Source organism: Bos indicus x Bos taurus, chromosome 3 (genome assembly GCF_003369695.1).
Source record: "Bos indicus x Bos taurus breed Angus x Brahman F1 hybrid chromosome 3, Bos_hybrid_MaternalHap_v2.0, whole genome shotgun sequence".
Lineage (NCBI taxonomy): Eukaryota > Metazoa > Chordata > Mammalia > Artiodactyla > Bovidae > Bos > Bos indicus x Bos taurus.
In genome coordinates, this window is record NC_040078.1 from 22,116,109 (window position 1) to 22,188,197 (window position 72,089).

The following is a 72,089-nucleotide window of genomic DNA, read 5'->3' on the forward strand; positions in this document are numbered from 1 at the left end:
CTCATCTTTCTACTTTTCCTTCTACCACAGTTACAGTTCAGAAACTTATCACCTTTTATCTGAAGCATTGTAACTGCCTTCAGATTGTTTCCCTGTCTACAGTCTTGCCTCTTCAGGCATACACAAGAATAACGATTCATGATTCACAGTGATTAATTTGGAGTGAACCTGGTTGTTAGTCCCATGGATTTTGGACCATTGATGAAAAATAATGCTCACAATGTGTGTGTGTGTGTCTGTGTGTGTGAGAGATTGAGGGAGGTGCTGTGTGCAAGAACGATGTCCCATACACAGGTTTGCATCCCAGGCAGTATTGATGGCAGAAATCTCAAGTAAAACAGACAGCATGGGTCTGTTCAGCTAAGGGCAAACAAACTTATGGGACCTCTGTTGTCTTCCTGTTTATAGGAGTAAGGGTCCAGAGGTCTCTGGGACCCTAGTGAACTTCCCTGAGAGCATCCCAGAAGAAGGAAAACTGCAGGATTCTGAGCTTTGCTGGCAGCCACCTCGCCTACAGCCACCTCCCCAACCCCTGGAGGTTCCTGTTAGTTACAGATACCTGGTAACTCAGCCCTGACTGGTTACTACCAAACTCCATCATTAGTTCTAAGAAATCTAGTGATTTTGCACTTAAAGGACAACCTCATTAGTTACCTCAGAGGAGGTGTTGGGGAAGCAGCTGCTCTGGGGACTAGGACTGGCTTGTGGAGGCTGTATCAGACCTGCCTCTGAGACAGCTTCTTGGGAAAAAAACAAAAACTGAACATTCCTTCAACGAGGGTCTCAGAAAATATCCTGTCTTTCCTCAAGGAGTCCAGACATCAAGGCTGCCAGGCTTTGGTGTGAGAATAAATAGGATTGGTTGCAGAGTATCAGCAATGGCCCACAGAGCATGTTTTAGGTGAGGGCAGACTGGAAGCAGGAGACATCTGGAAGGTAACAGCCTGGGTTTTAGAAACTGATGAAAGTCTCTAGATCCAGAAAATGCATGTATGCCCATGCACAGAATCTTCCGTGTAATTCCAATGGGGTCATATAATTGTAAGACCCATCCCCAGAGTCCTTCATCGTTCATGTGCCCTCAGTTAGAACACCTTTGGTTGTCCAAGAGAGAAGTCTGAAAACTAAAACCGTATCAGAATGAAACCGTAACTGAAGATGTAGAGTTTTGGAGGTTGGAGAAAATCCATGAGGCAGTTAATCACAGGGAAGGAGACATACTTGGAGCACTTTGAAGTTGATGGATGGTAAGGATTCAAATCAGTTTGGGTATGCTGAGATCATTCATTAAAATAGGAAATAAATGAGGTGTACTAGGCATGGGGAGATGAGACAGTAGATTAGATCATTAGTAATGTTGAGTGTTAGGTACTTGTGGGATATCCATGTGGAAGTGCCCAATAGGCAGTTGAAAATAAAGGATTTAACCTCAGGAGACAGGCTAAATCTGTTTAGAAGTGAATTTGAGAGTCATTGTCTTGAAGGTAGCTTTTGAGTCCATAGGTATACATGAAATCAACCAAGGAGAATAGACAAAGAGAAGAAGGCTAGGGTGGGACTCCTGTGATCCCCCCAAATTCACAGTATGATGGAAGATGTATCCAAGAAGGTTTACTGATACTCAACACGCTCTCCAGGTTGGCTGTAGGCATCCTTTCACAGTAAAGCAATGTTAGAGTTAGGCTGACAATCTGCATGTTCTTTAAGAAAATCCTTGTGTGATATGTACGTTCTATTATTTACTTTCTCTATCAACTGCATGCTGTTGCTGTTGCTGTTAAGTTGCTTCAGTCGTGTCCGACTCTGTGTGACCCCATAGACTGCAGCCCACCGGGCTCCCCCATCCCCGGGATTCTCCAGGCAAGAACGCTGGAGTGGGCTGCCATTTCCTGCTCCAATGCATGAAAGTGAAAAGTCAAAGTGAAGTCGCTCAGTCGTGTCTGACTCTTTGCGAAGTTGATTTAATTTCATTAAAAATCAGTAATGAGCATTTTCTCTTAAGTCATGCTATCAAAAAGGTAGATAAACCACCTCTTTTGTAGGTAGATATCTAGGTTTATTCATAAAAAGAAATGAAATCTTTCATGGAAGGAGGTCCCACAAAGAGAAAGTAATGCATCATTTGTATATAGCTAAATAAAAGGTGAATTTTAAATGTTTAGTGATTTTTAGAAATTTGGTTTCTGAAGTTGCACACACTGCTTGTTTTAAATATTTTACAATTATTTGAAGTCCATCCCTGAGGAGTATATTAATGGGGCAAGATATATAAATGTAGTGGAATCAGAACCATGGTGAGATTTTTTTGTTTGTTTGTTTTGGTCTGACAGGCTAGTCTAATTTTTTTGTGAGCTAGGAGTATGGGTCAAAGCGTGATATTTATTTCATTTTCCATACTCCTGATGCTCACATTGTATAAAGTAACAATGGTGAATCTTCATCAACATCAAAATCCACCATAAATAGGCACCACTTCCACACTAGAGTTTATGTGAAACTCAGAATCCTTGCCTCTTGGAGTTTCCATACTATTGCACACAAATAGACAGTGTCAAACTCTCTGCTTTATGGGAATAACTTTCTACTCTTCAGTAAGGACAGGTTTTATAGTATAAATAGGTTGAGGAGGAGGTTTTTAATGTTGGTTCTATATACAAAAATGTGTATCTTTAAAGAAATTTTACTGAATTTAGTTTAAAACAGGTATGTTTTTCTTTAAAGATTAAAATAAGTTCAGTATAAAATAAGTTCAGTATAACAGACCCAATGAAAAAATAAAACTCAATGAAGTACTTTGAAAAGAAGTAATACTTTTACATAGCTGAATTTAATCAAACGAGTAGAGACACACATCAGATGATAATAGCTAACACTCATGAAGTGTTTTGTTGACTAACCTCAGGGGTTTATTTAGGAACCAAAATGGACATAATATAAACAAGAGTAATTGGTGTAATTGTGAAAACCCTTAGAGCACATAAGGAAAACATCTCTTCATATTTCTAGTAATACAAAGCAATGATTAAAAATTTAAATACCATTTTCATGTGGCCTAGTAAATTGTCCACCTACTTAAAATACACACACACAGTCACACAATGATTAGTAAATTTACTCAGGATAATTTTTCTAAAAGAAAGTCCAGAAGATCTGCGGTGTCTATGTCAAAGTTAATTTATTGCTATGGAATAGAAACTATTTTTTTTTTGCCCCAGGTTTCTTTTTGTACCCTTCCCTATTGTATAGGCATTTAGGAAACCAGATGAAATATTCAGAAGTCATCAAATAGGCAAGTGCTTCTCAAATTTTATGTGCATATAAATCATGTGTATTTCCATCAGGTAAGATGAATGAAGTTCCCTTTCATCTCAGCCTATGGTAATGATGGAAACATGACCTTGTTCCTACCTGTTCAGCTTTAGAATCCTTCCTACTAAATTGTGATTGTCAGTCAAGGCTGCCTCAAAGTGAACACTGTGTTTTCTTCTCCTTTTGTCCACACTGTAAATACCATCACTATGCCTCTCATTTAATTTTAATCATGTCCTATGTGCCAGGCACTCTTCATGAATTACTCCATGAAATTGAAAGTACTGTTAATAACTCCAGAAGCTCAGACCTTCAAAATGTTATCCTGGTGGTCTGAATTCAGAGTCTCAGTGTTACCACTGAGCAATATTCCTTCCCCTACTTATGGATCAAGGATGAGGTCCTGGTTCACACTCTGTTTGCCTGCTTCATTTCAAGTATTTCTTGATAGTCCACTTGGCCACTTTGACAAACACATGTTGAAGTGAAATCTCCTCACTCTTGTATTTAATTGGCCTGTTTGATATCTGCTCTTCCTCTGTCTTCTTTAGCCTTGCAACTTCTAGTTTCTCTAACTTAACTTTGCCTAGATAAGCAAGCATTTTATCATATATAAAGAGCAATGAGATCCCATCATGGGAGCTGTTCAAGGAAAGGCTAGATTGCTACATCTCCTGCAAAGATGATTGATTCAAGTCTTAAGTAAAGATCATTTACAACGTTCCTTTCAGCCCTCCAGCTCCATTTTTCTACCAATGTCATTACATATGTGAAAATATGGCATTATTTGAACCTTGAAAATTTCATATTCCTATGAGAAAATTTCATATTCCTAATACTTAAGATATTAAGTACTCTTTCCTTTTTGCCTACCTTTTACCTGGAAAATCCATATTTCACATTTATGAACATCCTTTGGGATGGTAACATTCCACATGATTGAGAGCCTTCCTAGCCTAATGTTATGTCAGAGATAGATAAATAGATCCCATATTTTAGTTAATGTTTACCTTTTACATTTTAGAAAACTCTATTTTGAAATACATATAGAGCCACAGGAAGTTACAAAGACTTATACAGGCAGGTCTCCTCATTATCTATTTAAATTTAAAATTTTATTGGATTCTAAATTTTAAAAACATATGCTACAAATTTCCCTGAGTCAAAGGCATATCAAATGAAAATGGAATATCTTCACCTTTACACTACTATCTGCCCAGCACCACTGTTAACAGTTTTGTGTGGGTCTTTCTAGTCCTTTGTTTATATGCATATATGATTGACCATATAAAAGAAGCCAGAGTACAGATAATCCCAACTTCCTTTCCATCCTTGCATAGTTTCATCCCAAGTCTTATAATTGTCAATAACAAAAGCCTAGCTACTGTTTGTGGTGTACTTATGAGGTACCAGGTACTGGGTAGGATGCTTAGTATACATAATCTCATGTATTTATCACAACAAACTTATTTATTTTATTAGGATTCATAAAGGAGGAAACCAATGCTTAAGGTTACACAGCTACTATTATCATAGTTTGGAATTTAATCCCATCCATCTGACCGTGAAAGCCATAATCAGAAGTTCATCATACTGCTAGAGCATTCTATGGAAAGGAAAAAAAAGAGAGAACCAAATAGGAAAAATATCCACACCTTTTAAATTTCCTGACAATTCAGCACACAGATAAAAACCCCCACAAAAACAAAAAAGTTACTGATAACATTGGCCAAACCAATTTCTTGGATTTACCCTTACAGAAAGAGTTGAGTGACTGGCTTTTTTACTTTTCTACCATTATCCCTATCCCTAAACAGCCCCAGAATGAGAATAGGAGGTGTTTATCTGGCAAGGATTTCTCCACATATATCTCTGCCTCAAAAGTGATCTAGATAGTCATTTCTTAACCAGTGCATTTAGTCTTAGGTTTGAGAAGAGTGTGGCTCTATAGAAATTTGACAGGAAATTGTACCTGTCCACCAGGCTGTCCCATGGATAGTACAGAGCCATTGTTAAAAACCTGAGCTCCTTCTCATGAATGTGATTATCAGAGAGGAGAAGGGCTGGCCTCCACTGATGACCTCCCCAAGAGAGGGAGCCTCAGGTCACCGACCCAGGCTTAATACTCCCAGTGGCATCTGATCCCTCTGCCTATGGAAGCTGAATGGGGGAACCAAGCTTGGGGTACAAAGACCACTCACAAACAACTTAGGTTGAAGTCAGTGGAAAACGAAAAACACAAAATCCAGCACTACCGTCAGGCCCAGAGAGAAAGAAGAGGTTGTGATGGAATATCTCAGCTGAATCAGGAGGACATTTCTGTCCTAGTGGTTCTGGTGCAAACAGCTTTCTGACCTGAGACAACTAACATTATTTGGGGACATAAATGTGGTACCATGGCCTCTTGGACTGTGGTGGTCTTAATGTCCTCCTTTCCCATAAGAGCAGTGGTTCCAGTGGAGACCAATGGCTCAGTTCCCAACCAGAGACCAGCAACTCTGCTTCATTCTTTCCCAACCTATAAATCATCTCAATGGCAAATGAGTGAGAAAGAAATTATCTAGGAATCACCCCGAATCTATGAGATTTCTAAAAAGAAAGGGACTATAGGAGAAGCAAATGATTCACAAAGTACAAGACTTTCTAAAGTTAATAAAGATATGTTGTTTGCAACACATCTCCCAAATGTCAATGTGCGCAACGTAAAGATGAAAATCCCCAAGGTAGTGAACAAAAGGAGTTCCAAATATATTTTATGCAAATTTAATTACATTTTATTTAAACAAATATTTTCTGTGCCCTTAATGTCATAGTATGGCATAGCCTAGGAGATATGCTTTCCCCCTGAAAATTATTTCTATCTTCTCAAAATTAGAATAAGAGTAATACTATGCATTATATATTATTTACCATGAACAAATTTCTCCTTCATATTCTCTTACTTAAGGAATTCAAGAACCCCTCAGGCTTTCAAATAAATGATCACTATGGTCATTTCAACTCTGGTTTTATTATTACCATTATAGACATAGACACACAAAAATGATACTAAATTTACGTCATCACGCAGATGTCGTGAAACTGGTATTGAAAATAATGTGTTTAATATTTTATGTGTTTAATGCTTTTAAGAAGTATATATATCCTGACACTTGGCAGTATTTTTCTCAATTGTGATGGTAAATGAACAACTTACCACTGACTCTTGCCGAAAGTTTTAGAAAGGGCTTACTGCTCTCTTTCTAGTTCCTGGGCTGGAAAGACACTCTCTGTAAAACAGGCTGTTGACTGCCATGCATCATGAGGAGGCCTTCCATTCTAGGAGCTACCTTGAACATGTTCACTGTCTACTGCAAGAGTTGAAAATCCTTCTATGTTCTCTCTAGGAACTCATTTTTCTAGCATGGACATTTATAAGTACCTGTGGACTGACCTTTGGGGAGTACCATGTAATCTTTCTTTAAGCAGCTGTTCTGGGACTCCTCAGAGTGCAGATGCAAGGCAAAAGCCTGAGTAGAAACTAGAATGAAGAGCAATTAATTCTCTTGTGTATTCATTAAAGTCATATCAATCATCTTTTCTCAGCATGCAATGAGACTAGCTTCTTATCTCTTTTGGGACATTTGTGGGTGAATTTTAGTGACAGATTTTTTTTGTTAGGATGTGAATGAAAATTAAAGCCTGAAAGACTGCCTTCTCCTCCTTTTCATTAGGGAAAGAAAAGAGATGAACGGGTGTAGGTTTATTCAAGTTGCGATTCTACAAAGCACAAGAGAATTTTGTCCACTTGTTCTGGTAGCCATGGCCTTGGATCTTAGAACTAGATTCTTCATGTTGCATGCTCAATTGAACATGTTTTTGGAACTATAGTACTAACAGTGTATCTGCTCTCTTGGCATGAAATCATACTAGTTAGTCTGCTCACTTAGACATGGTGCGTCCCTTCTTTTTCACCAGCATCCTTATGTCTTCGTGTCCCCTGGTTTCTAGTTCTGCCATTGCCATGACCTGGTGATGACACTGTTGATGTGGCTTCTAAGGAGAAAAATGCAGAGCCATCAAACATCTCTGTAGGGCACAGAAGGGGAGAAAGCTATATGTTTAAAAATCTTGCAGTATTTTACCTCATCAAAATTAGAATATAAACATTAGACAGAGTGAAGAGTTAAGTCTCTAAAGTTAAAAAGATCTTCTTAGATTAAGAAAGAATCAGTACCAATTCTCAGTTCTTCTAAAAAATTGAAGAGGAGGGAGCACTTCCAAACTCATTTTTACAAGGCAAACATTACCCTTATATCAGAGCTAGACAAAGATATTACAAGAAAATTACAGGTCAATATCCTTCTGAGCATAGACACAAAATCCCTCAAAAAACTACTAGCAAGCAAAATTTAATAGCACAGTGGAAAGGATCATACCCCATGAGCAAATTGGATTCATTCTTGGATGCAGTGATGGTTTAATATATGCAAATCATTAAATGTGATATACCACATTATAGAATGAAGAACAAAAATTATATGATCATCTCAATGGATGTAGGAAAAGCATTTGACAAAATTCAGCACATTTTTGTGATAAAAAGTCTTAACAAATTAGATATGGAAGGAATGTACCTCAACATAATAAAAGCTATATTGATAAGCCCACAGCTAACATATTCAGCAGTGAAAAGCTGAAAGCTTTTCTTCTTAAGATCAGTAACAAGACAAGGATGCCAACTCTTATCACTTCTATTCACTATAATACTAGAAGTCATAACCAGATCAGTTAGGCAAGAAAAAGGAAGAAAAGACATCCAAATTGGAAAGGAGGGAGTAAAATTGTCACTGTTTGCAGATTACATAATATGATACATATAAAACACTAAAGATTTCACCAAAAAACAGAAATAATAAATAATTTAATAAAGATTCAGTGTACAGAATCAGCCTATAAAAGTTAGTTTCATATCTATATACTAATAAGAAATAAAATGAAAAAGACTTTAAGAAACAATTCTATTTACAATAGCATCAAACATACCTAGGATAAATTTTACCGAAGTGGTGAAAGATCAGTACATTAAAACTATAAAACATTGATGAAAAAATTGAAGGCACAAATGAATGGAAATATATTTATGTTTATGGATTAGAAAAACTAATATTGCTAAAATATCCATATTATGCAAGATTATCTACAGATTAATTACAATCACTATCAAAATACTACTAGCATTTTTCACAGAAATAGAACAAATAATTATAAAATTTGTATGAAACCACTAAAGGCACCAAATAGCCAGAGCAATCCTGAGCAAAAAGAAGAAGCTGAAGGCATCACATTCAGTTCACTTTGTTCGGTCACTCAGTTGTGTCCGACTCTCTACAACTCCATGTACATGCAGCATGCCAGGCTTCCCTGTCCACCACCAACTCCCGGAGCCTGCTCAAACTCACGTCCATTGAGTCAGTGATGCCATCCAACCATCTCATCCTCTGTCATCCCCTTCTCCTTCTGCCTTCAGTCTTTCCCAGCATCAAGGTCTTTTCCAGTGAGTCAGTTCTTTGCATCAGATGGCTGAAGTATTGGAGCTTCAGCATCAGTCCTTCCAGTGAATATTCAGGACTGATTTCCTTTACAATTGACTGGTTGATCTCCTTGCAGTCCATGGGACTCTCAAGAGTCTTCTCTGACACCACAGTTAAAAAGCATCAATTCTTCAGTGCTCAGCCTTCTTCATGGTCCAACTCTCACATCCATACGACTACTAGAAAAACCATAGCTTTGACTAGATTGATCTTTGTTGGCAAAGTGATGTCTCTGCTTTTTAATATGCTGTCTAAGTTTGTCATAGCTTTTCTTCCAAGGAGTAAGCGTCTTTTAATTTCATGGCTGCAGTCAACATCTACAGTGATTTTGGAGCCCAAGAAAATAAAGTCTGTCACTATTTCCATTGTTTCCCCAACTATTTGCCATTAAGTGATGAGACCGGATGCCATGCTCTTCGTTTTTTGAATGTTGAATTTTAAGCCACCTTTTTCACTCTCCTCTTTCACTTTCATTAAGAAGCTCTTTAGTTTTTCTTTGCTTTCTGCCATAAAGGTAGTGTTATCTGTACCTGAGGTTATTTATATTTCTCCCAGCAATCTTGATTCCAACCTGTGCTTCATTCAGCCCCACATATCACATAATGTACTCTGCATATAAGTTAAATAAGCAGGGTGACAGTATACACCCTTGGTGTACTCTTTCCCAATTTGGAACCAGTCCATTGGTCCATGTCTGGTTCTAATTGTTGCTTCTTGATCTGCATTCAGATTTCTCAGGAGGCAGGTAAGGTGGTGTGGTATTCCCATCTCTAAGAATTTTCCAGTTTGCGTGATCCCCACAGTAAAAGGCTTTGGCATAGTCAATAAAGCAGAAGTAAATGCTTTTCTGGAACTCTCCTGCTTTTTCTATGATCCAGCAGATGTTGGCATTTTGATCTCTGGTTCATCTGCCTTTTCTAAATCCAGCTTGAAGTTCATGGTTCACATACTGTTGAAGCCTGGCTTGGAGAATTTTGAGCATTACTTTTCTAGCATGTGAGATGAGTGCAATTGTGAAGTAGTTTGAACATTCTTTGCCATTGCCTCAGTTGTGTCTGACTCTTTGTGACCCCATGGACTGTAGCCCACCAGGATCCTGTGTCCATGAGATTCTCCAGGCAAGAATACTGGAGTGGGTTGCCATTTCCTTCTCCAGGGGTTCTTCCCAACCCAGGGATCGATCCCAGGTCTCCTGCATTGCAGGCAGATGCTTTACCCTCTGAGCCACCAGGGAAGCCCTGACTTCACTTTCTTTGGGATTGGAATGAAAACTGACCTTTTCCAGTCCTGTGGCCACTGCTGAGTTTTCCAAATTTGCTGGCGTATTGAATGCAGCACTTTAACAGCATCATATTTTAGGACTTAAAATGCTCAACTGGAATTCTATCACCTCCACTAGGTTTGTTTATAGTGATTCTTCCTAAGGCCCACTTGACTTTGGACTCCAGGATGTCTGGCTCTAAGTGAGTGATCAGACTATCGTGGTTATTGGGTCATGAAGATCTTTTTTGTATAGTTCTTCCATGTATTCTTGCCACCTTTCCTTAATTTCTTCTGCTTCTGTTAGGTCCATACTGTTTCTGTTCTTTATTGTGCCCATCTTTGCATGAAATGTTCCCTTGGTATCTCTAATTTTCTTGAAGAGATTTCTAGCCTTTCCTATTCTATTGGTTTCCTCTATTTCTTTGCATTAATCACTTAGGAAGGTTTTCTTATCTCTCCTTGCTGTTCTTTGGAACTCTGCATTCAGATAGGTATAGCTTTCCTTTTCTCCTTTGCTGTTAGCTTCATGAACCCCATGAACAGTAGGAAAAGACATCACATTACCTGACCTCAAAATAGGCTACAAATTTGTAGTAACCAAAATAGCATGATCATAAATAAAAAAAATATATATAGACCAATGGAATAGGATAAAAAGTCCATAAATAAATCCATATGTTTATGGTCACTTGATCTTTTGAGATGAACTTCCAGATGTTCAAGCTGGTTTTAGAAAGACAGAGGAGCCAGAGATCAAATTGCCAAAATCTGCTGGATCATTGAGAAAACAAGAGAGTTTCAAAAAAAAAATCTATTTCTGCTTTATTGACTATGCCAAAGCCTTTGACTGTGTGGATCACAATAAACTGTGGAAAATTCTGAAGGAGATGGGAATACAAGACCACCTGACCTACCTCTTGAGAAAACTGTATGCAGGTCAGGAAGCAATAATTAGAACTGGACATGGAACAAAAGACTGGTTCCAAATAGGAAAAGGTTTACGTCAAGGCTGTATATTGTCACCCTGCTTATTTAACTTCTATGCCGAGTACATCATGAGAAATGCTGGGCTGGATGAAGCACAAGCTGGAATCAAGATTGCCAGAAGAAATATCAATAACCTCAGATATGCATATGACACCACCCTTATAGCAGAAAATGAAGAAGAACTAAAGAGCCTCTTGATGAAAGTGAAAGAGGACAGTGAAAAAGCTGGCTTAAAGCTCAACATTCAGAAAACTAAGATCATGGCATCTGGTCCCACCACTTCATGGCAAATAGATGGGGAAACAGTGGCTGACTTTTTTTTGGGGGGGGGGGGCTCTAAAATCACTGCAGATGGTGATTGCAGCCATGAAATTAAAAGACGCTTACTCCTTGGAAGAAAAGTTATGACCAACCTAGACAGCGTATTAAAAAAGCAGAGACATTACTTTGCCTACAAAGGTCTGTCCAGTCAAGGCTATTGTTTTTCCAGTAGTCATGAATGGATGTGAGAGTTGGACTGTAAAGAAAGCTGAGAGCCGAAGAATTGATGCTTTTGAACTGTGGTGTTGGAGAAGACTCTTGAGAGTCCCCTGGACTGCAAGGAGATCCAATCAGTCCATCCTAAAGGAGATCAGTGCTGGGTGTTCATTGGAAGGACTGATGTTGAAGCTGAAACTCCAATACTTTGGCCGCCTGATGCGAAGAGCTCACTCATTTGAAAAGATCCTGATGCTGGGAAAGATTGAGGGCAGGAGGAGAAGGGGACGACAGAGGATGAGATGGTTGGATGGCATCACCGACTCCATGGACATGAGCTTGGGTAGGCTCCGGGAGTTGGTGATAGACAGGGAGGCTTGGCGTGCTATGGCTCATGGGGTCGCAAGGAGTCAGACACGACTGAGCGACTGAACTGAACTGAACTGGTCTTTGAGAGAGGTACCAAAACACAAAACAGAGATGTCAGGAGCTGCATTAGGCTTTACTGACAAAATGGAGGCACGGCCCCAAACCCCTCTCCTCGTCCCGCAGGCACGGTCCCGGGATTAAGGAGTTAGGTCTTGTGATTCTGACTTTTTTTTTCCTTTCTTCCATTGAGTTGGCTGGAAAGAATGTTAAGGTGCTTATTGTTCTTGAGAGAAGCATGAGAAAGCACAAAGCCTTCTGCTGTTGTGCCCAGAAAATAATCTATAAAGTAACCATTGACATTTATTCAAGGATCTTTACAAAGAATGTTCCAGGATGAGCACGTAGGCCACAGCTTGAGGCCATGGGAAGGATTGTTATCTGAGACCTGTTTGTGAGGGGAATGTTTATGGCAAAGGAAGCTTGCTGAGCTCTGGGTTTAGGAATAATTAAGAATAGCTAGAAGCCTTTTTAGGAGATAGCTTAAGATACTAGGGGCAAGCAGGATTTAGAAAGATAAGAAATAAACTGAGGAATGTGATATGCAGCCCAGACATAAGCATGAGTTACAATGTAATCACAAGTAAACACGATTCTGAGAGAATCGCTGAAGCAGGAACTGTTTGAAGGGCAACAGGAGACAATAAATCTGGGTGTCGGGGAGCTGAAAATGTGAAACCTCTGTCCTAATGCTTTTGTCAAAGTATAAAAGAAGACCTGATGCTTGAAATAAACATGCAGTCCAGCACCTTGAGTCAGAGGCTGCATCATTCTCCGCCGACACCGCTCATCTCTTCAGGCTGATTCCCTGGTTGCTGGAGCTGGACTCCGGCACAGAGAAGAACAATATCTTCCATAAACGGTATTCAGTTCAGTTCAGTTGCTCAGTCATGTCCTACTCTTTGCGATCCCGTGAATTGCAGCACGCCAGGCCTCCCTGTCCATCACCAACTCCCGGAGTTTACTCAAACTCACGTCCATCGAGTCGGTGATACCATCCAACCATCTCATCCTCTGTCATCCCCTTTTCCTCCTGCCCCCAATCCCTCCCAGCATCAGAGTCTTTTCCAATGAGTCAACTCTTTGCATGAGGTGGCCAAAGTACTGGAGTTTCAGCTTCAGCATCATTCCTTCCAAAGAACACCCAGGACTGATCTCCTTTAGAATGGACTGGTTGGATCTCCTTGCAGTCCAGGGGACTCTCAAGAGTCTTATCCAACACCACAGTTCAAAAGCATCAATTCTTCAGTGCTCAGCTTTCTTCACAGTCCAACTCTCACATCCATACATGACTACTGGAAAAACCATAGCCTTGATTAGACAGACCTTTGTTGGCAAAGTAACGTCTTTGCTTTTGAATATGCTGTCTAGGTTGGTCATAACTTTTCTTCCAAGGAGTAAGCGTCTTTTAATTTCATGGCTGCAATCACCATCTGCTGTGATTTTGGAAAACTAATTATCCACATGCAGAACAATGAAATTGGACGCTTACCTCATTCCATATATAAAAGTCAATTAAAAAGGATTAAAAGCTTAAATGTCAAACTTGAAATTGTGAAACTACAAGAAGAAAAGTGGGCAAAAGTTTTTGACATTGGTCTGGACAATGATTTTCCAATATGACCCCAAAAGCACAAGCAACAAAAGTAAAAGAGGCAAATGGAATTGCATTAAGCTAAATACACTTCTGCACAACAAAGAAAACAAACAGAAGAGAGAAATCTACAGAATAAAAAAAAGCATTTTTCAAATCATACACATGACTAGGAAGCTCATATCCAAAATATATAAGGAACTCATCCAACTCAGTAGTGAGAAAAAAACCCAATTAAGAAATAGGCAAAGAGGGTTTCCCTGGTGGTCTAGTGGTTGAGAGTCTGCCTGCTGGTTTGGGGGACATGAGTTTGATCCCTGCTCTGGGAGGATCCCACATGCCATGGAGCTATTGAGCCTATGTATCACAACTACTGAGACTGTGCTCTAGAGCCCATTAGTCTCAGCACCACAACTACTAGAGCCTACGCACATAAAGCCCTCACTCCACAGTGAAAGAAGCCATTGCATATGAGAAGCCTGCTCACTGCAACAAAGAGTAGCCCCCACTTAACCCTCGTTTTTGACATTGTACCCAAGTACTGCATTTCAGCCTCTTTTGTTGACTATGAGGACTATTCCATTTCTTTTAGGGATTCTTGCCCACAGTAGTAGATATAATGGTCATCTGAATTAAATTCATCTGTTCCCATCCATTTTAGTTCACTGATTCCTAAAATGTCAATGCTCACTCTGCTATCTCCTATTTGAACACTTCCAATTTATGGACCTAACATTCCAGGTTCCTATGCAATAGATATATTCAGCCTTAAAAAGCAAAGAAGAAAATTGTGTCATTTTTGACACTACAGATGAACCAAGAGGACATTATGCTAAATAATCCAGGTGCAGAAAGGCAAATACTGGCATTATCTCACTTACATGTAGAATCTAAAAAAGTTGAACTTGTGGAGAGTAAAATGATGGTTACCAGAAGTTGGGGTTGAAGTGTGGTAGGGAAAATGGGGAGATATTGGTCAAAGAGTGCAAAGTTGTAGTTGTGTAGTTTGGATGAGTAAGTTTAGAGATCTAATGTGTTTCATTATGATTATACTTAATAATGATGTATTGAACACTGAAAATATGCTAAGAGAGTAGATTTCAGGGGCTCTTATTGCAAAAGAAATAGTAACTATATGAGGAGATGATATGTTCTTTAATTTGTTTTACTGAAGTATAGTTGATTGTATTAATTTCTGCTGGACAGCAAAGTGGTTCAGTTATTCATACATGTACATTCTTTTTCATATTATTGTCCATTATGATTAATCACAGGATATTGAATATAGTTCCCTGTGCTCTACAGTAGGACTTTGTTGTGTATCCATCCTACATATATTAGTTTGCATCTGCTGCTGCTGCTGAGTTGCTTCAGTCGTGTCCGACTCTGTGCGACACCATAGACAGCAGCCCACCAGGCTCCCCCGTCCCTGGGATTCTCCAGGCAAGAACACTGGAGTGGGTTGCTATTTCCTTCTCCAATGCATGAAAGTGAAAAGTGAAAGTGAAGTTGCTCAGTCGTGTCTGACTCTTAGTGACCCCATGGACTGCAGCCCACCAGGCTCCTCCTTCCATGGGATTTTCCAGGCAAGAGTACTGGAGTGAGGTGCCATTGCCTTCTTCAAGTTTGCATCTACTAATCCCAAACTCCCAATCCACCCCTTTTCCACCTCTCTGCCTTGGCAACTACAAGTTAGTTCTCTATGTCTGTGAGTCTGTCTGTTTCATAGATAAGTTCATTTGTGTCTTATTTTTTTTAAGATTTCACATGTGATATCACATGGTATTTATCTTTTCTCTTTCTGACTTACTTCACTTAGTATAATAATCAGTAGATTCATCCATGTTGTTGCAAATGGCATTATTCCACTCTTTTTTATGGCTGAGTAGTATTCCATTGTATATATTACCACATTTTTATGCATTCATCTGTTGATGAACATTTAGATTGTTTTCATATCTTTGTTGTTGTGAATCGTGCTGCTATGAACAGAAGGGCGCATGTGTCTCTTTTTTTTTTTCTTAAATATTTATTTGGCTGTGCTTGGTCTTAGTTACAGCATGCTAACTCTTAGTTGTGGCATGTGGGATCTAGTTCCCTGACCAGGGATCAAACCCAGGCCCCCTGCATTGGGAGGATGGAGTCTTAGCTACTGGACCACCAGGGAAGTCTCATGCATGTATCTTTTTAAATTACAGTTTTATCCAGATGTATGCCCAGGAGTGGGATGGCTGGATCATGTAGCAACTCTATTTTTAGTCTCTTGAGGAACTTCTATAGTGTTTCCATAGTGGCTGCACCAATTTACATTCCCAACAACAATGTTCCCTTTTTGAGAAGATGATATGTTAATTGAAGTAATCACTTTGGGCCTCCCTGCTGGCTCAGTGGTAAAGAACACAGGTTAGATCCCTGGGGTGGGAAGATACCCTGGAGAAGGAAATGACAACTCATTTCAGTATTCTTGCCTGGGAAATCTTACGGACAGAGGAGCCTGGCAGGTTACAGTCCATGGGGTTGCAAAAGAGATCAACTTAGTGACTGAACAGCAACAATAACAGTAACCACCTCACTATGTATATCTGAATCAAATCAACATGTTGTATGCCTTAAATACAATTTTAAAATTATTTAAAAAGAATTATTTAAAATGATATTTTAATAAAGAATTATCATAAAATAAATGTGAAAAACTATAAAAAAGAGAAAAAAGATTTTCCAGAATGAAAAATATTGATCTATTCACTGATACAACTAGAGAATCCACCTTCTCCATCCACTTCCTCAGGGCACCCTTGATTTCTTTGTTTCTCAGGCTGTAGGTGACAGGGTTAATCATGGGGATCAGAACAGAGAAGAGCACAGAGACCAGGATGTCCAGGATATAGCCTATATTGGGTCTATCATAGTTAAAGATGGCTATTCCATAAAAGACCACCACAGGGAGGTAGGATGCACAGATAGTGAAGGTCTGGTTCCTGCCCTGAGCAGCGGGAATCTTAAGGAGGGCAGAGATGATAAGCAGTAGGACACTGCAATGAATAGGCAGGGGCTCAGGCCAGTGGTGGCACTGGCCACGTGGAGCACAGACTCACTGAGAGAGGTGTCAGAGCAGGAGAGCTTCAGGAGCAAAGGTACGTCACAGAGAAAGTGGATGATCTTGTTGAGTCCACACTGAGGGTCAGCACTGTGTCTTTCACAGAATCCTCTAGCCCACACAGTCAAGTTCCAATCAACAAAATACACACAGACCTTCAGAGTCATGAGGAGCAGATATTGAAGAAGGTGGAAAATGGTTACATAGTGGTTGTAAGTCACAGTAGCCAACAAGACACCCTAAGCACCAGCACAGGTCACAAGGAATAGGGTCTGGGAAAGACAGCCCTCATACAAGGTGGTCTTCCTCTAGAAGTTCCCCAGCATGACCAAAATGGTGGCAGATGAGTAGCAGATGTCCAAGAAACACAAGGTGCTGAGAAAATAATACATTGGAATGCAGAGGGCAGGACTGGCTCTGACCATTGTTAATGTGAATGTATTTCCCAGAAGAGTTAAGAGATAAATGATCAAGAAGGCTGGGAGGAACAACACTTACAATTCAGGATGGTTGGAACATCCTAGGAAGATAAATCCAGTGACCACACAATGATTTTTCATTTCTTTGAGTTCTTTCTCAACTGAAATGAAAATTAAGAAATAAAAAGACAACAAGATACTAGGAAAAACACTGGGAGAACTAACACTTACTCATCCTTTATTACATGGGGTAGATGATATCTCTTCTAGGTAGTGTAGTTTGACACTTTAAGACTAGGATATATGCATTCCCCCTCACTCCCCATCCTCTTTTGCTTCTGTGTTTACTTGCCATGCCTTCACTATTACCTATTAGTTTGATCCCCCTACCAGTCTGTAATTTCTATTAGGCAAGGGATTTATCTCTCTTTAATCCATATGTACTCTATAACACTTTTGTTAGAATTAAGGAAGGAAAGAAAGAAATTCAGTTTTAAGCACTGGCATTGAGAAACAGTAGTTGATGAATTAAACTAGAACCGAAATACTTTTCTTCTCAACCTCCTTATTCCCTGGGAAGAAGTCACAGAACCAAATTTTAAGTTTACTGGGTATGAAATAGCTTTCATGATCTTTTGCAACCTGTTATTTGAGAGAATATGCTAGTCTATGCCAGAAGGGGATTTGCAGATGTCGTTAAGGTTATTAATCACCTGACTTTAAGATATAAAGATTATTCTGTATATTCAAGTGTGCCTAATCTAACCACATGCATACGTGCTAAGTTGCTTCAGTCATGTCCAACTCTTTGTGACCCTATGGGCTGTAGCCCGCCAGGCTCCTATGTCCATGGGATTCTCCAGGCAAGAATACTGTAGTGGGTTGCCATGCCCTCCTCCAGGGGACCTTCCCGACCAAGGGATCAAACCCATGTCTCCTGAATTGCAGGTGGATTACCCTGAACCACCAGGGAAGCCTGAATCTAATCACATGTGTGCTTGAAAAACCAGAGTAGAAGGTGAATTCAGAGATTCAGATGACAAGTAGGATTCCATGTCATCGTTAGCTTGAATATAAATGGGGCCATGTGTTAAGGAAAGGTAACAATTGGTCCTAAGATCATAAGAAACTAACTTTTGCTAACAACTTGAATATATGTGAAGGTGGAATCTTCCCCAGAGTCTCTAGATAGGAACCCAGCCCAGATGACACACAGTGATTTTAAGTTGAGCCAGCCTCACACTGTGCCTGTACTTCATTGTAGCAGAGGACCCAGCTGAACTGTACTGTATCAACCTTCTGTCCCACAAAACTATGAGACAATAAGCAACTGTTTAAACCATTAAATGTATATTAAATTTATTATTAAAATAGTACCATGGAGTATAAGAGTCAAGGATAGGATGAGCATTTTTCACCTGTACACTTATGTGGTAAACCAAATAATGGCACCCCAAAGATGCTCATGCCCTCATCCCTGGAGCCTGTGAATGTCTTATGTGGCAAAATACACTTTACAAATATATTGATCTTTTTTTTCCATAGCTGTTTTTTATTCTTTTAGTTTCATTGAGATACAATTGACATGCAGTAGTATGTGCACAAGAGTTCCTTTATATCCTTGACAACACTAGTTATCTCTTGTCTTTTTATAATAATCATTGCAACAGTTGTGAGGTAGCATCTCATTGTGGTTTTGATTTGCATTTTCCTGATTATCAGTAGTCTTGAGCACCTTTTCATGTACCTGTTGGCCATTTGATGTCTTTGAAAAAATGTTTATTTAGAGCCTCTGCCCATTTTAAATCAAATATCATATAATATTGCTTATATGTGGAATCTAAAAATATGATACAAATGAATCTATTTACAAAAGAGAAACAGTATCACAGACATAGAAAACATACTTGTGGTTACCAAAGTGGATAGCAGGGGTGATTGTTGGGGACAGATAAATTAGGAATTACAGATTAACATATACACAATATTATATATAAAATAGATGACCAACAAAGACCTACTATATAGCACAGGGAACTATATCAATATTTTGTAATTACCTGTAAAGGGAAAAGAATCTGAAAAAGAATATTTTTATACATATGAATCACTTTGCTGTACACCTGAAACTAACATATTATAAATCAACTGTATTTCAATTAAAAATTTAAAAAAAGAATTAAAATTTTTTTATTGGAGTATAGCTGATTTCTGAAGGAGATTAGCCCTGGGATTTCTTTGGAAGGAAGGATGCTAAAGCTGAAACTCCAGTACTTTGGCCACCTCATGCGAAGAGTTGACTCATTGGAAAAGACTCTGATGCTGGGAGGAATTGGGGGCAGGAAGAGAAGGGGACGACAGAGGATGAGATGGCTGGATGGCATCACCGACTCGATGGACGTGAGTCTGAGTGAACTCTGGGAGTTGGTGATGGACAGGGAGGCCCGGCGTGCTGCGATTCATGGGGTCGCAAAGAGTCAGACACGACTGAGCGACTGATCTGATCAGATCTGATCTGATAGCTGATTTACAGTGTTGTGTTAGTTTCAGGTGTACAATAAAGTGAATCAGTTATACATGTATAAATATCTTATTTTTCAGATCCTTTATCTATATAGGTTATTACAGAATATTAAGTAGAGTCCCTGTGCTTTATAGTAGATGCTCATTAGCCATCTATTTTATATATAGAAGTCTGTATATATTAATCTCAATCTCCTAATTTGCCACTTCCCCCTATGTTTCCCCTTTGGTAATAAGTTTTATTTCAAGAGCTGTGGAGTCAGTTTCTGTTTTGTAAATAAGTTCATTTGTATCATTTTTATTAGATTCCACATATTAATATAAGTGATATCACGTATTCCTCTGAGAAGTGGAATACTTCTAAATTGCATATACACACCACACCTTCTTTATCCACTCATCTGTTAATGGACATTGAGGTTGTTTCCACATCTTGGCTATTGTATTATACAGTGCTGCAATGAATATTGTAGTGTGTGTATCTTTTCAAATTACAGTTTCTCCAGATATATGCTCAGGAGTGGGATTACTAGATCATACGTTAGCTTCACTTTTAGTTTTTTAAGGAAACTCCATCTGTTCTTCATAATGGTTCTTCCAATTTACATTCCCACCAACAGTGTAGGAGTATTCCATTTTCTCCATACCCTCTCTAGTATTTATTGTTTATAGATTTTTTGATGATGGCCTTTCTCACTGCTTCCTTGGTGGCTCAGAGGGTAAAGCATCTGCCCGCAATGCAGGAGACCTGAGTTCGATCCCTGGGTCAGGAAGATCCCCTGGAGAAGAAAATTGCAACCCACTCTAGTATTCTTGCCTGGAGAATCCCATGGATGGAGGAGCCTGGTATGCTACAGTCCATGGGGTTGCAAAGAGTCGGACACGACTGAGCGACTTCATTTCACTCACTTCACTTTCTCACTGCTGTGAAATGATACCTGATTGTTTTGATTTGCATTTCTCTATAATTAGTGATGTTGGGCCATCTGTATGGGCTTCCCTGGTGGTCAGTGGTAAAGAACCTGCCTGCCAAAGCAGGAGACACATGTTCAATCCCACAGAAAGATCCCTTGGAGAAGGAAATGGCAACATAGCCCAGTATTTTTGCCTGGGAAATCCCATGGTCAGAGGAGCCTGGTGGGCTACAGCACATGGAGTTGCAAAAGAGTTGGTCACAACTTAGCAACTTAACAACAACAAATGCCTTCTTTGGAGAAATGACTATTTAGATCTTCTGCCCATTTTTTGCTTGGGTTGTTTTTTAATATTGAGCTGCATGTGCTCTTTGTATATTTTGGAGATTAATCCCTTGTCAGTCACATCATTTGCAAATATTTTCTCCCATTATGTGGGTTGTCTTTTTGTTTTGTTTATGTTTTTCTTTGCTGTGCAAGAACTTTTCAATTTAATTAAGTCCCATTTGTTTACTTGTGTTTTTATTTTCATCATTCTAGGAGGTGGATCAGAAAAGATATTGCTGTGATTTATGTCAGCAAGTGTTCTGCTTGTGCTTTCCTCTAACAGTTTTATAGTATCTGATCTTACATTTAGGTCTTTAATTCATTTTGAATTTATTTTTGTGTATGGTGTTAGATAGTGTTCTTTTTTGTTTTGGCTGCCCAGTGCAATGTTCAGGTTCTTAATTCCCCAACCAGGGATGGAACCCATGCATCCTGTATTAGGAGCAGAGGGTCTTAACACTGAAACACTAGGGAAGTACCAGGGAGTGTTCTAATTTCATTCTTTTACATACAGTTGTCCAGTTTTCTCAGCACCACTTATTGAAAAGACTGTCTTTCCTCCATTGTATAGTCTTGCCTCTTTTGTCATAGATTAATTGACCATAGGTACATAAGCTTATCTCTGGATTTTCTATCTTTTCCCATCGATCTATATTTCTGCTTTTGTAACAATACCATACTGTTTTGATGACTGAAGCTTTGCAGTATAGTCTAAAGCCAGGGAGCCTGATTCCCCCAGCTCCATTTTCCTTTCTCAAAATTGCTTTAGCTATTTGGGGTCTTTTGTGTTTCCATATAAATTTTAAAGTATTCTAGTCCTCTGAAAAATGTAATTGATAAAGATTGCATTGAATCTGTAGATTGCCTTGGATAGTATCATCCTTTTAATATTAATTCTTCAAATCAACAACATGATGTATCTTTCTATCTGTGTTATCAGATTCTTTCATCAGTGTCTTATAGTTTTTTGAGTGTAGGTATTTTACCTCCTTAGATATGTTTATTTCTATATACTTTATTCTTTTAAATGTGATTGTAAATGGGATTGTTTCCTTAATTTCTCTTTCTGATTATTTATTGTTAGTATATAGAAATGCAACAGATTTTTGTATATTAATTTTGTACCTTGAAAATTTACCAAATTTATTGATAAGCTATAATGGTTTTTCATGGCGTCTTTAAGATCATCTATGTATAGTATCATGTAATCTTCAAAAAGTGACAGTTTTTCTTCTTCTTTTCCAAGTTGTATTACTTTTCTCTTTTTCTTACCTGATTGGTGTGACTATGTTTTCCAGTACTATAGTGAATAAAAGAGGTGAGAGTAGGCATCATTTTCCTATTTCTGATGTTAGGGGAAATGCTTTCAGGTTTTCACCACTGAGTATGATATTAGCTATGGGCCTTTAATATAAGGTCTTTATTATGTTGAGATGTGTTCCCTCTATATGCATTTTGTTAAGAGGCTTTTTTAAATCATAAATCTATATTGAATTTTATAAAAAAAATTTTTTGTAGTGATTGAGATGATCAGATGATTTTTTTCTTCTCAGTTTTTAAAAAAATTATTTATTTTAATTGAAGGCTAATTACTTTACAATATCATACTGGTTTTTTGCCATACATTGACATGAATCAGCCATGTGTATACATGTGTTCCCCATCCTGAACTCCCCTACCTCCTCCCTCCCCATCCCATCCCTCAGGGTCATCCCAGTGCACCAGCCCTGAGCACCCTGTCTCATGCTTTGAACCTAGACGAGCAATCTATTTCACATATGATAATATACATGATTCAATGCTATTCTCTCAAATCATCCCACCCTCACCTCCCACAGAGGAGGTTTGGACTCCCACAGAGTCCAAATGTCTGTTCTTTACATTTATGTCTCTTTTGCTGTCTCGTATAAAGAGTCATTGTTACCATCTTTCTAAATTCCATATATATGTGTTAATATACTGTATTGGTGTTTTTCTTTCTGACTTACTTCACTTTGTATAATAGGCTCAGTTTTATCCACATCATTAGAACTGACTCAAATGCATTCTTTTTTAAAAAATTTAATTAATTAATTTTACTTTACAACATTGTATTGGTTTTGCCATACATTGACTTGAATCTGCCATGAATGTACATGTGTTCCCCATCCTGAACCCCCCTCCCACCTCCCTCCCCATCCCATCCCCCCCGGGTCATCCCAGTGCACCAGCCCTGAGTACCCTGTATCATGCTTCAAACCTGGACTGACGATTCATTTCACGTATGATATTTTACATGTTTCAATGCCATTCTCCCATATCATCAAGCCCTCACCCTCTCCCACAGAATCCAAAAGACTATTCAATATATCTGTGTCTCTTTTGCTATCTCTTGTACAGGGTTATTGTTACCATCTTTCTAAATTCCATATATATGCATTAGTATACCGTATTGGTGTTTTCCTTTCTGGCTTACTTCACTCTGTATAATAGGCTCCAGTTTCATCCATCTTATTAGAACTGATTCAAATGCATTCTCTTTAATAGCTGAGTAATATTCCATTGTGTATATGTACCACAGCTTTCTTATCCATTCCTCTGCTGATGGACATCTAGGTTGCTTCCATGTCCTGGCTATTGTAAACAGTGCTGCAATGAACACTGGGGTACATGTGTCTCTTTTAATTCTGGTTTCCTCGGTGTTTATGCCCAGCAGTGGGATTGCTGGGTTGTATGGTAGTTCTATTTCCAGTTATTTTAAGGAATCTCCACACTGTTCTCCATAGTGGCTGTACTAGTTTGCATTCCCACCAACAATGTAAGAGGGTTCTCTTTTCTCTGCACCCCCTCCAGCATTTATTATTTGTAGACTTTTTGATAGCAGCCATCCTGACCAGTGTGAGATGGTACCTCATTTTGGTTTTTATTTTCATTCCTCTGATAATGAGTGATGTTGAATATCTTTTCATGTGTTTTGTTGGCCATCTGTATGTCTTCTTTGGAGAAATGTCTGTTTAGTTCTTTGGCCCATTTTTTGATTGGGTCATTAATATTTCTGGAACTGAGCTGCAGGAGATGCTTGTATATTTTTGAGATTAATTATTTGTCAGTTGGTTCATTTGCTATTATTTTCTCCCATTCTGAAGGCTATCTTTTCACCTTTCTTATAGTTTCCTTCGTTGTGCAAAAGCTTTTAAGTTTTTAAAAATAATTAATTAATTAATTAATTAATTAATTTTTTAAATAAAACTTTTAAGTTTAATTAGATCCCATTTGTTTATTTTTGTTTTTATATCCATTACTCTGGGAGGTGGGTCATAGAGGATCCTGCTGTGATTTATGTCAGAGAGTGTTTTGCCTATGTTTTCTTCTAGGAGTTTTATAGTTTCTGGTCTTACATTTAAGTCTTTGATCCATTTTGAGTTTACTTTTGTGTATGGTGTTAGAAAGTGTTCTAGTTTCATTCTTTTACAAGTGGTTGACCAGTTTTCCCAGCACCACTTGTTGAAGCAATTGTCTTTTCTCTTTTGTATATTCTTGCCACCTTTGTCAAAGATAAGGTGTCCATAGGTGCGTGGATTTATCTCTGGGCTTTCTATTTTGTTCCATTGATCTATGTTTCTGTCTTTGTGCCAGTACCGTACTGTCTTGATGACCGTAGCTTTGTAGTATAGTCTGAAGTCAGGCAGGTTGATTCCTCCTGTTCCATTCTTCTTTCTCAAGATTGCTTTGGCTATTTGAGGTTTTTTGTATTTCCATACAAATTGTGAAATTATTTGTTCTAGTTCTCTGAAAAATACCATTGGTAGCTTGATAGGGATTGCATTGAATCTATAGATTGCTTCAGATAGTATTCTCATTTTCACTATACTGATTCTTCCAATCCATGAACATGGTATATTTCTCCATCTATTTGTGTCATCTTTTATTTCTTTCATCGGTGTTTTATAGTTTTCTACATATAGGTCTTTTGTTTCTTTAGGTAGATTTATTCCTAAGTATTTTATTCTTTTTGTTGCAATGGTGAATGGAATTGTTTCTGTAATTTCTCTTTCTGTTCTCTCATTGTTAGTGTATAGGAATGCAAGGGATTTCTGTGTGTTAATTTTATATCCTTCAACTTTACTATATTCATTGATTAGCTCTAGTACTTTTCTGGTGGAGTCTTTAGGGTTTTCTATGTAGAGGATCATGTCATCTGCAAACAGTGAGAGTTTTACTTCTTCTTTTCCAAGCTGTATTCCTTTTATTTCTTTTTCTGCTCTGATTGCTGTGGCCAAAACTTCCAAAACCATGTTGAATAGTAGTGGTGACAGTAGGCACCATTGTCTTGTTCCTGACTTTAGGGGAAATGCTTTCACTTTTTCCCCATTGAGGATAATGTTTGCTGTGGGTTTATCATAAATGGCTTTTATTATGTTGAGGTATGTTCCTTCTATTCCTGCTTTCTGGAGGGTTTTTATGATAAATGGATGTTGAATTTTGTCAAAGTCTTTCTCTGCATCTATTGAGATAATCATATTGTTTTTTATCTTTCGTTTGTTAATGTGATGTGTCACATTGATTTGCGAATATTGAAGAACCCTTGCATCCCTGGGATAAAGCCCACTTTTATCAAAATGTATGATCTTGATGTATGGTCAAGATGTATGATCTTTTTAATATGTTGTTGGATTCTGTTTGCTAGAATTTTGTTAAGATTTTGGCATCTATGGTCAGTGATATTGGCCTGTAGTTTTCTTTTTTTGTGGCATCTTTGTCTGGTTTTGGTATTAGGATAATGATGGCCTCATAGAATGAGTTTGGATGTTTACCTTCCTCTGCAATTTTCTGGAAGAGTTTAAATAGGACAGGTGGTAGCTCTTCTCTGAATTTTTGGTAGAATTCAGCTGTGAAGCCGTCTGGTCCTGGGCTTTTGTTTATTGGAAGGTTTCTGATTACAGTTTCGGTTTCTGTGCTTGTGATGGGTCTCTTAAGATTTGCTATTTCTTCCTGGTTCAGTTTTGGGAAGTTATACTTTTCTAAGAATTTGTCCATTTCTTCCAAGTTGTCCATTTTATTGCCATATAGTTGGTGATAGTAGTCTCTTATGATCCTTTGTATTTCTGTGTTGTCTGTTGTGATTTCTCCATTTCTAATTTTGTTGATTTGATTCTTCTCCATTTTTCTTGATAAGTCTGGCTAATGGTTTGTCTATTTTATTTATCTTCTCAAAGAACCAGTTTTTAGCTTTGTTGATTTTGGCTATGGTCTCCTTTGTTTCTTTTGTATTTATTTCTGCCTTAATTTTTTTGATTTCTTTCCTCCTACTAACCCTGGGGTTCTTCATTTCTTCCTTTTCTAGTTGCTTTAGGTGTAGAGTTACCTTATTTATTTGATTTTTCTCTTGTTTCTTGAGGTAAGCTTGTATTGCTATGAACCTTCCCCTTAGCACTGCTTTTACTGAATCCCATAGGTTTTGAGTGTTGTGTTTTCATTTTCATTCGTTTCTATGCATATTTTGATTTCTCTTTTGATTTCTTCTGTGATTTGTTGGTTATTCAGAAGTGTGTTGTTTAGCCTCCATATGTTTGTATTTTTAATAAATTTTTTTCCTGTAGTTGATATCTAATCTTACCAGATTGTGATCTGAAAAGATGCTTGGAATGACTTCAGTTTTTCTGAATTTACCAAGGCTAAATTTATGGCCCAGGTTGTGATCTATCCTGGAGAAGATTCCGTGTGCGCTTGAGAAAAAGGTGAAATTCATTGTTTTCGGGTGAAATGTCCTATAGATATCATTTAGGTCTAACTGGCCCATTGTATCATTTGAAGTTTGTGTTTCCTTGCTAATTTTCTGTTTAGTTGATCTTTCCACAGGTGTGGTGGGGTATTAAAGTCTCCCACTATTATTGTGTTACTGTTAATTTCCACTTTCATACTTGTTAGCATTTGCCTTACATATTGTGATGCTCCTATGTTGGGTGCATATATATTTATAATTGTTATATCTTCTTCTTGGATTGATCCTTTGATCATTACGTAGTGTCCTTCTTTGTCTCATTTCACAGCCTTTAATTCAAAGTCTATTTTATCTTCTATAAGTATTACTACTCCTGCTTTCTTTTGGTCTCCATTTGCATGACTGAGTGACTGAACTACAGCTACTACTATCAATGAGCAAGTGGAAACCAAAATTAAAGCTATAATAATTATCATTTGCAATTTATTTTTAAAAAAAGCTTAGCTGTAAAATTTAACCAAACATGTACAAAGACTTTTATAAAGAAAACTAAAAAATGAGTATGAAAGAAATAAAGATCTAAAAAAGTAGAGGGATATATTGTTTTCATGATTGGAAGACTCAACATAGTAAAGATGTCAATTCTCCCCAAACTGATATACAGGTTTAATGTGTTTCCCATCAAAATCACTAGTAGCTCAGCTGGTAAAGAATCCGCCTGCAATGCAGGAGACCCCAGTTCGATCCCTAGGTTGGGAAGATCCCCTGGAGAAGGGAACGGCTACCCACTCCAGTATTCTGGCCTGAGAATGCCATGGCCTGTATAGTCCATGGGGTCACAAAGAGTTGGACATGACTGAGCAACTTTCACTTCACTTCACTTTGTCAAAATCCCAGCAGAAATTTTGTAGTTATAGACAAGATTATTCCAAATTTTAAATGGAAAAGTAAATGAACTGGAATAGCTAAAACATTTTGAAAAGAAGAATAAAATGGGAACAACTCTACCCTATAACCCAACTATGTTGTGTTGGTATAGGGATAGATTAATGGAACATAATAGAGAAGCCAGTCTCACACTACTAAACACAACTGATTATTGACAAAAGTACAAGGGAAATTTCATGGAGGAAGTAGTCTTTCAAATAAATTGTGTTGAATGGCCCAGACCACCAGAGAAACAAGACCAGGCTCCACTCCCCAGTGGGCAGGAACCAGTCCTTCCCACCAGGAAGTCTGCACAAACTTCTTATACAGCCTCATCCACCAGAAGGCAGACAGCAGAAGCAAGAACTACAATCGTGCAGCCTGTGAAACAGAAACCACAACCACAGAAACTAGACAAAATGACATAGCAGAGGAAAATATCTCAGATGGAGAACAGGATAAAACCCCAGAAGAATAACTAAGTAAAGTAGAGATAGGCAATCTTACTGAAAAAGAATTCAGAGTAATGATTGTAAAGATGATCCAAGATCTTGAAAAAAGAATAGAGGTATAGATTGAGAAGTTTCAAGAAATCTTTAACATAAAAAGCTAGAGAATCTAAAGAAAAAACAGATGAGTTATACAGTAATTGAAATGAAAAATATAGTAGAAGGAATCAATAGCACAATAAGTTAAACAGAATAGATAAGTGAGCTGGAAGACAGAATGGTGGAAATCACTTCTGCAGAACAGAATAAAGAAAAAAAAAGTAAAGAAATGAAGACAGTCTGAGAGACCTCTGGGTCAACATTTGATGCACCAACATTTGCATTATATAGGTCATAGAAGGAGAAGAGAAAGAGAAAAGACCTAAGAAAGTATTTGAAGAGATAATAGCTGAAAACTTTCCTAATGTGTATGCTCAGTCTCTCAGTCATATCCAACTCTTTGCAGCCCCATGGACTAGAGCCTGCCAGGCTCCTCTGTCCATGGAATTTTCCAGGCAAGAATACTGGAGTGGGTTGCCATTTCTTACTCCATGGGATCTTCTTGACCCAGGGATCAAACCCACATCTCTTGCATCTTCTGCACTGGCATGCTGATTCTTTACCACTAGTGCCACCTGGGAAGTCCCAAAATCTTTCCTAATATGGGAAAGGAGACAGTTACTCAACTCCCCAAAGTGCTGAGAATCCCAGGAAAGATAAACCCAAAGAGGAACACACCAAGACACATGGTAATCAAATTGATAAAAATTAAAGACAAAGCAAAAATACTAAAAAAAAACAAGAGAAAAGCAACAAGTAACACATAAAGGAACTCCCATAGTTTATCAGCTGATTTCTCAGCAGAGATTTTGTAGGCTAGAACGGAATGGCACAATATACTTAAAGTAATAAAAGGGAAGAACCCACAACTAAGAAAACTCTAGGCTCTCATTCATATTCAATGGAAAAATCAAAACATTTACTGGCAAGCAAAAGCTAAGAGAACTGAGCGACATCAGATCAGCTTTATAACATGCTAAAGGAACTTCTCTAGGTGAAAAAGAAAATGCCATTACTAGAAACAAGAAAATTATGAATGGAAAAGCTTATTGGTAAAGGCAAACATATAGTAAAGGTAGGAAATCATCTACACACAAATATGATATCTAAACCAGGAATTGTGAGAAAAGGAGAGGACAAATTAAGGATACTGGAAATGTATTTTAAACTGAATGATCAGCAACTTAAAACAATCTTGTTTATAAATGTGTTAGTTGCTCAGTCATGTCTAACTCTGTGACCCCATGGACTGTAGCCCACCAGGCTGCTCTGTCCATGGGATTTCCCAGGCAAGAATACTGCAGTGGGTAGCCATGTCCTCTTCCAGGAGATCTTTTTGACCCAGGGATCAAACCCACATCACCTGCTTGGCAGGAGGATTCTTTTACCATTCAGCCACCAGGGAAGTCCCTTGAAAAAAGAATAGATATATGTTTAATTGAATCATTTTGCTGTACATCTGAAGTGAACACAACTTTGTTAATCAACTATATTCCAATATAAAATAAAAATTTTAAATACTGTGTTGGAGCAATTAGATATCCACAGGCAAACAAGAAAAAAAGCCTCTAAACTGAACCTCAGCCTAAATCACACCTTATTTAAAAATTATTTAACTCAAAATGGATCATATATTTAAATTTAAACCACCAAACTTTGAATATGTAGAGAAAAATTGGGGGACCTATGATTGTTGAAGACTTTTCAGACATGGTATAAAAAGTCTGATCCATAAAAGAAAAAAATGATAAATTGATCATCAAAACTAAAAACTTTTATTCTGAGAATGATTAAAGGATTAAAGTACAAGTTATGAATATGGAAAAAATATTTTCAAACATATTAGCTGATAGAAGACTCAGAATATGTTTTTAAGAGTCTTAAACTTAACAATAAAGAAAACACATTCTAATTAGAAAATGGGAAAAATACATGAAGAGACATTTCACAAGAGGTTATACTGATCAGAGATCCTATTTAATACCATCAACCACCAGGGAAGAACAAATAAAGACTAGGATGAGATATCATATCATACCTGTTAGAATAGCTCACATAAAAAATAGTGATGGTACCAAAAACTAGCAAAAGTGTGGAGAAAATAGATCTCTCTCATATTTCTGGTAGAAATATAAAATGACACAACCATTCTGAAAAATAGTTTAAATTTTTCTTCAGAAACTAAACATGCATTTTCTACACAAGCTAGAAATTGCTCTCCTGGGACAGTTAGCCCAGGGAAATGAATACTAATATCCACATTAAAGTTTGTACATGATCATTTAAGGCAGTTTTATTTGCAGTAGCCAAAAACTGGAAATAACCAAAATATCCTACAATTGGCTTCCCTGGTGGCTCAGACAGTAAAGAATCTGCCTGTAATGCAGGAGATTTGGGTTCAGTCCCTGAGTAGGGAAGATACCCTGGAGAAAGGAATGGCTACCCACTCCACTCCTCTTGCCTGGAGAATTCCATGGACAGAGTCTGTCAGGCTCCAGTCCATGGGGTCACAAAGAGCCGACTAACTCTTTCATGTTAACTTAAACAAATTGTGGAATACTGCTCAGCAACAAAAAATGAATTATTGATACACATGGCAACTTGGATTGATTCTTAATAGCATTGTACTGCATACATGCTCATCCTGTCTGACTCTTTGTGATCCCATAGACTGTAGCCTGCCAGGCTCCTTTCTCCATGGGATTCTCCAGGCAAGAATACTAGAGTGAGTTGCCATTTTCTACTCCAGTGGATCGTTCCAACCCAGGGATCAAACCTGCATCTCTTGTGTCTCCTGTGTTGGCAGGCAGATTTTGTACCACTGAGACACCTGGGAAGCTCCTTAATGACATTATTCTGAGCCCCAAAGGGCAATCTCAAAAGGCTGTATATGGTATGATTTCATTTATATAACATTCTCAGAAAGGAAAAATTATAGAGATGGAGAACAGATTAGTGGTTGCCCAAGTTAGGAATGTCTAGGAAAAAGGACACATCTATTGAAGAGTAGCATAAGGGTGATACTTGTGGTGATAGGATAGTTCTATAACTTAACTGTAGTGGTAGTTACACAAATCTCTACATGTGATAACACAGAACTCGACACATATATCATAGTGTATAATGTCAGTTTCTTGGTTTTGATATTGTTGCTGCTAAGTCGCTTCAGTCGTGTCCAACTCTGTGCGACCCCATAGATGGCAGCCCACCAGGCTCCCCCGTCCCTGGGATTCCCCAGGCAAGAACACTGGAGTGGGTTGCCATTTCCTTCTCCAATGCATGAAAGTGAAAAGTGAAAGTGAAGTCGCTCAGTCATGTCTGACTCTTAGTGACCCCATGGACTGCAGCCTACCAGGCTCCTCTGTCCATGGGATTTTCCAGGCAAAAGTACTGGAGTGGGGTGCCATTGCCTTCTCCTTTGATATTGTACTATAACCATATAAGATGTAACCAATTAGGAAAACTTGTCAAAGGGTACATAGGACCTCTATGTACTATCATTACAACTTTTTTTTAAAAAATGCAATTATTTTAAAATTTAAAAGTTTAAAAAATTTTAATGAAGAAGAAATTGAGACATCCTCAGGTTAACAAAGTAGAGTTCAGATCAGATCAGATCAGTCGCTCAGTCGTGTCCAACTCTTTGCGACCCCATGAATTGCAGCACGCCAGGCCTCCCTGTCCATCACCAACTCCCAGAGTTCACTCAGACTCACGTCCATCGAGTCAGTGATGCCATCCACCCATCTCATCCTCTGTCATCCCCTTCTCCCCCTGCCCCCAATCCCTCCCAGCATCAGAGTCTTTTCCAATGAGTCAACTCTTTGGATGAGGTGGCCAAAGTACTGCAGTTTCAGCTCTAGCATCATTCCTTCCAAAGAAATCCCAGGGCTGATCTCCCCGTAAAATAATGATAATTTTCAAGGATTGAAATCATACAAAGTATGTTCCCTAACCAAAATGGAATTAAATTAGAGATTAACCACAGAATAAAATATTTGGAAATTTTCCACTAATATATGGAAATTAAGAAACACATTTCTAAATGATGTGTGAATCAAAGAAGAAATTATGAAATAAACTAGAAAGTATTTTAAAATAAGTATGAAAACACAACACCTCAATATTTGTGAGATGCAGCTAAAATAATACTTAGAGGAGATTTTATGATTTTAAATACCTATATTAGAAAAGAAAATATGTCAACTTGAAATCATGATAAGTGATAAAGTGAAGTCTCTCAGTCATGTCCGACTCTTTGCGACCCCATGGACTGTAGCCTACCAGGCTCCTCCATCCATGGGATTTTCCAGGCAAGAGTACTACAGTGGGTTGCCATTTCCTTCTCCAGGAGATCTTCCCGACCCAGGGATTGAACCCAGGTCTCCCATATTGTAGGCAGACACTTTACCATCTGAGCCACCAGGGAAGCCAAAATCATGATAAAGGAATATTATGAAAAAACTTTATGCCAACAAATTAGAAAACTTAGATGAAGTAGCCAAATTCGTAGAAAAACACAAACTATCAAAACTAAATCAAGAAGAAATAAAATATCTTAGTATACCTATTTAACAGTCTTTTCACAAAGATAAGTTCAGGCCTACATACACTCACTAGCAAACTGTATCAAATACTCAAAAAGAAATAATACCACTACTCCACAAGCTCCTCCAGAAAATAGAGGCAGAAGGAACACTTTTCAACTTACTCTACAAGGCCAGTATCATTCTCATGTCAAAGTTAGGCCGAAGCATCACAAGAAAAGAATACTTCAAACCAGTTTCTGTCATGAATATAGATGCAAATATTAGAAGACAAAATCTAAGAATATATAAAAATGATTATACACCATGATCAAGTGGTATTTATCCCAGGAATGCAAGGTTGGTTTAACATCCAAGTATTGATTAATGTAATACACCATGTTGAAACAGTATAGGACAAAACCCACATGATTATTGCAATATATATAGAAAAAACATTTGACAAAATCTAATACCTATTCATGATAAAAATTCAGCAAGTGTGGAGCAAGATAGGTTTCCTCAACCTGATGAAAGCCATCTACAAAATAACCTACAGGAAACATTGGTTTTAATGGAGAAAGGCTGAAGGTTTTACTTCCAAGACCAGAAAAAAGACAAAGATGTCCACTCTCACCACTTCTATTCAAATTATACTGGAGGTTCTAGCTGGCACAAAATGAAAGGGAAAAGAAAAGGCATGCAGATCAGAAACAAAAAAGCAAAACTGTGCCTATGTGTGGATGACATGATGGTCCACATAGACCATCCTAGAGAATCTAAAAAACTATAACAACAACAAAATAACTCCTAGAACTAACAAATGAGTTCAGCAAGATCACAGGATACATGATCAATACACAAAAATATTTTTATGTGCCTGTAATTAATAATATGAAAATAAAATTAGGTATATTTTATTCATAAAAACATTAAAAAGAATACCATGTTTAGAAATAAATTTAATAGAAATGCAAATCTTATACACAGAAAGTTATAAACATTGCAGAAAGATTTTTTTTCAACATCTAAATTAATGGAGATACAGTCAACATTCTTGCATTGGAAGGCTCACTATTGTTAAGAAAGCATTTCTTTCCAAATTGATCTATAGAATTTATGCAGCTCCAGCAAGTTTTTGCAGAAACTGTAAGTAAATACTAAATGTTATATGAAAATGCAGAAGATTCCGAACAGCCAAAACTCTTTTGAAAAGAACAAAGTTGAGGATTAATTTATGTATGAGTCAATATTGTTTAGATGTTAATTAGCCACCCAAATTTCTCTATAGATTCTACTTAATCTCAATCAAAATAATAGAAAGTAAAAAAAAAAAAGACATTGACAATTTTAAAATTTATATGGAAATTCTAAAAACCTAGAATTAGTGAAAACAATTTATGTGTACTATGTAAAACATGATCTTATAATGGATCATAGTCCTAATTATAAGATTCAAAATTATTAAAATTATAGCTCAGTGGGTAAAGAATCTGCCAGCAATGCAGGAGATGCAAGTTCCATCTCTGGGTTGGGAAAATCTCCTGGAGAAGGAAGTAGCAACCCACTCTAGTGTTCTTGCCTGCAAAGTCCCTTGGATGAGGAGCCTGTTGGGCTACAGTCCAAAAAAGCAAAGAATCAGACATGACTGAGCAACTGAACACATACACAGAAAATAAAGCATAAGAGAAATCTTAATGACATTGGCTAGGCAAATATTTCACAAATAGGATACAAAAAGCAAAAGCTATAAAGAAAATGTTCATGTATTTGCCTTCATCCAAATCTTACAATTTTTCTTTTCAAAAAGGCACTAAAGGAAACTCAAAGCAAAGCCACACACTGGGAGAAAACATTTGCAAACATATATCCAAGAAAGGAATTGCATCTAGAATACAAAAACCTTTTTCATTTCAACAACAAGAAAACAAACAACCCAATCAAAAAATGGGCAAACATTTGAACATTTCATCAAAGAGGATGTATGATAGCAGATAAGTACATGAAATATATTCAACATCATTAGTCATTAAAGAAATGCAAATTAAAACCCAAATGAGACAATAATATACCTCCTCTAGAATGACTAATATTAAAGAATGAACAAGCCAAGTTTGGGCAAGCATGTGTAGCAACTGGAACTCTAATACACTGCTAATAGAAATGTAAAATAACAGCCACTTTAGCAAACAGTTTGGTAGCTTCTTAAAAAGTTATTTTTAAGTTGATCTGATTTTTAAAACTATAATGAGTTTTTCTCTTTTTAACAAATTTTTATAAATGGAGTAATACAGTAGTCTTTTAAAAAAAAATCTGGCTTCTTATACTCAACATAATTATTTGAAGATTCATCCATAATACCCAGTAAATCACTTGTAGGTATTTACCCAAGAGAAAGAAAATGTATGTCTCCTCAAAGACTAGTACATGAATTATTTATAGCATCTTTATTTGTAAAGACCCCAAACTGAAAAAAACTTAAATACAACTTAAATATTTATTAACAAGTAGATGGTTAAATATATTGTGGTATATCCCCACAATAGAATATCCATTCTAAAAGAAAAAGAACAAAAATTACAAACCATGGATACATGCAACAACAGGGATGAAACTCCAAATAATTATGTTGAGTGTAAGAAGGCAGTTTTTTATTTGTTTGTTTGTTTGTTTTTTACAAAAAAGACTACTGTATTATTCCATTGATAAAAATTTGTTAAAAAGATGAAAACTTATTATAGTTTTAAAAATCAGATCAACAGTTGCTCGGGTTTGGAAAAGTGACACTGGCACAGGAAATCTTTTGGACATGATGAAAATATTCATTATCTTGGTGTAGTGATGGCTTCATTTGTTTATGTAGCTCAGTCGGTAAAGAATCCATCTACAGTCCAGGAGACCCAGGTTCAATTCCTGGATTGGGAAGATCCCCTGGAGATGGAAGTGGCAATCCACTCCAGTATTCTTGCTTGGGAAATTCCATGGACAGGGCAGTCTGGCGAGCTACAGTCCATGGGGTTGCAAGAGTCGGACACAACAGAGCGACTGAAGCACCACCACCACCAAGGAAAGCCGGGGGACATATGTATACCTATGGTTGATTCATGTTGATGTATGGCAGAAACCAACACAATATATGAAGCAATTATCCTCTAATTAAAAATAAGTACATTTTCTTTTTTTTTACAGTGCACTTGGTGTTGCCTGTGGACTTGGATATCTTTAGCCTTTCCCTGTGATCTTTATTTCACCAAAGTGAGCCTGACGTTACCTCAGTGAGTTCAAAAAGCAATCAGAAAAAAAAAAAGCAATCATTAATTAAGTGTTCTATGTGAAAAATTGGCAGCAAATTTCTTGCCTAGATGTTTGATAGAATGTTAAGAGTGAAAATCAGGGGATCTCTAGTCCGCTTTTGTACTTTGTTGCATTAAACAGTATGCTAGGAGTCTGGAGAACTGCATCTATAATTTTCATTTATGAAAACTCCTGTGGGAATTCAATGTATTGAAAATTGCCATATTTCCTTTCATTCTAAAGCAAGATGGTAAGTGTACTCAGTTGTCCAGTACTTTAACAGAAGTAGCCTATTGGGACAAGAGCAATGTGCTTTCTGCAAAACAAAACCATACCTTGCTAATTTATTATTTTCCAAGTAAGGAATGAGGCAAACAAGTGAGAGAAACCCATGATTCAGCTAACAGAAATTTATCAATCATCCAATATATCCTTGGTAATTAGAAAATGAAAACTATTCTGGTTCTAAAAATGTCTTTGAAAAGTTTGTATCAAAGAGTGTTAAAAATTGAACTGCCTTGGAGCTATTGTCACTTTGACATTGGCACAGAATAAGTAAAGGAATGCTTCTCAGAGTGGAGGAGTTTTGATTGAGGATTTGTTGACCACCTGTGCTTGTGTGTGTAAGTTGCTTCAATCATGTCCCACTCTTTGAGGCCCTATGGATTGTAGCCTGCCAGGTTCCTCTGTCCATAGGATTCTCCAGGCAAGAATACTGGAGTGGGTTGCCATGCCCCTCTTTAGGGCATCTTCCCGACCCAGGGATCAAACTTGCCTCTCTTATCTCTCCTGCATGGTAGGCAGGTTCTTTACCACTAGTGGTACCTGGGAAGTCCTGAGGACCTGTGTTTGCACTGATCTAATTTAACATCTTCAGGTTTATTCTACAGCACAGTAGATGGTGCACAACTTTGTCTCTAAGCCCAAGAATGGTATGAAACTCTATCAGGAAGCTAAGAATCAAACTCTTTATCAGGTATTGAGATAAACTTCAGAAACATTTCACATGGTAATGTGTAGATGATTCAGTAGAACCATGTACTGCTTTGATTTTTTTAATTTTATTTTTAAACTTTACATAATTGTATTAGTTTTGCCAAATATCAAAATGATAAAATATTGATCATCAACAAAAAGGGAACTAGAAATGAAATACTACAGTGCTGTCAGAGATAAATCCCTGGAATAGTGTATGAAGTTCTGATTGCTGACCCTCAATAGTGAAAAAATGGAGTAGGTGAAAGATAAGAAAAATAAGCAAGGGAATGAGTAGACAAAAAAGATTGGAAAGATTAAGGAAGAAGAGGGACACTGAAAGCTATCAAATAATGAAGGGCGGGGATAAGATATACATAGACTTATTTAACACTTGTGACTTATAGAAATCTTGTAAGGAAGACAAAGTATTATTAACCCCAGTTTACAAATAAGGAAACTAGGGCTTAGATAACTGAACAGGGTCATAACAACCATTAAGTAATATAGCCATGTTTTCTACAGCGTGCTTTCTATTCTACTACTCAACCTCTGTTACTTAGTGCAACTCAAATAGTCTCATTACCCAACAGTGTAACACTTAAAGGAAGTGTAGGTAGACAAACTGAAAATTGGTTAGAAAATTTATTTTAAAAATTCAACCTTACCCTACTGTATAACACATAGCTCAATGTTATGTGGCAGTTTGGATGGGAAGGGAGTTTGGGAGACAATGGATACATGTGTATGTATGGCTGAGTCTCTTTGCTGCTCACCTGAAACTATCATAACATTGTTTGTTAATCGGCCATTCCCCAAAACAAAATTAAAAGTTTAAAAAATAAAAATAATTTTTGAAAAGTTAAAAAAAAGTGACTGTAGTTAAAGATGATATCCTTTTTCTGACAATTATCATATGTTTTTTTGTGTGTGTGTGCTCAGTCACGTCTGACTCTTTGCAATCCCATGGACTGTAACCGGCCAGACTCCTCCGTCCATGAGATTCTCCAGGCAAGAATAGTGGAGTGGGTTGCCATTTCCTACTCCAGGGGATCATCCCAATCCAGAGATCAAACTCATGTCTCTTTTGTCTCTTGCATTGGCAGGCAGATTCTTATCACTGCATCACCTGGGAAGCATCATATTCTTATACATGCTAATAAAGGTGATTTCTTATAAAAAATTGAACCTTAAATTCTTTCTTTTAATAACCAGGATATAATAACTGAATAAGGTAGAGCAAAAGGGAAGTCTGAGGACCTCTCAGCTGAGTACCAAGAACTAAAGGGGAAATACCATTGAGATTTAAAAAAAGGGGGGGTCAAAGAAGGAAAATTTACATAAAGCTTATCATCTGTATTCAAAAGGTATAACAGACCCTTTGGAAAACTATACACCAATTGTAACAGCACTTAAAACCAGTCTGGATTTTCTCTTTCCAAAAATTTTCAGAGACTGCAATCTTTTCTTTGAAATATGGAAAAATATGATTCTTTGTAAATGGAGATGATTTTTGGAAATATCTCAAAATTATTCCAAACAAATCATTTTTAGAATAAATCTAGTGAATCATGTGATTAATAAAGTTGAGTAATGCTATCTGAGCCTATATGGTTCTGAGACTTGTATTCTTGTGTGGTTAGAAAATTGGCTTGAAAAGAAATAGGGCCAAAACCAGGCTTCTCTATAAGACTTTCTGATTGGATTGTGGTCCCACTCTTTCACAGTGACCCAATTGCTGGGTGGATTTTCTGGGAGAGAGTGGGTGTTTCATGATTCCCTTCATTGGAGTGAATAATTGAAAATGGAGAGTAATATGTTAGTGCTTCTTTGAAGGATGTAATTAGGTAATATCATGCAAGAAGGAAAGTGTCATAAAGCTAATAAAATGCAAATGAGGAGGAACTGCAGCACTGCTCATCTGCATCATCTCATTTGCAGAGTTTAAGATGAAACAATAGAGATGAACCAAGAAGTTACATATATTCATCAGAATTGTTGGGGAGCCCTGACCTCTGGCTATCAATCAAAGTGGAGAATTCACTGCTGAAAGTTTGTCTTCACTGTACTTGGATGTGAAATCTTCAATAGAGAGGAAGAGGGAAAAAAAGGAGTATGCTGAATGAATTGGAGGTTATTTTGTTATTGCATCAATAGTTTTCAGACTTTTCCAGCTCATGAGCTCTCTGGCAACATTTGATCTATCCATACCTGGATTCTCTTGCCCACAAAGATGTCTACAAAATACTTCTATTGCCCCTTCTGAAGTCACATTAATTCTTGGAGCTGAATACATCTCAAAGCCATTAATAGCTGTATTAGTCATAATTTATCCAAATGCTTTCGAAATGCATTTCTATTTCCTTGGGCTAATGAATTTATTTTATGTGTTTCAAAAGTTGCCATCTTCCTGTCCCAGGATTTTGAGGTTAGTGTGTAAGCAAATCTCTGCTCACCTATTCAATATTACTTCTGATCATGTAGATTTAATTACTTCTACGTAATTAGATTTCTCATTTATAGACTGAAAGTCTAGATCTAACTTTGAACCAAAGATGCCCATTTTACTCTCATTATCTCCGAAATTTTAGATTATTCTTCTCTGGACCTTTTCAAGTTTTATGGCAAATTTCTTTTTGAGGGATGGCAGCAGGAACTACATAAATCCTTTCAAGCACAGATATACTAGAATAAAGTTTTATTTCCAATGTACTTTTTAATGTTTTTCTTTTTTTCTAAGCCTTTTTGGCTGCTGCAGAATTTTGGGTTTGTATTCCAGGGTCAGTGGAATACAGGGTATTCCAGGTCAGGGTAGTGATTCTGATTCTTTTTCTTGAGTAAAATCTGATAAAGGAGAGTCTTTCATTTTGAGTATTCTAGATTAGTTATTTCCAAATTCATTACTTTTTCCTCACATGCATTATTATAGCATCTCATAAGGATTTGCCCACTGACACAGACTCATAAGATTATTCTATGGTCTCTCTCTCTCTCCCCGCTCTGGGATGTCTGAAGAGATTTGTACATCTTCTTTATTGTCATTTATCAATCTATTTAACAATCTCTGCCCTACTACACAATTGAACAATTGAATCAATTGAACAATCCTACTCTTCTACATCTAGTTATGTGCCTATCTTTACTCTTTATTACCTAATGATGAAAAAACAATTCCCATCACTAGCCTACAGTGATTCCACTTTGAATCATCTTTGGATATTTAAATGAGTTTCCAAAGACACCAGTTTCAGGAAAGCAAGGATGGTGGATATGGATAATCTCTAAATAATCTCTAAATCTAATATACCAAATCTATGGCTTGAGAAACTCTAAAAGGGTAACAGAAGATTTCCAATGGAATGTGACAACTGCCTACACTGTATCTAGGTGGAAAACCCAAAAGAAGAAATAAAGATAAATCCAGAGGATTTTATTTCATTTATTCTTCTGTTTACTTGAAGAATTTAGGAACTATGTTGCCATGGTTAAATAGGTTATTTTTGTTTTCATTTTGAATCATCTAATTTTGCCCAACTTGCCTGGTATCGAGGGGAGATTGCTCAGTTATCCATGTTGAAGTCCTTTTCATAAGTGAGAGTCACATCTGTAGTTTTCTGACCTCATGGTCCAGAAACTGGCCATCATCTTTCATTTTCATTCTTGGAGTCCTCTGGAACTTTCAGATACACAGTCAGATGTCTTTCAGTCCTGGAGAGCTATCTTGATCTGTTTTGGCAGTTTGTGGATAGGACTAAGTTGAATATACTTAGAGCATCTTGAATATGGGTTTCTCCATATAGCTTAACCCACTCTTTTCAGCATTACCCTTTACTCTTCAAAAAACAGAGCTTTTTAGACTTCAGTTGCTGTAGAAGGCTAAAAGGACTGTTTGTCTACTTTTATTAATATTAATGTCATTTATTCATCATCTACCTTATTGGGAACACAAATAATCACATTCCTTCCTGAGGAGGAAGTGCATTGATAGAATTATCAGTGGAGAAAGGGGCTCACACAGAACTGAGAGAAGTGGTCAATGGAGGTGACAGTGACTTGGGAGGGAGGCAATCTAGACTGTGTAGGAAAGGGTCACATTCCATTTAGGGCCCTCCTGTTACTCTGAGTTCTCAAGCCATAGGTTTTGATTATATCAAGTTTTAAAAGTTATTAACAACTGCTCATATCTGACAACCTTCTCTACTAAAACCAGATATAATACTGTTTCCCACTTTATATTTTTGTCAACTTCTGTGATATAGAAGAAACTAGCAAATTCAATGGACTTTCTTGAATACCAGCCTTGTTTAGCCCTTTAATTACTGTACTGTTTTCTGAAGCTGAAGTTGGGAACAACTGCATGTAAATTTGATGAATCAACTGCCATCTTCAAGTGATCATCACACTTATCTCTGCTTTTGATCTCTCTAATTGTTTTTTATTTTTTGGTTTTATTTCCCATATAAATATGTCTGAATTTGTATATGCGTGTGTATATGCACACAAAAGATCTTCTTTATCATTCAGTTCAGTTCAGTCGCTCAGTCGTGTCCGACTCTTTGTGACCCATGAATTGCCGCACGCCAGGCCTCCCTGTCCAACACCAACTCCTGGAATTCACTCAAACTCATGTCCGTCGAGTTGCTGATGCCATCCAGCCATCTCATCCTCTGTCGTCCCCTTCTCCTGCCCCCAATCCCTCCCAGCATCAGAGTTTTTTCCAATGAGTCAACTCTTCCCATGAGGTGGCCAAAGTACTGGAGTTTCAGCTTTAGCATCATTCCTTCCAAAGAAATCCCAGGACTGATCTCCTTTAGAATTGACTGGTTGGATCTCCTGGCAGTTCAAGGGACTCTCAAGAGTCTTCTCCAACACCACAGTTCAAAAGCATCAATTCTTTGGCGCTCAGCCTTCTTCACAGACCAACTCTCACATCCACACATGACCACTGGAAAAACCATAGCCTTGACTAGACAGACCTTTGTTGGCAAAGCAATGTCTCTGCTTTTGAATATGCTATCTAGGTTGGTCATAACTTTCCTTCCAAGGACTAAACATCTTTTAATTTCATGGCTGCAATCACCATCTGCAGTGATTTTGGAGCCCCAAAAAATAAAGTCTGACACTGTTTCCACTGTTGCCCCATCTATTTCCCATGAAGTGATGGGACCAGATGCCATGATCTTCGTTTTCTGAATGTTGAGCTTTAAGATAACTTTTTCACTCTCCTCTTTCACTTTCACCAAGAGGCTTTTTAGTTCCTCTTCACTTTCTGCCATAAGGGTGGTGTCATCTGCATATCTGAGGTTTCTCCCAGCAATCTTGATTCCAGCTTGTGCTTCTTCCAGCCCAGCATTTCTCATGATGTACTCTGCATAGAAGTTAAATAAGCAGGGTGACAATATACAGCCTTGACGTACTCCTTTTCCTATTTGGAACCAGTCTGTTGTTCCATGTTCAGTTCTAACTGTTGTTTCCTGACCTGCATACAGGTTTCTCAAGAGGCAGGTCCGGTGGTCTGGTATTCCCATCTCTTGAAGAATTTCCCACAGTTTATTGTGATCCACACAGTCAAAGGCTTTGGCATAGTCAATAAAGCAGAAATAGATGTTTTCCTGGAACTCTCTTGCTTTTTCCATGATCCAGTGGATGTTGGCAATTTGATCTCTGGTTCCTCTGCCCTTTCTAAAACCAGGTTGAACATCTGGAAGTTCATGGTTCACGTATTGCTGAAGCCTGGCTTGGAGAATTTTGAGCATTACTTTACTAGTGTGTGAGATGAGTGCAATTGTGTGGTAGTTTGAACATTCTTTGGCATTGCCTTTCTTTGGAATTGTAATGAAAACTGACCTTTTCCAGTCCTGTGGCCACTGCTGAGTTTTCTAAATTTGCTGGCATATTGAGTGCAGCATTTTCACAGCATCATCTTTCAGGATTTGAAATAGCTCTACTGGAATTCTATCACCTCCCCTAGCTTTGTTCATAGTGATGCTTACTAAGGCCCGCTTGACTTCACATTCCAGAATGTCTGGCTCTAGGTGAGTGATCACACCATCATGATTATTTTGGTTGTGAAGATCTTTTTTGTACAGTTCTTCTGTGTATTCTTGTCACCTCTTCTTAATATCTTCTGCTTCTGTTAGGTCCATACCATTTCTGTCCTTTATCGAGCCCATCTTTACATGAAATATTACCTTGGTATCTCTAATTTTCTTGAAGAGATCTCTAGTCTTTCCCATTCTGTTGTTTTCCTCTATTTCTCTGCGCTTTGCTGGAGCAGCCATGAAGAGATACCGCACGTCCAAGGTAAGAGAAACCCAAGTAAGATGGTAAGTGTTGCAAGAGGGCATCAGAGGGCAACACACTGAAACCATAATCAATCTAATCACACGGACCACAGCCTGGTCTAACTCAATGAAACCAAGCCATGCCCTGTGGGGTCACCCAAGATGGGCAGGTCATGGTGGAGAGGTCTGACAGAATGTGGTCCACTGGAGAAGGGAATGGTAAACCACTTCAGTATTCTTGCCTTGAGAACCCCATGAACAGTATGAAAAGGCAAAATGATAGGATACTGAAAGAGGAACTCCCCAGGTCAGTAGGTGCCCAATATGCTACTGGAGATCAGTGGAGAAATAACTCCAGAAAGAATGAAGGGATGGAGCCAAAGCAAAAACAATACCCAGTTGTGGATGTGACTGGTGATAGAAGCAATGTCCGAGGCTATAAAGAGCAATATTGCATAGGAACCTGGAATGTTAGGTCCATGAATCAAGGCAAATTGGAGGTGGTCAAACAGGAGATGGCAAGAGTGAACGTCGACATTCTAGGAAGTAGGGAACTAAAATGGACTAGAATGCGTGAATTTAACTCAGATGACCATTTTATCTACTACTGTGGGCAGGAATCCCTTAGAAGAAATGGAGTAGCCATCATGGTCAACAAAAGAGTCTGAAATGCAGTACTTGGATGCAATCTCAAAAATGACAGAATGATATCTGTTCATTTCCAAGGTAAACCATTCAATATCACAGTAATCCAAGTCTATGCCTGAACCAGTAATGCTGAAGAAGCTGAAGTTGAACGGTCCTATGTGGTCATGTATGGATGTGTGAGTTGGACTGTGAAGAAGGCTGAGCGCCGAAGAATTGATGCTTTTGAACTGTGGTGTTGGAGAAGACTCTTGAGAGTCCCTTGGACTGCAAGGAGATCCAACCAGTCCATTGTGAAGGAGATCAGCCCTGGGATTTCTTTGGAAGGAATGATGCTAAAGCTGAAACTCCAGTACTTTGGCCACCTCATGCGAAGAGTTGACTCATTGGAAAAGACTCTGATGCTGGGAGGGATTGGGGGCAGGAGGAGAAGGGGACGACAGAGGATGAGATGGCTGGATGGCATCACTGACTCAATAGACATGCATCTGAGTGAACTCCGGGAGTTGGTGATGGACAGGGAGGCCTGGCCTGCTGCGATTCATGGGGTCACAAGGAGTTGGACACAACTGAACGACTGGACTGAACTGAACTGATGAAGACTTACAAGACCTTTTAGAACTAACACCCAAAAAAGATGTCCTTTTCATTATAGGGGACTGGAATGCAAAAGTAGGAAGTCAAGAAACACCTGGAGTAACAGGTAAATTTGGCCTTGGAATACGGAATGAAGCAGGGCAAAGACTAATAGAGTTTTGCCAAGAGAACGCGCTGGTCATAGCAAACACTCTCTTCCAACAACAACATGGACATCACCAGATGGTCAACACCAAAATCAGATTGATTATATTCTTTGCAGCCAAAGATGGAGAAACTCTATACAGTCAGCAAAAACAAGACCAGGAGCTGACTGTGGCTCAGACCATGAACTCCTTATTGCCAAATTCAGACATAAATTGAAGAAAGTAGGGAAAACCACTACACCATTCAGGTATGACCTAAATCTTTATCATTAGAATTCTGTAATTAATTTTAAAAAGTAATTGACATGGGACTTATAAGTACCATAGATTAATTGGAAATTAATTGTTAATAATGTAAATAATAACACTAATATTTATGGTGTCCCCACCATGTACCAGACTTTATTCTAAGTACTTTAATATCATTGTATCATTTAATCCTAATAACAATATTATGAGGACTATACTATTATTACCCCCAATATATGGATGCAGAAACTAAGGATCAAAAAATTTAAAGAACTTTCTAAAATCACACAACTAGTGAGAGATTGGAGCTGTGATTCCAACCCAACTATACCAGTCTTCTAGACAAAAGTCTTTGTTCAACTGTGTCAAGTTGAAAAAAATAACAAACTGGTTAGGTTCAGAAAAGAGTATGATTGGATGAGAAAATTTGAATTGAGTTATGAAAAATGTCAAAAGTTGGTACTTAGGTAGAAAGCAATCATTTCTTGTCTAACTATTCCTAGACTTTTCTAAGGCATCGATAGATTTAAAGCTGTCTTGAGATGCTTCTTCTAAGAAATCTTCCATATTTAAGTTTCTGATCAACATAGTATGTTTACAACAGTGTGTAATCAGTAAAAGTATAGAGTATGAGTTGTTCTAATCATACTATCATGTAAACAAGCGGTGTCAACTGTTTTGACCCAGAGTTACAGAAAATACTATCTTTTAGAGCCCTGATAACATGTATACAAGTCACTTGAGTGATTTTCCCAAATGAAATAGAATCTATCATATGACATTTAATTATATGTACTTCTTTTATATCTCAATGCTGGTTTTTTTTGGTGGGGTAGACAGTGCTGGCTCTTATTGCTACACATTGGCTTTCTCTAGTTGCAGCGAGTGAGAGCTACTCTAGTTGCCACGTGTGGGCTTCTCATTGCAGTGGCTTCTCTTATTACAGAGCATGGACTCAAGGGCATGCAGACTTTAGTAGCTGTGGTGCACGGGCTTAGTTGCCCCACAGCATGTGAAATCTTCCTGAACCAGGGATCAAACCCATGACCCTGCATTGGCAGGCAGATGCTTAAGCACTGAACCACAAAGGAAGTCCTCCATCCTGTTTTTGATGTGGGGGTTTTACTTCCATGATACTTCCTTCCTAGAGGAAAGTATCTATGCCATCAATCTGTGATGGCAGTAATATTCATTTTAAAGATTTTTGTCAGAATAGTTAAACAGGAAGAAATTTTTGATGAAAATAGATATTTAAAAAGAGACATTAAAAATGGTTGTGTGTTAAGTTGCTTCAGTCATGTCCGACTCTTTGCAACCCTATGGACCATAGCCTACCTGGCTCCTCTGTCCATGGGGTTCTCCCGGCAAGAAACTGGAGTGGGTAGCCATTCTATTCTCCAGAGGATCTTCCTGACCCAGGGATCAAACCTGAGTCTCCTATGTGTCTCCTGTATTGGCAGGTGGGTTCTTTACCACTCGCCTTACCTGGAAAACCCTAAAAATACTTAGCTGCTCCATATTGATTGGGTGGTAAATTATCTAGAAGCAATTTCTCAATATTCACTTGTCTTGAGTTTATTACAACTTAGTTAATCCAAGTTTTATGTAAACAATTTAATGAGGAGAATATACAGTCATACAAAGCAACTTGTTGATGCAATTCTTTTTAAGCTCATTATTGTAAGCCATAGAAACAGGGTTGTTTGTTTTGTATTTTTGTCTAAGCTATAAGGTAAGTTGCTCATTTTTGTAGCTGAGTATATAGGTTACCCATACTGATTTTGCCCTATATTGATGCTTAACTGTAGAATTATTGCAAAAGAGACTTGGCCATATCTCTTAGAGAAAGTGTGTGTGTGCGTGTGCATGTGCACACACTCATCCCCAGAACTGGACCCAGGAAACAAGCCCATGACACTTAGAGGATGGGGATGTTATCTGTGAAGATCTTGTGTTTATGTATAAAGCACTCAAACTTAGGAGTCGAACAGCACCATGTACTGTTTGAATATCAGCTTCTCTCTCCTATAACTGTATCATTCATACAAAAATCAGAGGGAGCGTTTTCCCTAATCACTCCATGGTTGAAGATTGAAAGTTGCCCTTAAACGTAGAGGCTTCAAGAAACTAGAAATCAATAGAAAAATCATCCCACTCTTAAAACATTGTTTTTTTTCCTTAGCTTTTCTAATGAAGAGGTACCTCAAGTTGTTTACCCCTCACTGATATTGAGTCAGAATATAGAATGTGGTATATCCTATTGATGCCTCACTCACAGTTAGGGTACTTTCATCATTTTTCTTGGGATAAAAAAGATAGAAATAACACGGAGTCTCAGTGTTCTGGACTGAATGTTCATATGTTGAAGCCCTAACCCCAATTTTATGGTATTTGGAGGTGGGGCCTTTGAGAGATAATTGGGTTTAAATGAGGTCATGGGGTGGGATCCCCATGTTTGGATCAGTATCCTTGTAAGAAGAGGAAGAGAGACCAGAGCTCTCTTTCTTCTATATGAGGATACAAAGAGAAAACAGTAATCTGCAAGCCAGGAAGAGACCTCTCAGCAGGAACTAAATCTGCCAAAGCCTTGATCTTGGACTTTCCAGTTTTCAGAACTAAGAGACAGCCATCTGTTGTTTAAGTTACTCAGTTTATAAAATTTTGTGACAATAGTTCAAGCTAAGACACTTAATTTCATATTATTTCTCTAAAGATTAACTTCTCAACAACCTCATACATCATAGCACAATTGAGAAACAGAAAGAATTTTTAATAAAAAGAAAAGACTATTAAAATTTCCTACTACTGCAACCATTCCTCCCTGCCAGAAAAAAAAAGATGCTAAAAGCTCACAAGGCATATAGAGCTCTGCTGGTTGCAAGCGGGTCAGCAGACACATGCTACAGCTGACAGCATGAGAACAAAGAGCCAAAAACACTAGAGATAGAGACAACTATTTTGTTTTCGTAAAAACTGAAATATAATTGACATGTAACATTGTATGAGTTTAAAGTACGCAGCGTGTTGTGTGTTGGTTTGATATGTTTATACATTTCAGTATGATTCCCAGGTGGTGCAGTTGGTAAAGAATCCGCCTGCCAAGAGATGCAAGAGATGTGGGTTCAATCCCTGGGTTGGGAAGATCCCTGGAGAAGGAAATGGCAACCCACTCCAGTATTCTTGCCTGGAGAATCCCACGGACAGAGGAGGCTGGCAGGCTTCAGTCCAAGGGGTTGCAAAGAGTCAGATACAACTCGTGACTGACTGAGTCAGTCAGTAACTGAGCACAAGCATGCACTATCAAGAGACAGAACTAACACCTCTATCAAGTTCTATAATTATCATTTCTTTTTTGCGGTGGGAACAATTAAGATCTAGTCTCTTAGCAACTCTGAAGTTTATAATACAGCATTGTTGACTACGATTACTAAGCTGTGCATTAGCTCTCCAGGACTTATTTATCTACCAGTTCCTAGTTTATACACTTAAATAACATATCCCCAATCCCTCACTGCCCCCACTCCATTCTACTCTAGGTTTTTACCATTTCAGCTTTTTAAAAATCCACATGTAAGTGATACCATACATTATTTGTCTGACTTATCTCACTTAGCATAATGATCTCATGGTCCATTCATGTTATTGAAAATGGCAGGATTTCCTTCTTTCTCATGGCTGAATAATATTCCATGGTGTGTGTGTGTGTGTGTGTGTGTGTGTGTATACATATATATGTATATATACATATATAAAATGAGGAAGATGCTATATGTATATATATACACACACACATACATATAGCATCTTCCTCATCTTTTCATCTGTTGATGGACTTCCCTTGTAGCTCAGTCGGTAAAGAATCTGCCTGCAATGCAGGGGACCCAGGTTTGACCCCTGGGTCAGGAAGACCCCTTGGAGAAGGAAAGGGCAACCCACTCCAATATTCTTGCCTGGAGAATCCCATGGACAGAGGAGCCTGGCAGGCTACAGTCCATGGGGTTGCAAGAGTTGGACATGACTTAGTGACTAAACCACCAAACCAACCACCAAACATAAGAGTGCAGATATGTCTTTGAACTTCTGTTTCACATCCTTGGGCTATATACCTAGAAGGGAAATGGCTGGATCATATGGTAGTTCTATTTTTAACTTTTTGAGAAACCTCCATACTGTTTTCCATAGTGGTTGAACCAAATCACATTCCCACCAACAGTTATACAATTCCTTTATCCCTACATCCTCACCAACATTTGTTATCTCTTATCTTCTTGATGATAGCCATTCTAACAGGTGTGATATAATGTCTCATTTTTAAATTTTTTTAATTGGATGAAATTTGCTTTACAACATTGTACTGGTTTCTGCCATACAACATGTGAATCAGTCATAATTATATATATAGTATATATAATTATAATATATTATTATAACTAGGATTTATAATAATAGTTGTCTCTATCTCTAGTGTTTTTGGATCTTCTTTTTTCTCATATCCCCTCCCTCCCATTCCCCCATACCACTCCTCTAGGTCTTCAGAGATCACCAGGCTGGGCTCCCTGTGTTATACAGCAGCATATGTGAACCGTGAACTTCCTGATGTTCAAGCTGGTTTTAGAAAAGGCAGAGGAACCAGAGATCAAATTACCAACATCCACTGGATCATGGAAAAAGCAAGAGAGTTCCAGAAAAACATCTATTTCTGCTTTATTGACTATGCCAAAGCCTTTGACTGTGTGGATCACTATAAACTGTGGACAATTCTGAAAGAGATGGGAATACCAGACCACCTGACCTGCCTCTTGAGAAACCTGTATGCAGGTCAGGAAGCAACAGTTAGAACTGGACATGGAAAAATAGACTGGTTCCAAATAGGAAAAGGAGTACATCAAGGCTGTATATTGTCACTCTGTCTATTTAACTTATATGCAGAGTACATCATGAGAAACGCTGGACTGGAAGAAACACAGGCTGGAATCAAGATTGCCGGGAGAAATATCAATAACCTCAGATATGCAGATGACATCACCCTTATGGCGGAAAGTGAAGAGGAACTAAAAAGCCTCTTGAAAGTGAAAGTGGAGAGTGAAAAAGTTGGCTTAAAGCTCAACATTCAGAAAACGAAGATCATGGCATCCAGTCCCATCACTTCATGGGAAATAGATGGGGAAACAGTGGAAACAGTGTCAGACTATTTTTCTGGGCTCCAAAATCACTGCAGATGATGACTGCAGCCATGAAATTAAAAGACGCTTACTCCTTTGAAGGAAAATTATGACCAACCTAGATAGCATATTCAAAAGCAGAGACATTACTTTGCCAACAAAGGTTCGTCTAGTCAAGGCTACGGTTTTTCCTGTGGTCATGTATGGATGTGAGAGTTGGACTGTGAAGAAGGCTGAGCGCCGAAGAATTGATGCTTTTGGACTGTGGTGTTGGAGAAGACTCTTGAGAGTCCCTTGGACTGCAAGGAGATCCAACCAGTCCATTGTGAAGGAGATCAGCCCTGGGATTTCTTTGGAAGGAATGATGCTAAAGCTGAAACTCCAGTACTTTGGCCACCTCATGCAAAGAGTTGACTCATTGGAAAAGACTCTGATGCTGGGAGGGATTGGGGGCAGGAGGAGAAGGGTATGACAGAGGATGAGATGGCTGGATGGCATCACTGACTCGATGGACGTGAGTCTGAGTGAACTCCGGGAGTTGGTGATGGACAGGGAGGCCTGGCGTGCTGCAATTCATGGGGTCTACTGATCTGATCTGATCCAACTAGTTATCTATTGTACACATAATAGTGTATATGTGTCAATGCTAGTTTCTCAGTTTGTCCCACCCTCTCCTTCCACTGATGTGTCCACAATCTGTTCTCTACATCAGCATCTCCATTTCTTCCCTGTAAATAGGTTCATCAGTACCATTTTTCCAGATTGCATATATATGTATTAATATATGATATTTGTTTTTCTCTTCCTGACTTACTTCACTTTGTATAACAGCCCCTAAGTTCATTCACCTCACAACAACTGACTCAAATTCATTCCTTTTTATGGCTGTATCTCGTTGTTTTGATTTGCATTTCCATGACTAGTGATGTTGCACATCTTTTCATGAATCTGTTGGTCATTTGGATGTCTTCTTTGAAAAATGTCTACTTAGTTCCTCTGACCATTTTTTTTAATTGAACTGTTTGCTTTTTTGTTATTGAGTTACACAAGCTCTTTATATATCTTGTATATTAAGCCTTTATTCAATATATGGTTTATAATTATTTTCTCCTATTCCATAGTTTCCTTTTCACTTTGCCAATTGTTTCTTTTGCTGTGCAAAAGCTTTTTAGGTTGATGTCGTCCAACTTGTAGATTTTTGTTTTTGTTGCTTGTGATATTTCCCAGTCTAATATAAAATATTTTTTCCTATATTTTCTTCTAGGAGTTTTATGACATTAGGCCTATGTTCAAGTCTTTAATCCATTTTAAGTTAGTTTTTATGAGTTGTGTAAGACAGGGATCCAGTTTAATTTTTCTGCATGTTTTATCCAGTTGTATCAGCACTATTTGTTAAAGGAATTGTCCTTTCCCCACCGAGTGCTCCTGACATCCCTGTCAAATATTAGTTGTCCATGTAGATGGGGACTTATTTATGGGTTCTCTGTTCTGTTTTATTGGCCTATATATCAATTTTTATGCCAATATCATGCTGTTTTAACTACTATAACTTTGAGGTATGGTTTGAAATCAGGAACATTATTGCCTCTGTTTTGTTTTGTTTTTTTTTTTCTCACGAGTGCTTTGGCTGTTTGGGGCCTTTTGTGGTTTTGTATAATGTTTAGGATTGCTTTTTTATATTTCTGTGAAAAATACCATTGGAATTTTAACAGATGTTGCATTGAATCTATAAATAACTATGTAGTATGACAATCCCAAAGAAAGGCAATGCCAAAGAAGGCTCAAACTACTGCACAATTGCACTCATCTCACACGCTAGTAAAGTAATGCTCAAAATTCTCCAAGCCAGGCTTCAGCAATATGTGAACCATGAACTTCCTGATGTTCAAGCTGGTTTTAGAAAAGGCAGAGGAACCAGAGATCAAATTGCCAACATCCACTGGATCATGGAAAAAAGCAAGAGAGTTCCAGAAAAACATCTATTTCTGCTTTATTGACTATGCCAAAGCCTTTGACTGTGTGGATCACTATAAACTGTGGACAATTCTTCAAGAGATGGGAATACCAGACCACCTGACCTGCCTCTTGAGAAACCTGTATGCAGGTCAGGAAGCAACAGTTAGTACTGGACATGGAAAAATAGACTGGTTCCAAATAGGAAAAGGAGTACGTCAAGGCTGTATATTGTCACCCTGCTTATTTAACTTATATGCAGAGTACATCATGAGAAATGCTGGGCTGGAAGAAGCACAAGCTGGAATCAAGATTGCTGGGAGAAATATCAATAACCTCAGATATGCAGATGACATCACCCTTATGGCGGAAAGTGAAGAGGAACTAAAAAGCCTCTTGATGAAAGTGAAAGAGGAGAGTGAAAAAGTTGGCTTAAAGCTCAACATTCAGAAAACGAAGATCATGGCATCTGGTCCCATCACTTCATGGGAAATAGATGGGGAAACAGTGGAAACAGTGTCAGACTATTTTTCTGGGCTCCAAAATCACTGCAGATGGTGACTGCAGCCATGAAATTAAAAGACGCTTACTCCTTTGAAGGAAAGTTATGACCAACCTAGATAGCATGTTCAAAAGCAGAGACATTACTTTGCCAACAAAGGTCTGTCTAGTCAAGGCTATGGTTTTTCCTGTGGTCATGTATGGATGTGAGAGTTGGACTGTGAAGAAGGCTGAGCGCCGAAGAATTGATGCTTTTGAACTATGGTGTTGGAGAAGACTCTTGAGAGTCCCTTGGGCTGCAAGGAGATCCAACCAGTCCATTGTGAAGGAGATCAGCCCTGGGATTTCTTTGGAAGGAATGATGCTAAAGCTGAAACTCCAGTACTTTGGCCACCTCATGCAAAGAGTTGACTCATTGGAAAAGACTCTGATGCTGGGAGGAATTGGGAGCAGGAGGAGAAGGGAACGACAGAGGATGAGATGGCTGGATGGCATCGCTGACTCAATGGACGTGAGTCTGAGTGAACTCTGGGAGTTGGTGATGGACAGGGAGGCCTGGCGTGCTGCGATTCATGGGGTCTCAAAAAGTCGGACACAACTGAGCAACTGAACTGAACTGAACTGAACTGACAAAAGCCATGAATATCAATTACCAATCCAGACCCCACAAGTTGCTTTTATAGTATCCACTAGACTTTGCATTTATCAAAGTCAGTACTCTCTGAAGATTTATATAGAGATTACTTTAAAATATTTTTATTATGTTAAAACATAATATAAAATTTATCATTTTAATTGTACAATGTAGTGGCATTAAGTTCATTTACAATATTGTACAACTATCCCCACTATCCAATTACAAAATATTTTTGTCATCCCAAATAGAAATTCTACCCATTAGATGATAACTCCATATTCCTCTCTTCCCCCAGACCCTGGTAACCTTTATCCTATTTTCTGTCCTATTCTAGGTCATGTAAATGAAACCATACACTATTTTCCTTCTGTGTCTAGCTTATTTCACTTAGCATATTTTGAAGGTTCACTTATGTATACTTAGCATGTATCAGAATTTCATTTATTGTTATGCCTGAATAATATTGTTTGTATACACTCCATTTTATTTATCTATGTGTCTGTAGATGAATACTTGAATTGTTTCCACATTTTGGTACTGTAAATAATGTTACAAAGAACCCTGATGTACATGTATCTGTTTGAGCCCATGCTTTCCATTCTTTTGAGTATATACTCAAGAGAAATTAGTGGATCATTTGGTAATGCTTTGTTTAACTATTTGAGGAACCACCAAGCTGTTTCCCATTGTGGCCATTTTATACCCACACCAGGAACGTACAAGGTTCAAATTTTTTTAACATCCTTGCCAAAACTTGCAATTTTCTGGGGCTTTGTTTGCTTTTTAATAAAAAGCTATCCGAATGGTTATGAAGTAGTGTCTCATAATGGTTTCGATTTGAATTTCGCTAATGACAATGTTGAGTGCCTTTTCATGTGCTTATTGTCATCTGTACATCTTCTTTGAAAAATGCCTGTTCAGATCTTTTGCTCTTTTTTGAATTAGGTTGTTTTCTTGGTTTGAGTTGTAGGAATTCTGTATATATTATGGATATTAATCCATTACCAGGGGTATGATTTGCAAATATTTTCTTTCATTTTGTGGGTAGTAATTTTACTTTGTTGATAGTGTCCTTAGTTGCACAAAACTTCCCAACTTGATGAATTTCAATTTTTGTGTTTTTTTCTTTTGTTGCTTGTGCTCATCATATCTGAGAACTCACTGGCAAGCTGAATGTCATGAAGATATTCCCCTATGTTTTCTCCTAAGAGTTTTGTAGTTTTAGCTCTTATATTAGGTCTTTGATCCATTTTGAGTTAATTTTTGTGTATAGTATAAGATAAGGGGTCATCATTATTCTTTTGCATGCAGATGGTAGCCAATTCTCCCAGAACCATTTATTGAAAAGACATCTTTTCCCCATTGAATGATCTTGGCACCCTTATTAAAAATATTTGACTATACATGTGAGAATTTATTTCTGGGCTCTCAATTCTATTCCATTGGTCTACTGATCTGTCCTTATTCTAAGACAATACTATCTTGATAACTGTAGCTTTGTAGTAATTTCTGAAATAAGGAAGTATGAGTGCTCTAACTTTATGCTTATTTTCAAAATTGCTTTGGCTATTTGGTGGCATCATGTTCCATTTGTAAAAAAAGAAAACACATACAATATCTATGAAGTAAAATAAGATGAGGTATGCCTATATGGACGATCATGTCATCTGCAAACCAAGACCGTTTTAACTCTTTCTTCCCAATATATAGACATTTTATTGCCTTTTGGTCTCATTGCATTAGCTAGTCCTTCCAGTATAACAATAAAAAGATGTGATGAGAAGGGACATACTTGGCTTGTTCTTGATCTTAGTTGAAAAGCTTCAAGTTTCTCACCATTAAGTATGATGTTAGCTGTATTTTTCTTGTAAGTATTAAGTTGAAGACATTCCCTTCTATTGCTAGTTTACTGAGAGTTTTTAAAATTTATTTTAGCTGCAGGATAATTGCTTTACAATTGTGTGTTGGTTTCTGCCATACATCAACATGAATCAGCCATAGGTATACATATGTTTCCTCCCAAGAGTTTTTTGTTAAATCATGAATGAGTGTTGAATTTTGCCAAATACCTTTTCTGTATCCATTGATATGATCATGTAGTTTTTCTCTTAGAGTCTGTTGATGTGATGGATTAAATAAATTGATTTTCAAACGTTGATTAAGTCTTGTATACCTTGAACAAATCCCATTTGGTCATGCTATACAATTATTTCTTTTTATACTTTGCTGGATTTGATTTGTTAATATTTTATTGAGGATTCTTGCATCTATTAATATGTTCAATATGTTCATGCGAGATAACTGGTCTGTGGCTTTCCTTTCTTACAATGTTTTTGGTTTTGGTATTAGGGTAATGTTGGCCTCGTAGAATGAGCTAGGAAGAAAACCCTTTGCTCCTATCCTCTCGAAGAGGTTGTTAAGAATTTGTATAATTTTTTTCTTAAATGTTTGGTAGAAATGACCAGTGAACCCATCTCGGCCTGTTGCTTTCTGTTTTTGAAAATTATTAATTATATTTCTTTAATAGACATAGATCTATTCAGATTGTTTATCTCTTTTGTGTGAGTTTTGACAGCTTCTGTCTTTTCAAGGAATTGATCTGTTTCATCTAGGTTATCAAGTATGTGAGCATAGAATTGTTCAGAGTATGCCTTTATTGTCCTTTTAATGTTCTTCCTTGGAATCTGTAATGATCTGCCTTCTTTCATTTCTGTTATTAGTAATTTATGTCCCTCTTCTCTTTTTCTTAGTTAGTCCAGCTAGAGGGTTATTGATTTTACTGATCTTTTCAAAGAACCAGCTTTTGGTTTTTGTTGATTTTCTCTATTGATTTCCTGCTTTCAATTTCATTGCTTTCTGCTCTGATTCCTATTATTTCTTTCCTTTTGCCTACTTTTGATTCAATTTTCTCTTCTTTTTCAAGTTTCCTAAGGTAAAAACTTAGATTACTGATTTTAGATTTTATTTCTTCTAACATTCACATTCAGTGCTATAAAATTCCCTCAAAGCACTCTTTTCAGTGCATTCCACAAATTCTAATAAGTAGCTTTTCATTTTCATACAATTCAAAATATTTTAAAATTTCTCTTGAGATTTATTCTTGGGGCCATGTGTTATCTAAAAGTATTTTGTTTAATCTCCATATATTTTGTGATTTTCCAGTTATGGGTTAATTCCACTGTGGTCTTACAGTGGACACAGTATGATTTCTAGTTCTGAAATTTTAAGGTGTTTTATGGCCCAGAATGTAATCTATCTCAATGAATGTTTTCACCAAGAATGTGTATTCTGTCTCTGTTGGATAATTTTCTCTCTCTCTTCCGGACCCCAACCACCTTTCCCAAACAACTTAACATCTTGCATAGTCTTCCAGAAATATTTTAGGCACTTTTAAGTACCTTTCGCTCTGTATTTGACATTATCAATGTTGGAGAGCTTCTTTATCTTCTCCATCAATGCTCTTGAAGTCAAGATTTGCAAGTGATTCAACATTGTATCCCCTCAGTAATTATCCCAGAGCTTTAGGCCTAATAGAATATTTGTCAAGGGAATGAGTCATCTCTTTCTGCTTCTATTCAAACTATTAAGCTCTTAACAAGTTTATACAGAACTTAGCATCTATATAAGAGGCTCATCCCAGCAGAGATGACACCTTGGTACAAGAACCCATCACCAGTGATTGAGTGGACATATTACTTCCCATTAAATAATGGCTAAAAGATGACATATTTTTAAAATTTATTCTGCACTCCTCTTTTCAAACAGCCTCCAAAGACATTTAGGCACAATTTCGTTGAAGAAAATCTATCCAGTGAAAGCTGTGTAGCTCTCTGGCCACCTGATATTTTTTGTATGAGGCACATCTTAACCTTAATGTGTTTAATGTCACTGACAATCCCCAGGTAAAAAGACTATAGAGTAGTCTGTCTCATTATGTTAGTTTTACCATAAAACTGTTATTGAGCAGGAGATGGAAATAACAGAATACTTTATGTGAGCTCTGGGCTTCTTGAGCTCTCTCATGGCTCCTAATGAGAGCATAATCACAAAATTATTATAGTGAATTTTTTTCTTCAACCAATAAAAATGACACATTTTTTCTGAGTCTGAACCAGAAAACAACTTCTGCACGTCCCTGCTGTCATTTACCTGCACATGGTGCAAGCACTTATTTTTGGTTCTTAATGAAGGCACGGAGCTTCTAATTATTTAGGGATGTGATTAAATGAGTTTCCCAGTGACTTGATGTCGCAGGAGAAATCTTTTAATTTGCACACTCCTCCCACTGATGCATCTTGCAAACAGTGACTATTTAACAATCCCCATTGCCACTCATTTGCCACTGTTCCTCCAACTCATTGACTTTGAAAGTTTTAATAGTGCCCAGTGAAACTTTTAATTGCCACTGATTAGCGTTTAGGCTTCCAGAGGCAGGCTGTTAGGGGATACAGCCAGGCTATGCAAAGAATTGACTGCAGAGGTCTTAGATGAAGATCATATGAAGAACAAATAGCTCCCTCATCCCTGTCTCCCCGCTACCTTATTTGTCATGAAGGACTCAGTAACTATATTTGAAGATCTGCCTTATTTATTTTAGGCTTTCTATTTATTCTCATCTCAGGGGCCTGTTAGAAATCCACGAACTAGATCAGAAAAGCACAGAAAATAATAATTTCAACCTAAACTATGATACTCTATTTATAGTTTAAAAGCACTCTACTTATTATTTCTGCCCGTCTCATTAGTCCTGATTTACCTCTCATCTGTTTCAGAGTCAGACTTTAAATGGATTCTGTAGCTTATATCAGAATGTGAAAGTCACTGCATCACCCACCCCCCACATCCAAATCTCTTATGTAATCTATATTTGACCTGGAGTAACTGTGGGTAAGGAGACTAATAATTTTAGTCTCCTTTTAGGAAAATCGCAGTCACTGTTGATGGAGCAGGAAATAAATGAGGAAAAGGGTAGAGGCTCGTGTTTTCCTTACCCTGATGAAGCTTCACATTCAGCACATTTCTTAGCATCAAGGAAAGAAGACTGAAGAAACTAGAAAGATGAAGCTTGTCAAAAATAAATTTAGGCAGGATTTGTGGATACAAGGAAGTGGTAAAAAGAGTTAAGTTCTTACTCATTTATAGACAGCTTGACTGATTATAGATATGACCACTGCACTGATCATTTTGGGGATTCTTTCAACTTTTAGGATGATGTAGTTTTTATCATGTTTTTCTAAATAATTAATATTGTTTTGCATTCTTTCTCATTTTTCCTTTAAAAGAGCTGGAAGTGATTTAATTAAAACATTTTGGGGAAATCCAGTATGTTCATCTGAAACTATGAATCAGAAATTCAACTGCCATTTTTCACTTGTCTTTTACTTGCTTGATTAGTTAATTTCAATGGGTGTTTAGGAAATCACTGGTTACACATTTGCTGAACATGGAAACCATCTACTTTAATCGTAGCATTTAGGGGTACTATTTAGAACAAATCTTTTTCAGTATTTCAGACCTTGGCCTGTCAATTTTTTGTGATTAATAATTGTATCCTTTACAAATCAGTTTGCCTCTAGCCTGTCATATAGCATATGTACTTTTTTAAAGACCAAAACCCATCTGGTTCACAAGATGACTTTCACCATGGTAGCTCAGTTTTTCTGGGCTGGAGGTTCCCTGAACCTGCTTTCTCATCTCCACTTTTCCATTTGCCTTCCTCCTACTTTACAAGAATGGATACACTTCTCATCCATCCAAAATGAGTTCACCACCCCAGGGTACCTTAGAAGGGTATAATTTATGATATTGACTTAGGCAAATTCTAATTCAAGGCATCTTAGTGTGACCATCTATCTTTCACAATTTCTGTTAAGGGAAAACTTTCACATTAGGAACCGTGTCATTTTGACCCATGGTAGATGTTACAAATTCAGATCTGTACCTGTCCTGATCATCTCCAGCTGAGACAAAATTAGTTTTAAGTAAAATTTTAAGTAATTCTAATGAGAATGTTCTAGTATATCACTGAGTTGAGTCAGGAGAGGTGATTTTAAATCTTGGCTTGCTCTCTCACTAAAAATGTGATTAGGGGGTGATATAAAGTCTATATTATAGATTGCAACAGAAGTAATGACAACTTTTCTTCAATATGATCTCACCTATCCCATTCCCTGACCCAGAATACATCTTTCCTGAGGAGTGGCCTTATGAGAATAAAACAAGGAGAGCATCAGTAAGAAATAGTGAAGGCAGCAAAACCTTATTTTAATCTTGCAAAGTCTGTATATTTTATGTACTTATATATTAACTATCTTATAAAAAGTCAACAGGTAGATGTCTCCAATAGGAATGCATAACAATGTGTTTATTTGAATAAAAAATGAATTCACATTTTTCTCCTGATTGGCTGATTGATTTACAATGAGAGATGGTTTTGTCACTTAGATAATGGATATTTACAATGAATTGAATGAAGTGGGTATCAAATAGCAACTCCAAGGCTTTGACAAAAGCAATGGTAAAGTAAAAACATTTCATTTAAAAAATTTGCAAAGATGTATTAAAACAAACAGTAATTTAATTCCTGAATTCTGTCTGGATTTATAGAGTAAAACAAATATCTCTAAGCTGGAGAGGAACAGGCATAATTAATAGGAATTTGATAAGTCTTGGTAAAGCCTTTTTGGGATCGTTCCCAGAATATGAGAAAGTGAATGACTATAATGAATGTGTAATAAATCATTTTGTAAGTTAAATGATTTCCAGTTCTTTGCTTTCAACTAAAGTTAGGTATTAGCTATAATAATGTACTTTGATATAATTGATTATACAATGCTCTGTGATTTTTGGCCTATAGCTCAGAAGATATTAAAAGAATTAAGTGACAGTGGTATGGCAAAACCCTTTCCATATCCAGCTACTTATTTACTTGAGCTTAATTGCTTAGCACTAAAAGCATCAGGGTCTTTTCCAATGAGTCAACTCTTCACATGAGATGGCCGAAGTACTGGAGTTTCAGCCTCAGTATCAGTCCTTCCAATGAACACCCAGGACTGGTCTCCTTTAGGGTGGACTGGTTGGATCTCCTTGCAGTCCAAGGGACTCTCAAGAGTCTTCTCCAACACCATAGTTCAAAAGCATCAATTCTTCGGCACTCAGCTTTCTTCACAATCCAACTCTCACATCCATATATGACCACTGGAAATACCATAGCTTTGACTAGACAGACCATTGTTGGCAAAGTAATGTCTCTGCTTTTGAATATGCTATCTAGGTTGGTCATAACTTTCCTTCCAAGGAGTAAGCGTCTTTTAATTTCATGGCTGCAGTCACCATCTGCAGTGATTTTGGAGCCCAGAAAAATAAAGTCTGACACTGTTTCCACTGTTTCCCCATCTATTTCCCATGAAGTGATGGGATCAGATGCCATGATCTTCGTTTTCTGAATGTTGAGCTTTAAGCCAACTTTTCACTCTCGTTTTTCACTTTCATCAAGAGGCTTTGTAGCTCCTCTTCACTTTCTGCCATAAGGGTGGTGTCATCTGCATATCTGATGCTGGGAGGGATTGGGGGCAGGAGGAGAAGGGGACAACAGAGGATGAGATGGCTGGATGGCATCACTGACTCGATGCACACGAGTTTGGGTGAACTCCGGGAGTTGGTGATGGACAGGGAGGCCTGGCGTGCTGCGATTCATGGGGTCGTAAAGAGTTGGACATGACTGAGCGACTGAACTGAACTGAAAAGCTATAAAAATAAAATGTAGAATTGACAGTAAACCCTTTTTTATTCCAATAAGTAATGTTGGACATATGAATTAACTTTTTTAAAAGTTCCATTTCCAATGAAATTTTATTCCTTTATGTTTAACAACATATTTCAATTTGAAAAGATTTCAAATAAATTTCATGTTATTTTGACTATGTGTTATTGTTGTTCAGTAGCGAAGTCATGTCTAACTCTTGGCAATCCCATGGACTGCAGCATGCCAAGCTCCTCTGTCCTTCACTATCTTTTGAAGTTTGCTCAAATTCATGTCCATTGAGTTGGTGACGCTATCTAACCATCTCACCTTCAGCCACCCCCTTCTCCTTTTGCCTTCAATCTTTCCCAGCATCAGGGTATTTTCCAATGAAATGGCTCTTTGCAATAGTGGCCAAAATTTTGGAGCTTCAGCATCAGTTCTTCCAGTGAATATTCAGGGTTGATTTTCCTTTAGGATTGACTGGTTTGATCTCCTTACTGTCCAAGGGACTCTCAAGAGTCTTCTCCAGCACCACAGTTTGAAAGCATCAATTATTCGATGCTCAACCTTCTTTATGGTACAACTCTCACAACTGTACATGATTACCAAAACATAGCTTTGACTATATGGACCTTTGTTGGCAAAGTGGTGTCTTTGCTTTTAACACACTGTCTAGGTTTGTTATAGCTTTTCTTCCAAGGAGCAAGTGCCTTTTAATTTCATGGCTGTAGTCACTGTCCACAATTATTTTTGGAGCCCAAGAAATAAAGTGTGTCATTTTCCACTTTTTCCCCTTTATTTGCAGTGAAGTGATGGAACCAGATGCCATGATCTTAGACTTTTGAATGTTGAGTTTTAAGCCAGCTTTTTCACTCCCTTCTTTCACCTTTATCAAGATGCTCTTCCTCTTTACTTTCTGCCATTAGAGTGGTATCATTTGCATATCTGAAGTTGTTAATATTTCTGCCAGCAATCTTGATTCCCACTTGTGCTTCATCCAGCATGGCATTTTGCACGATGTACTCTGCATATAAGTTAAATAAGCAGGGTAACAATATACAGCCTTAACAATATATTCCTTTCCCAATTTGGAACCAGTCCATTGTTCCATGTCCCTTTCTAACTGTTGCTTCTTGACCTGCATACAGGTTTCTCTGGAAGCAGGTAAGGTGGTCTGGTATTCCCATCTCTTTAAGAACTTTCTACAGTTTGTTGCAGTCCATATAGTCAAAGGCTTTAGCATAATCAGTATAGCATTAGATGTTTTGTTCTGGAATTCCCTTGCTTTTTCTATGATCCAATGAATGTTGGAAATTTGATCTCTGGTTCTTCTACATTTTCTAAACTCAGCTTCTACATTTGGAAGTTCTCAGTTCATATACTGCTGAAGTCTAGATTGGAGGATTTTGAGCATAACTTTACTAGCATGTGAAATGTGTACAGTTGTACGGTAGTTGGAATATTCTTTGGCATTGACCTTTGTTGAGATTGAAATGAAAACTGACCTTTTCCAGTCCTGTGGCCACTGCTGAACTTTTCAAATTTGCTGGCATATTGAGTGCAACACTTTAACAGCATCATCTTTTAGGATTTGAAATAGATCAGTTGGAATTCCATCACCTCCACTAGGTTTGTTCATAGTAATGCTTCCTATGCTTCTCTACGCAGGTCAAGAAGCAACAGTTAGAACTGGACATGTAACAACAGACTGGTTCCAATATGGGAAAGGAGTACATCAAGGCTGTATATTGTCACCCTGCTTATTTAACTTATATGCAGAGTACATAATGAGAGATGCCAGGCTGGATGAAGCACAGGCTGGAATCAAGATTGGCAGGAGAAATATCAATAACCTCAGATATGTAGATGACACCACCCTTATGGCAAAAAGAGAAGAAGAACTGAAGAACCTCTTGATGAAAGTGAAAGAAGAGAATGAAGAAGTTGGCTTAAAACTCAACATTCAGAAAACTAAGATCATGGCAACTGGTCCCATCACTTCATGGCAAATAGATGGGGAAACAATGGAAACAGTGACAGACTTTATTTTTAAGCTCCAAAATCACTGCAGATGGTGACTGCAGCCATGAAATTAAAAGATGCTTGCTCCTTGGAAGAAAAGCTATGACCTACCTAGACAGCATATTAAAAAGCAGAGACATTACTTTACCAACAAAGGTCCATCTAGTCAAAGCTATGGTTTTCCCAGTAGTCATGTATAGGTGTGAGAGTTGGACTATAAAGAAAGCTGAGCGCCAAAGAATTGGTGCTTTTGAACTGTGGTGTTGGAGAAGACTCTTGAGAGTCCCCTGGACTGCAAGGAGATTCAATCAGTCCTCATAAAGGAAATCAGTCCTGAATATTCATTGGAAGGACTGATGCTGAAGCTGAAGCTCCAATACTTTGGCCACCTGATGCAAAGAGCTGACTCAGTGGAAAAGACCCTGATGCTGGAAAAGACTGAAGGTGGGAAGAGAAGGGGACGACAGAGGATGAGATGGTTGGATGGCATCACTGATGTGATGGACATGAGTGAGTAGGCTCTGGGAGTTGGTGATGGACAGGGAAGCCTGGCATGCTGCAGTCCACGGGGTTGCAAAGGGTTGGACATGACTGAGCGACTGAATGGAATGCTTCCTAATGTCCACTTGAATTCATAGTCCAGGATGTCCAGCTCTAGGTAAATGACCATTCCATCATGGTTATCTAGTCATTATGACCTTTCTTGTAGAGTTCTGTGTATTTTTGCCACCTGTTCTTTGTCTCCTTTGCTTCTGTTAGGTCCTTATTGTTTCTGCCCTTTTAGCATGCCCATTGTTACATGAAATGTTTCCTTGGTATCTCTAATTTTCTGGGAGATCCCTAGTCTTTCCCATTCTGTTGTTTTCCTCTATTTTTTGCACTGTTCACTGAATAAGGCCTTCTTCTTTCTCCTTGCTGTTCTCTGGAATTCTGCGTTCAGTTGGGTATAACTTTCCCTTTCTCCCTTGCTTTTCACTTCTCTTCTTTCCTCAGCTACTTGTAAAGCCTCCTCAGACAACCACTTTGCCTTCTTGCATTTCTTTTTCTTTGGGATGATTTTGGTCATTGTCTTCTATACAGTGTTACAAACCTCTGTCCACAATTCTTCAGGCACTCTGTCTACCAGACCTAATCCCTTGAATCTATTCATCACCTCTACTGTATTTATATATCAAATGTATGTATATATCAAATAAGGGATTTGAGTTGTTAGGTCTTACCTGAATGACATAATGTTTTTTCCTACTTTCTTCAATTTTAGCCTGAATTTTGCAGTAAGGAGCTCATGATTTGAGCCACAGTCAGCTCCAGGTTTTGTTTTTGCTGACTGTATAGAGCTTCTCCATCTTTGGCTATAAAGAATATAATCAATCTGATTTCAGTATTGACCATTTGGTGATGCCCATGTGTAGACATTATTATTATTATAATTCAATTCAGAAGTATACTTTAATACTTAGAGCTTTAAAGTCATGAGAAATTTTAAAACTTACTTTCAATCTATGTACTTAAGAGCATAAACTATAATACATTTAGATAAAATTCTAATAAAATGGAAGTTCAATAAGGAAATTAAATAATGTATATTTCCAACTCTTAAAAAAGAGCATGTTTATGTATTTTCAAAAATGGATCATGGTAGCAATCAAATTGTTATTCAGACTCCACAGGAGTGCTGTACCTATCTTAATTAAATATGCCAATATGCTTGATACCCTGAAAATTATATGCTTTGCATCTTTTAAAAGTTATGTTGAAAATCTTTTATATTACTTAATAATGTGGATGGTATGATATAGTTTTTCAAGATTAATCAAAGGCTTATATGAGAAAAAATATTTATTGCCCCTTTCTTGAACGTTTGTGTATCTTGATCATCTTTTTTTAAAGGAATGTTCTGTTCTGTTTTGTTATAGGGGCTGAATAGTCAGCTTCACTTTATTTTGTTAGCTTTATTGAGATATAACTTACATTTAACTTTGTGTAAGTTTAAAGTGTACAATGTGATTTGATACACTATATACTACAATATGATTATCACTATGGCATAATTACCATATCTTTTTGTGGTACAAACATTGAAGATCTACTTTCTTGGCAATTTTCAAGTATACAGTGCAATACTGTTAACTATAGTCACAATGCTTTGCACTAGATTCCCACAACTTATTCATCTTCTAGTGGAAAATTTGTACCCACTGACCAATCTCTCCAAGTTCCCACACTCCCCAGATCTTGATAATCACCACTCTACTCTGTTTTTACCAGTTTGACGTTTTTAGATTTCATATATAAGTGAGATCATGTGGTATTTGTCTTTCTTTATCTGATTTATTTCACTTAGTATGATGGCCTCAAGGCCTGTCCATGCTGTCACAAACTGGAAAACTTCCTTCTCTTTTATAGCCAAATAATATTATCTATAGAGAGAGACTGCACACATTCTTTATCCATCATCTATTAGTGGACACTTCGTTGTTTCTGTGTCTTGGCTATTATAAATAATGCTGCAGTGAACATGAGGCTGCATGCATCTTTTGGAGTTACTAGTTTTTAAAATTTATGTATTTATTGTTTTTGGTTGCTGCACAGGATTTTCTCTAATTTCAGCAAGGAAGGGCTCCTTTCTGCTTGTGGTGTGCAGGCTTCATGTTGTGGTGGCTTCTCTTGTTGAGGAGCACAGGCTCTTGAGCATGTGGGCTTCAGTAGCTGCGGCATGTGGGCTCAGCGGCTTCTGGGCTGCTTCCCTGATGGCTCAGCTGCCGAAGAATCTGCCTGCAATGCAGGAGACCCTGGTTCAATTCCTGGGTTGGGAAGTTCCACTGGAGAAGGGATAGGCTACCCACTCCAGTATTCTTGGGCTTCCCTGGTGGCTTAGATGGTAAAGATGCAATGTGGGAGACCTGGGTTTGATCCCTGGGTTGGGAAGATGCCCTGGAGAAGGGCACGGCAACCCACTCCAGTATTCTTGCCTGGAGAATCCCCATGGACAGAGGAGCCTGGCAGGCTACAGTCCATGGGGTTGCAAAGAGTTGGACATGACCGAGTGATTAAGCACAGACAGACAGGGTTCTAGAGCACAGGCTCAGTAGTTGTGGTGCACGGTCTTAATTGCTCTGCAGCATGTGGGATCCATGGACCAGAGATTGAACCCATGTCTCCTATATTGGCAGGCGGATTCTTTACCACTGAGCCACCAGGGAAGCCCTTGAGTTACATTTCTATTTCCTTTGGATAATTACCATCGCTGAACTATATGGTAGTTCTGTATTTAGTTTTTTGAGGCACCTTCATACTGTTTGTGTCCCAAATTGGTGGCTCAGACGGTAAAGCGTCTGTCTGCAATGCAGGAGACCCGGGTTCGATCCCTGGGTTGGGAAGGCCTGCTGGAGAAGGAAATGGCAGCCCACTCCAGTACTCTTGCCTGGAAAATCCCATGGACGGCGGAGCCTGGTAGGCTACCATCCATGGGGTCGCAAAGAGTCAGACACCACTGAGCGACTTCACTTTCACTTTCACTTTCACACTGTTTTCCATAGTGGCTGCCCTTTGGGTACCCATAGTGCCCAAAGTTTCCCCCTGCCCCACATCCTTTCCAACACTCATTATCTCTAATTTTTTTTTTGTCTTTTATCTTCTGCTGTGTTTGCTATTCTGACAAGTGTGAGGTGATATCTCATTGTTTTGGTTTGCATTCCCCTGATCATTAGTGATGTTGGGCACCCTTTTGTGTCCCTGTTGGTCTTTTATTTGTCTTCTTTGGAAAAAAAAGTCTGTTCAGATCGTCTGCTCATTTTTTAGATTGTTTGTTATTTTCCCCCTGAGTCCTGTGAGTTCTTTCTATATTTTGGATATTACCCCCTTATCAGATACATGGTTTGCAAATATTTTATCCCATTCTGAACATTTTCTTTTCATTTTGTTGATTATTTCTTTTGCTGCCTAGGAACTTTCTTAGTTCGATATAGTCCCGCTGACTTATTTTTGCTTTGTCATTTGTGCTTAAGGTGTCATTACCAAAAAAATCATTGCCAAGACATTGTCAAGGAGATTTTCCCCCTGTGTTTTCTTCTATGAGTTTTACAGTTTCAGGTCTTACATTCAGCATTTAATCCACTTTGAGTTCATTTTTGTCAGTGGTGTAATCTAGGTGTCCAATTTTATTTTCTGCATGTGGTTATCCAGTTATCCTAGCACCATTCATTGAAGAGACTATCCTTTCCCCATTGAGTATTCTTGGTCAAATATATATGGGTTTATCTCTGAGCTCTCTATTCTGTTCCACTGATGTATATATCTGTTATTATGCCAGTATCATACTGTTTGGAATACTATACTTTGCAGTATAGTTTGAAATCAGCAAGTGTGATGCCTCCAGTTTTGTTCTTCTTTCTCAGGATTACTTATTCAGGGTCCTTTGTGATTTCATGTGAATTTTAGGATTGTTTGCTGTATTGCTGTAAAAAAAAAAAGGCATTGGAATTTTGATAGATATTGCATTGAATATATAAACGGCTTTGGGTAGTATGAACAACATTAGTTCTTCTAATCCATGAACACAGGATATTTTTCCATTTGTTTGTGTCTTCTTTAATTCTTTCATCAGTCTTGTAGTTTTAAGTATACATATCTTTTACCTTCTTGGTTAAATTTATTCCAGATTATTTCATTGTTTTTGATGCTATTGTGAATGAGATATTTCCCCCCAAATATCCTGTTCTTAATGTATAGAAATATAATTAATTTCTGTATATTGATTTTATATCCTTCAACTTTACTAAATTTGATTAGCTACAACAGTTTTTTTGGTTGAATCTTTATGATTTTCTATATATTAGATATCATCTTCAAATTAAGACAATGGAATCTAAAAAAATAATGCAAACAAATGTATATGCAAAACAGAAAGAGACTCACAGATATAGAGAACAAATTAGCAGCTACCAAAGAAAAGAGGGAAGAGAAAGGGGCAAATTAGGGTTCTGAGATTAATAGATACAAACTATCATGTATAAAATGGATAAGCAATGGGATATATTGCACAGCACAGGGAATTATAGCCATTATCTTGTTAAAACTTTTAATGGAGTATGAGCTATAAAAATATTGAATCACTATGCTATATACCTAAAAGTAATATTATACTGTAAATCAACTATAATTCTACTAAAAATAAATAGGGGCTTCATTGGTGGTCCAGTGGTTAAGAATCCACCTTGCAATGCATGGAATACTGGTTCATACCCTGGTCCAGGAGGATCCCATATTCCACAAGGCAATGAAGCCTGTGCCCCACGACAACTACTGAAGCCCACATACCCTAGAGGCTGTGCTCCACAGCAAGAGGAGCCACTGCAGTAAGAAGCCTGCAGCCCACAACTAGCGAGTAGCCCCTGCTCACTGCAGCTGGAGACAGTCTGCAAGCAGCAGTGAAGACCCAACACACAAAAAATAAATAAACAAAAATAATAAACAAACAATCCGTGATGGAACCACTGGACATCTAAATGCAAAGGAGTGAATATAGATACAAGCCTTTTACACCCGTCACAAAAATTAACTGAAAATGAATCAAAGACCTAAATGTAAAATTATAAAGAATAACATAGAAGAAAAACTAGATTACCTTGGATAGAGCAATGACTTTAAATACAACACCAAAGCACAGACCTTGAAAGAATTGATATTGAACTTCATTAAAATTAATAACTTCTGCTCTGTAAAAGATAATGTCAAGAGAATGAGGAAACCACAAACTGAGAAAAAATATTTGCAAAAGACACATCTGACAGAGGATTAATCCAAAATATACAAAGAACTCTTAAAACTCAACAATAAGAAGATGATCCAGTTTTAAAATTGGCCAAAGACTTCAACAGACACTTCACCGAAGAATAGATACACATGTTACCTAGCATTCATGCTTCTTGGTAATTATTCAAAGGAATTGAAAGCTTATGTTCACACAAAAATCTGCATAGGGATTATTTATAGCAGGATTATTCATAATTGACAAAAGTTAGAAGTAACCAAAATGTCCTTCAGTAGGTGAGTGGATAAACAGTGGTACATCTACCCATGAAATATCATTTGATGATATGATATTGATGTATATATGTCATTATACATTTGTCCAAACCAATAGAATGTACAATACCAAGAGTGAATTACAATACAAACTATGAACTTTGGGTCATTATGAGGTGTCAATGTAGGGTTTTGCACTTTAACAGATGTACCATTCTGGTGGGGGGCGGGTGTTGATAATGGAGGAGGCTATGCATGTGTGGGGGCAGGGAGTGTATAAGCAATCCCTATGCTTCCTCTCAATTTTGCTGTGAACCTAAAACTGCTCTAAAAAAAAAAAAAGTCTTTAAGAATAATAAAGGATTGAAGTATGAATGTATGCTACAACACAGATGAACTTGAAAACTTTATGTTTATTGAAAGAAGCCATACACAAAAGGTCACATGTTATTCCATTATATAATGTGCCCAGAATAAGCAAATCCATAGACAAAGAAAGCAAACTTGTGGTTGCCAAGAGTGCTGGGGGAGGAGAAATGACTGCTGTTGGGTAAGAGATCCTTTTGCGGGGTGGGGATGAAAATGTCCTGGAGTTAGAAGGTGGTAATGGCTATACAATTTTGTGAATATAGTAAAAAAAACAAAAACAAAAAACCATTGAATTGTATACTTTAAAGGGGTGAGTTTTATGGTATGTGAGTTTTATGTTAATGTGTGCATGGTGTGCTAAGGTACTTCAGTTGTCTCTTATTCTTTGCAACCCTATGTACTACAGCCCACCAGGCTCCTCTGTCTGTGGGATTCTCCAGAAAAGAAAACTGAGGTGGGTTGCCATGCCCTCTTTGAGAGGATCTTCCTGACTCAGGGGTCAAATCTACGTCTCCTGCATTGGCAGGTGGGTTCTTAACACTAGTGCCACCTGGGAACCCCTTGTGTATTAATAATTCTTTTTAAAAGGATTATTTAAATTTGAATTTGAATCAGTTGGGGAAAAAGTCAAGCAAACCATTTACTTGTTTGCATTATCTGGATCATATTGTTTTAGCTAGTCAGTTTGATAAGTCAACCCAGTAGCCCCCCATGGTTTCAGTCAGAGGTAGAAGATAGAGGGTTCATTTTATGTCTTTGCCTGTTAGACTCTAAGCTGTAATAGCTGAAGCTGTCTCTTTTTATTGTACTTGTAAATATGCACTAAGGCTCCCAAATAATGGACAGAGCCAATAAACATAATGAATAGATTAATAATAAAACCAAATTATGAAAGGAAAAGAGCAAATGACGGGCATGCACTGTTGTCAGAACAAATTCAGTCAAGTGAGAAAAACAGCCTGTTGGATTCAGCTGCTAAGGAAGCAGCAATTTATTTAGAAAGCAGCTGCCTTTCCAGAATGGATTATCTTTTGATAAAAGTGATGAATATGTATATATGAACAGGGAGGGGCCTGGTTAAAGATTGCACTCAGGATAACTCAATTGATTCTTTCAGAATTGTGCAACTTGGCAATGAATCAGCATCACTGGCAGGCCATTTGCTTTTCTGTGGCAGTATGTGGTTGAAACACACTCTTCTCTCTTAGCTTCCATGTTACACTAGCTAACCCGACCTACAAAATGAGAGAGAAGACTGTTCCTATAGAAATTTAGGATTGGGTCATTTTCATATGCTTCCCATCACTAATATAGTTTATAAATGTAAAGTATATCAAATGCCTTTGAAACTCTCAGTTGAAAAGGGGAATTTGAGCAAGTCAAAAAAAATCAGACAACCCACCCCCAAGTCACAAAATTAACAATCTTTAAACATCCATTCCTCACCCAGGAGTGAGTGAAGTAGAGAGGTTTGACTGAAACTGCCACTTTGGCTAAGTTTGTAAGAAGCTCCTTTTATCTTCCAGGTTTCTTTCATTTGCTTACTGACCCTTAGATAAAAGGACAGAACTCTTAGCTTCACCTAGTGGCCCAAGAAGCCTCTTCCCTTTTCAGTAGAGCCTGGAGCAGAACCAGAGCCCCACCCTACCTCTGTTCATATCCCCTTGGGGTATGCCAGCCAAGAACTATAAAAGAGCTGAGCAAGGATAGAGTAAGGGTCTTATCCCAGGTCTATATCTCAGTTCTAATAACTTTGGGCAGGTTACTCACTATTTAAACCTCAGCTTCCTCATCTGTATATTAGAGATAATAAGAGTATTTAATCCACAGGGTTGCCGCCGCTGCTGCTAAGTCATTTCAGTCGTGTCCGACTCTGTGCGACCCCATTGATGGAAGCCCACCAGGCGCCCCCGTCCCTGGGATTCTCCAGGCAAGAACACCGGAGTGGGTTGCCATCCACAGGGTTACTAGGGGATTAAATGAAGTCATGCTATGGTTGTTAATATTACTTTCTCTCCTTACTTAAGTATCCCTCCTACATAAATGAAAGATGAGAGAGACTGAGTTTCTAGCTTAGAATCTCAACGGATAAATATTAATCACTAGAAAAAGAATGAGTCTCTATCAGTAACTTCTGACTTGTTGTCTGAAAATTTGGAACTCAGTTTGATGAAAAGGTTTCCTTTCTGGGATGCACTTCCTCTGGCATCATCTGGCTCAGTGTGGTAACCCTCAAGGCAGGTTCAGGTGACTTGGGTCACCTGACTCATCCCATGGTGCACACAGAAGGTGAGGACTCCAAGGGGAGAACATTGAATGGAGGAAAGTGGGAGAAGGAGGCTCCTCACATGGCCACTCTGCTCCTGTTAATGATCCTGGTTGCCGAGGAGGATAAATCATGGTTTCCCAGCAGTAGACCCAGGATTCATTGACTCAGTGACTCCAATGGACATTTTGCTGGCAGCCTTTGGTATTTCTGCACTTTTACAGTGAGGAAGACAAATAATCTTAGGAACCAAAAGAAATGTCTCTGTATGACCATAGCACATGTGTTCTTCTGAACTTCATGGAGGATTGTGGTAAGATAGAATTCCTGAGAGTATTTGTTGTAAAGTGTTGTGAAATTTTCTGTGTGTGTTTTTTCTTAAAACTTGTCTTTTATGAAAAGGCACCTGCTTCCTTTAACTGGAAGCACTTTCTGTGTGCAACAACTTTCTAGAGCAACTGCTGTGAGAAATCATTTTATGCAAACTTAAGGACTTCCTAGTGAGGAAAAATTGCTTCAAAGAGGAATAGCTCCTATTATTGTTCTGAGGACAATAAAGTATTATTCCCTTATCATGAAAAAGATAGTCACAGAGGTTCCTGCTACT

The 72,089-nt window shown here is 37.9% G+C and overlaps 1 pseudogene; it reads right to left on the reverse strand.

Annotated features, from left to right (window-relative positions):
- Nucleotides 1-13,568: 13,568 nt before the first annotated feature.
- Nucleotides 13,569-46,319, reverse strand: LOC113890291 (annotated as a pseudogene).
- Nucleotides 46,320-72,089: the final 25,770 nt, after the last annotated feature.